General features: G+C 34.8%; 1 pseudogene; it reads left to right on the forward strand.

The window, feature by feature from the left end:
- The first annotated feature begins 24,813 nt into the window (after nt 1–24,813).
- LOC143398251 (CAP-Gly domain-containing linker protein 1 pseudogene) lies at nt 24,814–27,133 on the forward strand (annotated as a pseudogene).
- Nucleotides 27,134–72,089: the final 44,956 nt, after the last annotated feature.

Raw genomic sequence — 72,089 nt, forward strand, 5'->3', positions numbered from 1 at the left:
ATTGTCTATTTAAGACTTGGCAAAATATTTTTTTGGCAAAGAATACTACAGAGTTTGCATTGTGGCTTGGTGACTTTTCACTTCCTACTCTTCCCTTTGGGGATGTTTGGAGGTTCTGAAACTGCCTGGGCATAGGTTCAACCCGCTATTGATAGGAAATAAAGGAAGACATGTACCCTGTACATATCATTACACTGAGGCAAAAGACCAGGATAGACCCTCTTTTTAAACCTATCAGCCAAGAAATTTGTAGTCATATGAGCCAAAAAAGGTTCCTGTTGCTGTTTAGGTTTTAAAATTTTACTAGAAATTCTGGAGACTCCCTGTTACCTCCTCTCTGCTCCCTGACTCAGTTTCCACTGCTATTGGCATCTTCCCTTACCAAACCATATATGTGACTATCAATAAGGCAATGTGAATACTCTGCTGTCAGTGGGAATAGTTTTCTACAGGATTCACTTTGTGTTGTACATTCTATGACTATGGCAAATAAATGTTGATATGTATTCACCATTGCACTATCATACAGAATAGTTTCCTTGCCTTAAAAATCCCATGCTTCATCTATTTACCTATCCCTTTGAATCCATGATAACTAGTGATCTTTTCATTGTCTCTACAATTTTGTCTTTTGTAGAACATCATATAATTGGAAATACATGCAAGACGTATTCTTTCAGATAGGCTTCTTTCATTTAGATATATACATTTAAGGGCTTGGAATGTAGCTCAGTGGTAAAGTGTTTGCCTAGGATGCATAAGGCCCTAACTTCAAATCCCAGTACCACAAAAGTAAATAAACAAATATTCATTTAAAAGTTTCTTCATATCCTTCAGAGACTGTATAGTTCATTATTTTATCACTGAAAAATATCCATTATATAGTGCACAACAATTTATTTGTCCATTCGGGACTTTATTCTATTAAAGGATATCCTACTAGACTCATAGAATTTTACAATTATGCATAAAGATACAATAAACATTCCTGTGTAGGTTTCTGTGTGAACACAGGTTTCTACTCATTTATATAAGTATAAGAAATGCAATTACTGAACCAAAAGTCTGCTTAGCTTTGTAATAAGCTGTTGAACTGTTTTCCAAAATAGCTACAGGTCATTTTGCATTCACACCATTAATAAATGAGAGTTCCTGTTGCTCCACATTGTTTGTATCCCTTGGTGTTGTCAGTATTTGGACTTATAGTTATTCTAATAGGCATATAATGGTACTCCATTTGTATTAATTTGCAACCACCTATTGACTTAAAATGCTATGCATATCTTCACATGCTTTTTGGTATCTGTTTATCTTCTTTGTTGAAGAGTATGTTCATGTCCTTTGTAAACTTTGTTGAGTTGAGTTGCTCATTGTTTTCTTTATTTTTATTTTTGGGTACTTGAACTCAGGGGCACTCAACCACTGAGCCACACCCCCCAGCTCTATTTCCTATTTTGTATTATATTTAGAGACAGAGTCTCACTGAGTTACTTACTGCCTCACTTTTGCTAAGGCTGGGTTTGAATTCACAATACTCCTTCTTCAGCCTCCCAAGCCACTGGGATAACAGGCATGAGCCACGAGTCCATTGTGTATTTTGGATTGTAGTTATTTATTAGATACAAATGTTGCAAAAACTTTTTCTTTGCCTGTAGCTTTTCTTCTCATTCTCCAGTAGAGACTTTTCCAAAGGGAAAGGATTTAGTTTTAATGAAGACCACTTAATTTTTTTTTCATGGATTGTGTTTTCATCATTTTAATGCAAACCTAAAATCACTTAGATATTTGTCCTTGTTATCCCCTAGAGATTTTATAATTTCATATCTCAGAGCTAGGTCCACAATCAATTTAGAGTTATTTTTTTCAGAATGTGTAAAATTTTATTTAGACTCATTTTCTTACATGTGGATGTCCAGTTGTTCTAGCAATATTTATTAAACAAAAACTATACATTTTCCATTCCATATTTTCTTCTCCTTTGTCAAATATAAACTCACAAGCTATAGTTGTGATATGCATAAGTCAACTATATTTATGTGTTAATATATATGGATATTCAATTATTTCCAATCCAGAATTTGGCCATTCTTTCACAAAAATGACTTGATTATTGTAGCTTTATGTCAAGTGTTGAAGTTGGAAAACATCAGTACTTTGATATTTTTTCTATCTCCTTCAATATTGTTTGGGCTATTCTGGGTTTTTGCTTTTCCATATAAAACTTAGAATCTATTTGCTGATATTCACAAAGTTATTTGCTGGAATTTTGAATAGAAACATGTTGAATCTACATATCAATTTGGTTTGGGAAGAACTAATATTTTTGAAATGTTGATCCTTCCTATCCATGTGCATGGATTATCTCTCCATTTATTTATATTTTCTTTGATTCTTTTCATCATAATTTTCTGGTTTTCCTTCTAGGGATCTTGTACATTTTTTGGATGTATACCTAATTATTTTTTAATTTTATGATGCAAATGTAAATGGCACTGTGCTTTTAATTTCAAATTCTACTTGTTCATTGCTGGTATATAGGAAGGCAATTGACTTTTGTAAATTAATCTTATATCCTATAATCTTACAATTATGATAATTGCTTATTAGTTCCTGGAGTTGTTTGCTTTGCCTGTCCTTTCCAATTTTCTACATTGATGATCAGTCATCTGTGAAAAAAAAAAAAGCAGTTTTATTTCTTCCATTCAATCCTTTAGTTTTTACTTCTTTTTCTTATCTAAATTATTAGATAGAATTTCCAGTACAATGTTAAAAAAAAAGGTGAGTGGGGACATAATTGTCTTAATCTTAGTTGAAAATCGAGTTTCTCACTATTGAATATGTTAACTGTGTGTTTAATGCATGGTCTTTATTAATTTGAGGAAGTCTCCTGCTATTCCCTGTATGCTGAGAGATTTGTCGTGAATGGGTACAGGATTTTGTTAAATGTCTTTTGCACATCTATTGATCAGATCGTATTTCTATTCTTTAGCTTGTCGATATGATAAATTCCGTTAATTGGTTTTTGAAAGTTGAACCTGCTTTGCATACTGTCTAGCAGAACAGGAGAATAAATTGAAGATTAGAAAAGGATAAGTCAGTGTCAATATGAGTGGACAGGGCACAAGTGTAGTTTTGCAAATAAATCTTAAAACATTATCTGCCTCAATGTCCCTCTCATGTACTGCTGGGACTATGGTCACATGCACTGAGAAACAATTGGCAGTGTCCTCTGTCACGTTTCACGAGAAAATTTGCTCACCCTCCCACTTCAAATCATCTTCTGCTCAGATGCATTGGGGTGTGAAATTCTACTGATAGAAAGAAATCATTAAGTTTTCCTCTTTTAACACATAAATACCTCTGAGAGGATAAAAACATTTATTTTACCAGTGTTTTCATAATCTATCAGTGCTTTACTCCTCTTAAGAGGAACTAGATTGTGAAAATTGAGAACTATTGGAGAGAGAGGAAGAAGAAAAGGAGTATTGAATGTTGCAAATAAAGGAGGCTAAAGGACATTTTGATTTTTGAATATTTGTACATCTCTGCATCCAGGCATACCTATCATTATAAGAATGGTCTCAGTGGTCTCAGCATCATTAGAACTCCATATCATTTTATTTGCACCTCTTATATACTTTATTACAAATATTTATTGCATATAATGTTTAGGCTTATGTTATCCCTAACATAACATAAACTCCTAAAGTTCAAAGTCAGCTCTCACAGAATGGGGAGGTTCAATGAAACAATTCTTTGGTCATTTTTCTGTTTCTGTAAGCAATTTTATATGCAAGATGTATAAAGTTCTAGATCTGATGTTTGAAGGTAGCCATTTACAAGTCATGGTAACAATTTGCATGTAGATGATTCCTGTAGGAACTTAATACTTTCATACACAGAAGATTTTGAGGGACTAAGTTTAGCACCAAAACCCAAAGGAAGTAGACTCAAGAACCAATTTTGTATCATAAAGTTAGAAAATGCCCTTGGCAGTTCTTTCCAGTTTCTTTTAGGTACTTACTCAAAGACAGGTTTAGGGAAAAAAGGGGAAATCATAAAAGATCCTTAATACTATGGCAGAGCACCAGGTCTCTTGTTGATACTGAATCACATATGTGTTACTTTGTAACTGAATTCAACTTAAATTAGGGAATGGATGACCATAAATATTCTGTGGTTTCTCAAACTTTGGAGATCTGAAAACAGTTCACCTGTTAGCCTGTGACAGACTTGTAAGAAGAATAACATATTCATGTTTTTTTATCAATACAATTTTAATCAAACACAAACCAACTGTTTTTAATAGTCCACAAGGTTTTGCATCTATCCTATATGCTATTATTTAAGCAGATATCTTTATAATTTTGTGGTTTTAAACAGTTAGACAAGATAATATTGTCTTTAAGAAGTTATTATTCTGACACACCTGTCCTTTTAACACTATAATGCTATAATATGAATTGCCATGTGCCTTTCTCTTTTTCTCTTAGTACTGTAGTTTATTATATTCAAGTATAATGAAAATAGAACAATCTAGAACTATCAGAATTCTGATCCTGGGAGGTTGACTTAACTCTTTCAGTATTTGAATGTCTTCTTTTGTGGTACAGTACCAGGTTGTTTTAGGTTCCCAAACACCGTAAAAACTAATAAGTAGATGATGGAAAAGTAGATGGGCAGGTAGATAGGTAAGTAATATGTTAGTAGGTAGAAATATAAAGATGCTAGCTAGTTACCAACATGAGTATCATATTATATTAAAATATAAACTCCTGAGTGCCAATAGGTAGATAAATGATAAGATGAATAGATATACAAAAACAAAAGAAAACAAGTTTCTCCATCTCTACCTCCCTATAGCAATATCATTGGATGACTAATTTCTTTCTCACACAAATGAGAACCAAATCAAGAGGAAAATCCTTTTTCAGCCCCTTTTCTTAGGCTGGCTTGTTAAAGTCAGGACTCCTGGGTGCTCCTGATATTGACTAACATTAACATTGCCATTACAAGCATCATTATAACTCTACCAGTTTCCAAATTTGCCCAAAGAAAAAAGTAATTTTGTTTATTGTTAAAAACAAACACTAGATACCAAACACCATCTATGATACCAGAATTTCTCAGGGTAAATAACTGTAACTTGTGTGTTTGACAAAAATTGATCCTAGTTATCAGGAAAGATTGAAAATATTGATTGTTTTCTTTAAAATTTGTCTGAGCAGCCATCTGAAGTAAGAGAGTAGAAGATATGACAATTATTACAAATGAGCAAACTGACAGAGGCATTTAATACCTTGGTGAAGGTTATATAGTTTAAAATTAAATTACATGTTAATAAAAAAATTAAATGCTTAAGGAAATGGAAATGTTAAGTACCCTAATTTGATCATTACATATATCAATCATCACACTGTACCTCATACACTTATATAATTAAAATAATATTATTGTCCTGACTCCATTTTTCAATACTTCTCTACCAAATGCTAAACTGCTTCTGACATGACTGGACACATAGTTGCTAGTCAGGATAAAGCTCTGACCAAATCAGAAAGTAACAAATAACCTTCTCTCCTCATTCACTGAGGTCCTCTATCATTACCTGTTACTCACATTTCTTGCAAAGATTTCTGGAGAACTTTGGTTGCCTGACACATTGTATTGAAATCTACTGTAAGTACCTTCCTTCCTCTTGAAGGTCCCAGGCTCCAATATTAGCCTCTCCAGACTTGCATTCATTCCTCCATCAAGATGCTGCAACACCTGGTGAGTCAACAATTCTTTCTGTTGATTCTGGTCAACTGATCAGAGTGTTGGACTGAATATTTAAAGAACTACAGCTAGAAAATTGAGCTTTCTTGGTGGCTTGAGGCAAAATGTTTCACCTCTGCAGGTCTCCTATGTGAACTCCATTAACCTGACCAGAGCTAGAAGTATTTATAAAGACCATGTGGTCAAATCCCATATTTAAGAAGAAAAGAAACTATAAAAACACTAAAAAGTAATTTAGTAATAAGATAGTAACCGTAAAATAATAGGTTTAAGGATAAAGTGATTTTCTTTACCTCTTTTATAAGCTTAACCTTACTTTTCCTAATCCATGTAAACTGAAAGTCACTCATTCTTCTTTTTTATACAACTTTTTCATGCCAGTCTTTGCACTGAATAACTCATATACCTCATTCTACTGAGCCTCAAAATAATCTTCCAAGCCAAATATTGCAATCTTCAATTGATTTACAAGGAAACTGAGTTAGAAGATCGAAATCTGTTACTTTTTGGAAAAAAAAAAAAGAATAAGATGGGAACAAAATTGACATTCTATTTGTTTTGTTTTACTTTTTTTTAAATTTTCAAAACATGCCAAAGCAATTGTGCATACCTGTAATCCAAGTATCCTGGAAAAACAAAACAGGAGTTTCATGGATTTGAGATCAGCACAAGCAATTTAGCAGGACCCTTTCTCAAAATAAATAAATAAAATAAAATAAGGACAGGGGATGTAGTTCAGTGATAGAGTGCTACTGCGTTCAATCTTCAGTACTAGAAAAAAATCCAAAACATGCCTCTTAACACCTTCTCAAATAGTATTACTTTACAAATTATTCTTTTCAAAATGCATGAATGCTTCTACAAATATTTGAAACAAACATAAGCTAGGAAACATAATGAATTTTTGTACAAGTCTAACAGTAGGGATAAGGGAATAGAAAAGAGTAAGAGATTCATGACACAAAGAAGCCTCAGTGGGTCAGATTAACTGACCCAAATGAACAGAAAGAAATGTTGACCTACTATGTAAATCTACATTTAGGCAGTTGTTCAAATGATGCAGAAATACTGGATAAAAAAAATCCCACTATGACCTTTGGTCATTCAAAAAGTACTGAATATTTATTATTGGTCAGGTGTTTTGCAGGTTTTGGGAGTATAGCATCTAATATTTATAGGAATATATTTTGGTATGAAGGTGAGAAATGTGATAAACATATAAAACAACAACAGCAAAAATAAGCTAGATCTGATTAATTAAAAATATAATAGATCAAAAAGGTAATGGGTAAAAAGTGACTAAAAAAATTTTGTTAGCTAGAAAAACCAGGGAAGGCCCTGGATGGGGAGGTAATATTTGCACTGAATCATAAATAAGAAGTAGCCAGCTATGAAAATATGTAGAAGGAAGAAAATAGTCCAATCAGAAGAAATTGTAGTAGCACAGACACTGAAATAAAAAAGACTTTGTTATGTACAAGGAACAGATAAAGAGGCAGTATGGATGTTGTACCGTAAGCAACTGAGAAAATGAATATACTTAAATTAGTAGACATAAACACAGACCAGATCATGTAGGGCCTTGTAGGTCACAGAAAGATTTCATTCTAGACTTAAAGAAACACCACTGTGGGTCTTAACATTGATTTACCTTTGAAAAACTCACTATAGCTGCTTTGTGGAAAATGATGTACAGAAAGAGGTGCTTGATAGAGTTTCAAATGGAATGACAGCTTCTGAGACTATCATACAGCAGTGAAGATAGTAGGAAGTAGTTGAATTTTAGATATCCTTTGGCAGGACAGGTTATAGGACTTAATTAATAGATTGACTTTAAAATACAAAAGAAAGAAAAAGCATTAAAATTACTAACTACTAAATTTGTAGCCTGAGATTTTAAGTGGCAATGGTGTTATCATTTCTTGAGATGATGAAATACCACGAACTAAATTGGAAGACTATAAAATCGATACATCTGTTTTGGCCATATTCAATCTGAGCAACCTGAAAAACTGTTCTAATAATGATCATTTGGCTATGTTTGTTGGCTATGTCATAGCACTGGCGGAACTTTTGGATGGAGATATTTTAAAAGTTCAACTGAACACAAGCAGTATTTGAAAGAATGGGTTTAATTGTAATCACTAAATAACAGTGTAAAGAAGATTAGGAGGCTGAGGGAAGAGGCCAGAGTCCTAGGGCATTCTATCAATCAGAGATTTAATAGGTAACATGGATTTATGATGTAACTAGTGAAGTAAAAAGAACACTAAGAAAGCATGTATCCTGAAAGCAAAAGAAAAACATGTTTCAGGATGGATGGCATGAACACTTACATTTGAAACTCTAGGTAACACTATCAAGATGATAGAGAACTTGCCATTGGCCATCAGAAGATATAGATTTTAATGATCTTGTTAAGAACTATGTATAGGGTCAAAGGAATAGCTGGGAAATAAAATGTGAGGTGTGTAGGTAGAAGCCACAAATATAAAGAACTACCTTCATGATTGTTTTCCATGAATAGGAGTTGGAGAGTAGAATTCCAAATGCAAAATTACATGAGTGTAAGAGACAATATTTGCTATGATATTTTGAAAGAACCAGCAAACAATGAAAATTTGGTGAATTAAGAGAGAAATTGTTTATTCAGAGAAATTCAACTTTTAAGATTATAATAGTAAATGGAATTTAGGGCACAAATGAACTTTATCCTGAGTATGGATACAATTTTTACAATAATATGGGAAACTATAATATACAAACCTTAAAAAGGGGGAATACTGGAGGATAATGAAACTTTTGCTGAAGATAAAGTAATTCTATTTGTATTCAAGGTCAACACTTTGTGGGAATGGATATTAAAGATTCGCCATGAAGACATGTATTGTCACTTTATAAAATGACTAAGTGAATGTAATAGGAAAGAAAGGAAACCCATTACTTTTATAATAAGTATACACTAATAATTATGATAAATAATAAAAGAAAGGAAGGAAGGAAGGAAGGAAGGAAGGAAGGAAGGAAGGAAGGAAGGAAGGAAGGGAAAATTTAGTAGAAACATTTAACAGGAAAGTCAATGCTGAGATTTCTTCTGATACTGTGGATTTAAATTTGAGTCCAACTGGTGAAACTTCTGTGTTGAGGTACTTGCTCACAGGTACAAAATAAAAAGGTAATTCAGCTTACTCAGAGTGAGGGGTATTCCAGGTGAAAAGAATTTCAGAAGAGAGTTGAAAGAGAATTTCAAAACTCACGGGACTGGACTAGAGACTCTAGACCTCTATGGAAGTGAAATCTGGAGTATTTGATGGATGGCAAAAGGTATTAAGACATATGAATTGCATGTTTTTCATGAGATTGAAGAATTGTTGAAATGAAAACATTACATTAAGTTAGTTGTGGAAGAGAGGCTGATAAGTAAAATTAAATATTTAAAACTAACATTTTGGAAGGAGTGTGTTATAGGGGATGACAAGGACTAAAAATATAATCATGAAAACAAGTGGTTCAATGTGGTTGAAGGAAAGTTTTGGAAACAACTAGGATTCTAGGAGTTGGAAGTATCATCTACTTGCATGAGAAATTCTGGAAAAATCATAACTCATGAACAGAAGACAAGAGAATGATGCTCTATGAAGGGCAGAAATAAATGATAGCAAATGGCAGTGATTGTGATAGAGGAGAAATCTTAAAAAGTATGTTTAGCTGAATCTGACAAAAGATAGTGCTTTTAAGAGAAAAGATATGGTTTTCAATGGTTTTGTTATGTATAATATAGATGAAAAAACAAGCAAACAGTGTCCATTTAATGGATTACAGATATTTAGTTTCTTCTATGCAGTCTCATTTCAATTAAGCAAGAGGATAAAGAATTGGAGCAGGTGTTGACTTTACCAATAGGATTAATTATACTTCTAATATTAAGTTTACTATCCTCATATCACAGATTTAAATTTTAGTCATAAAAAATTTCTAAATATATGTGTATATTGTCTACAAGAGCAAATTATATTTTTAAGTAATTATAAAATAATGCTGAAATAAATCATACATTCACCAAAAAACAAAAATAAAAAAATAATTTGAGTAGGTGAAAGGGTTGGGAGTTAAGATCAGATCAGGAACTATAACAAGTGTATTGGTATAATCATTTATATTGTGCTATAAGGTATTGAAATTTGGGTTTCTGTTGATGTCCAAAAACATAAGCACAATGGAGTAATTCTGAAAGTCACTAAAATGATTAAAGACCATGAAGCATTTACTCATGGTCCTTTGGGGAATAGTCAACTTAGCATAAGTATAAGTAGGGACTAAGAATTGAGTTTTGCCCTGAGTAAGGGGACTACCTCTTAGAAGCACATAGGTTATTGGATGAGGCAATTTCATTTGACAAATGCACCAAAGATGTGAAGTTCTCACTACCAGATGAATAAAAGTTGAAATGTGACTTCACTAAAACAAATGAAGAAAAAATGCATTATTTGCCTGTAGATAGACATTTACTGTCCAGAAAATGTAAAAAAACTCACTGACTAGTTGAATGAATTCAGACCAGCATGGCTAACTCTGGGCCTTATTCTTACGTTAGCAAGTGAGATTGCTAATTTGTGTAGTAGGGAGTCATGAATATGTAAAATGATAAAGAGGTTGTTGGGGAATTAAACAAACCATGTATCAACAAATAGAAAGTACCAACTCAGTAAATACACAAGTTTGGACATTTCTGCATATACTAGGACCTTTAAAAAGTTTAAAGACATGTTGTTTGGGAAATTTTCTCTCTACTTCTAGTGATCTTTCTAAAAATGTCGTCTGTGGGCCTTATGTTTCAGAGTAAACTAAGAAGGTTATTTAAAGTTTGTGTCCCTGGGTCTTATGCCAGACCCATTCAATCAAAGTCACTGAGCTCGGATCCACAAATCTGTATGTTTTAACATTTTTTCCCAACTTCTTCCACAGTTTAGTCTCACAAAGACTCAGATCATTAATGTGTAAATAGGAGACAATTGACAGGTATTAAGTTTGATGCACTATGACATATTGAGCATGATCTGGGTTTATAATGGCTCTTGGACATATCTTGAGGCCCATATAATATCTGACACACAGTGGATACATAAGAAATATTTGATGAATAAATGACGGATGGAATGGATATTTTCTCGAATTGTCATTTAAGCCCTCTTTTGCCTGAACTCCAACCTAGAATATTGATATTGATCAGAAATATGTTTATCAGTGTCTTCTAGCCAGAGACTTACAAAAACTATCTGCTTCAGGGTTTCTCTAGGATTGACTTCTGTCCACTTAACCTTCCCTGATTCCTTCATAATTTTGATTTCTGACCTTTATTCGAAACTCACTGACCAAGAAAGGTAAGCCCTTTCATTTAGTTATCCAACCCTGATGCTATTATACATGCTTATCCAACTTACCAGACTGAATTTTAAATATTCAGCAATAAATTGATTAGGATAGTGTCACCTGCTGTGAGAAGTCCGTGGGATTGGATCAAGTCTGTCACGGCCAAATATGACCACTTCTGGCAAAAGTGGAAATAAGATTTGTTACTGCTTTAAGAATGATCAGTTCTTTCAAAGAATTAAAGAAATTAACCCATGCAAAAGAAAATAGGGTTATTCTGAGTTTACTTTAGAATATAGATTTATGGCCAATGGGAATAATTTATAGAAAGAAGACTGATTCAAAATAAAGGAGAACAATCTAAAATTAATCTCCCTGCTATGCCATCAACTGACTCAAAGTAGTCTGCTCCCTTTTACTAAGAGAATTCAAACTGAAGCAAAATAGTTTATCTGGAATAGAATCATAAAGCTTGAAGAAACTTTAGAAATCAATTTAATATTCTATCCCAACCTCATCCTTTTATAAGTATGGAATCTGAGATCCAGAATAATTGAGACCTATCTAAATCCATATACTTATTAAAGTCAACAGTAGGGACATAACCTGGCCTGAGGGTTTTGTCCACTATATTCTCTAATTGTAGATGTAACACCTGCTTTGGTTAATATGACTCTAAAACTATTGTCTAAATTCTAGGACTCAATTCCATATTTTCGAATGAATCATTTTTCCTTCATTTTTTGTTTATATCCAGCATTTTATAGTTAATTAATTTTACATGGAGATGAAGTGAATCATGACTCTCAATTTGCATATTTGCAAATTGAAAAAAATTTAAAAAAACAAATCTTGCCTGAAAACAGCTTATGACAATCTGTTATTTACTGACAAAGAAATGTACTATTTTTTTTTTTTTGGCAGGTGAAATAAATTAAATGGCATCTACCTTCTTGTTGTGTGTAACAGGATCCTCCCTTTGGGCCTAAAAATATGATTTTGCCAATGGTAGGAAAAGGAAATAACATTTGCAGAGCGTCTGCTTGGTAGGTGCTTCATATGTGTAATCACATCTAATTTCATTTAATCCACACAATATCTCTGTGAAATGGACATTACCACTACTTAACAGATGAGGAAATTGGATCTCAAAATGGTTTAGTGCCATGCTTAAAGTCTTGTAGTTGATCTATGGTAAAACAAGATTTGAAATTAGGTCTTAGGGGACCAACTGTTCTGATTAGCCTATGGCTGAGGATTTTCCCATCATGGGCCTTCCTCTGGTAGAGCTGGGAAATTCCTGGCACATTATGTTGGTTGCTAGACCCTGGTCATTTCAGAATCCAGGAAAAGGTGAAGAAAATTCTTCCTCAGGCTCACCAAATGCCAGTGATTAAATTGGGAACTCAGTGTGGGTTTGAGATATAGCATGCTAATACATACAGATTTCTGGGACCATTCCATCTGATTTTGATTAGAAGAGTTTGGTATGAGACCCCAGAATATACACTGTTAATATCTTTCTAAATTATTCTGTTTTCTATCATCCATAGATCATATTTTTAGAAATATCCAAAAAAAATGAGAATAAAAATCAAAGAGATCAGATTTCTCAAGAAGGCTATCTTTTATATTCTTAAAGGCTCCTACAATATTCATAGGGCCTGCACATCTGTATCTGCCAGAATCATTAGTAATATCTGATTGAAAGATCATCACCCTTGGGGAGGCCTGTGTTCAGCTATGTTAGGCAGTAAGTGGATAACTAGTCTTTTCTATAAGGGAAGGTGGAAACCCATTCTCTAACTTTTGCAACCAAAGGCCAAGGTTGAGGAACACTAGATATGCACTATAGCCATTACTTAGGCTACAGAATGACCCTTTCAGCCCAATAGTTCTCAAACTTCTTGTTTATAAGAATCACATAAGTGTCAAGGGCAGCATGCACATTCTTGTGCTCTGATTCAACTGTTTGAGTTAAGATGCAGGAATGTACATTTTGCATAACTTTTTTCTTGGACCAGGTGATTTTGAGGTCTTCTTGATTGCCTGATCTAATCCATAGTCTTATATTAATTCTCTACTTGTTCGGTACCCAACATGATATGGGACCCTGGCTGAGGGAGGGAGGTTTAGATAATAGCAAATTGTACAGAAGTAAGTTTAAACTGAATAAAGAATGTTTTTACCTAGACGACAATGAATTCAATCATATACCCATTTTGTTGTTGTTGCTGCTGTTGTTGTTCATTAGTGAGAAAAATCTCCATTTTGAAACTTTCCCAAGAAAAAAGCATCTGGATGAGAAAAAAACTCTTGAATTAGGTATTTTACTGATTTCTTCTCCTTGTCATTCATATTTCAATGCTTATTTTCTAAAATCTTTTACACAGAACAGTTTTAAATTCCATACAAGGCAAATTGGGCAAATTCCATTTCAGAATTGCAGTTGTGTTGACACACGGTAATCTTATTAGCAATAAAAGGATATTACCTATAATTGAATAGCTCTGCAATTAGCAAATTTCAGAGCCAGAGAACACAATCATTCTTCAGTTTTACATTTGTTTCTACCCACAGCAGGAAATGTTTGAATTACCAACAAAACTATTAGCTCTACTAAATGAAAAAATAACTTAATAAAAAAACTGCTTCACCCAGAATAAATATTAAATACAGTTCACGCAGATAAGCTTAACTTTAGCAGTTAGTTCTGTGTTGTGCTCATACTTTGGCAAATTATGTGAGCATTTATTTCAAGCAACATGATATCTGTGTCACCCTGAAATCTGATTGGATAAAATTCTCTGACAATAATCAAGGCTAGGCTTCAATTTATTTAAACAAACATATCTGTGAGAAAAATCATTAAAGTATTCATCTGGAGAAGTTATATTTGGTGTCTTCATGACAGTTATATAATTGGGTCATTCTAATACTATAACGCACACACACAAATACATAATTTCCTTTCAAATGGATTTAGGTGTGTTCCAGGGCTCAACATCAACCAAGGAACAAATTACATTAAAATTACAATTAACTTCTGCTCAACTGTCAGCAGAAATCGATGTTGCTGTGTACATACTGCCTCTTCCTCACTTTTATTAAGCCCCTTTCAATTATGAAGGAACATAAATTGGAAGGATGTCGCTATGTCATCTAGAGTATTAAAATGTACGAGGAACATTGACCCTGGCCTCTAGAGATTATGTGAAAAGTCATTTATATGCACAGCTGTACAAATTGCCTGAGTTTAATGCTAAATTCCATGGAAAATCATCTTTGCTGCTCTGTATTGGAGGAAGGACAAGGTTTAAATATTTAATATGTTCCCTTACTAGACAAGCTCAGTCAGCAATGAATTAGCAAACCGGTCAGTACAGAGAGCTCTTTTTTGGAGTGACAGGTTTTGCCTTTAAATGCAAGAACTGACCTGAGTTCACATTTCACTAGCAACAGCCAGGGAACAAGTGAGCAAGGTCAGTTCATGTCGCCTTCACTGATACTGCAGTTGGTAAAACGACTCTCAGATTGATTCCAAGGGTCCTGTCTGCAACCTGTTCTTGAATGTTGGCAACAACTCTGCCCCTTCTCCTTTTTCATGTGTTTAATCTTTCTTCATATACATGGACTGGTCTTTAAAATATATTTTTCTGGGCTTGGTGGCACATGCCTATAATTCCAGTAACCTGGGAGGCTCAGTTGGAAGGACAGTGAATTCAAAACCAGCCTCAGCAACAGCGAGGCACTAAGCAACTCGGTGAGATCTTGTATCTAAATAAAATACACAATAGGGCTGGAGATGTGGCTCAGTGGTTGAGTGCCCCTGAGTTCAACCCCTGGCACCCTCCCACCCCCCCTAAAAAAAGAAAATATGTTTTGTATATATTAATAAAATAATACCATTTCACATTTGTAGGGGGGAATTAAAGAAAAACCCCAAATACCTATTCATGGATGGACATATTATGTTGGAATGCAGCTACGGGAACAATACTACAGCTCATATTTCTCTTGACCATCGACTGTCTGACTGTCCATTTTCATTTCCATACATCTCAGCTTTTTCTTCTACAACTAGTAAGAAAATTTATTTTTATTTTTTTTAAAACTGGAGATAGTTGTAACATCTTCACAGGACTGTTTTGATGCAAATGCTTAGTGAATAAAATATGGTATTCTTTTTTTAAAGTTAGCTATCCTCAAGAGACACTAATGACATCACAATCTGTTTTTAAATTATCACACAGTCTTCTTTATAATGAAACAAAATCTCTCTTCTTGGCGCCTTTACATCTTACCTTATTGAAGACTCAAAAGTAGGTACCAAAAAATTATCAAGCTTTCACTTAGGTATTCAAAAAGAAGCTGGTGTTAATGTTGCAGATAGCATTAGGCTTTCAAGGCACAGTTACATCAGACCAGCTCCTGAAGGAGATAAGAAAGGGCAGAAGGAGATAAGAAAAATGGACATGAGATGAGGATATAAAAATGCAAGATAGGTTCCCAAATTACTAGGAAACATTTTCAAAATATAAGTTTTAAGAGGGTTTAGGAGAAGGAGTCAGAAGACAAACTAGTCTTCTTTATCCCACTTTGAACAATATTAGAGCAATGGTACCCCAGCCTGTCTGATCACTTGAATCACTCAGCCAGAGTAATATCCTAGAAGACTGGAAATACTTACCTAAATTGCAGTGTTAACCCTGCAAACATTTGCCACTTGGTGGATGCTAAGGTACTAATGATCAGACATCACCCCAAGTCAATTAAATCAAAATCATTGTGAGATAAGGAAAATGTTGAAGCTTTTAAAAAGTTCCCAGGGTAAATCCATTGCACAGCCACATTTGCGAATCAATGATCTACAGAAATTTACCTAGATGGCCTTAGATGTTCCTTTTTAACCTGTATATCTGTAACTTGCAGCATCCTAAAACTAAACAAATAAAAACTTCCAAAATAATACTGAATATATAGACTAGGATATATATCAAGATAAACCCTCTAGATTGTAAATACAAAGCAAATTAATAGTAGTAATATCAGATTCCTTAGTGGATAAGGTCATTCAACTCTCTGAAAACCACAAAGCAAGATTCCATAGTTGAAGGAAAGGCCAAGCATCAAGTCTTTACACTCTTGATTTAGTCCTGTTTCCATACTATTACAGGAGGTAGTTTCCCAGGTCTATTGGATTCTAATCCTACTTGCATTAGAAGATCATGATCCCTCTTTTTAAAAGTATTTCATGGCAAAGACTAACTATCAGTTTGGGATCCAAGCCTATCTTTAGCCTCTAACAAACTTCCAGACCAGACAGATGACTTACACATTTACTTTTTGGGGTCACAGAGGAATAGTAACAAAAATAAAATGCCTCATCAAAAAAAAAAAAGAAAAAAAAAGAAAAAGAAAAAAAAAGAAAGAAAGAAAAATGTAAGTAAGGAGGAAAAATCAAATGGAAAGTTTAGGACTAAAAAATACAATAACTGAAGGGGAAAAAAAAGAAACATGATTCACAATGGGATAGACGAAGCAGTGAGTGGAAAGAATCAATGACCTGAAAAAGAAAAAACAGAAATTATACTATTTAAATAAACAATGAGAAAATAGTATTAAAACAAAACGAAACTAGCCACAAAGACTGCTGAAACTACAAAAACGACTGAACATTTATACAATTCAAGAAACAGGAAAAAAAAAGGTCTGATTTTAAAATATCTTGAAGAAAATGGCTAAAACCATACCAAATATAGCAAAAGATGTAAACCTACAGATGAAATTATGTGAGAAACCTCTCAACAAGATAAACATGAAGACATGCACACCAAGAAATTTCATGTAAAATTTACAAGAACTGAAACTAAATAAAAAATATCAAAACAAATATAGAGGGAAAGCCAATTGAAAGACTCAAATGACAGTGAATTTATTATGAAAAACTATGAAAAGTAGAAGGAAATGGCACAAGATTTCCCAGGTGCTGAGATAAGACCAACAAAAGCTATCAGTTCAAAAATTTTATAGCCAGTGAAAAAATACTTTCATGAATTAATCAAAAGTTAAGATATTTTTTAGAAGAACATGGAAAACAAAGAGAATCTGTCACTAAACTCTCTGAAGGGTTAAATGAACATTAAAAGAAATAAATTAATAGGGAATTTTAGAGCATTAGGAAGAAACATGATAAGCATTTATATTTTTATATTTTATAAATTTAATAAAATTTTCTGTTATAAAGTTTCTAAATTATGTTTGGAAATTGAAACAAAAATTGTACCAATGTTTTATTTGTTTCTGAACATATGTAGAGGAAATATTTAAGATAATAATTTTATAAATGAGGAAAATTAGAGGTTCCTACTCCGCTTGACCTGGAAAAATGATGAGACTAGTAAACTGAGAAGATATATAATGCAGCAGAGCAAACACACATACACACACACACACACACACACACACACACAGAGGCTACAAAAACAGATACACTAAAATTACTATTGAAAGCTAAGAGTAGTGATGCAGGCCTTTGGTACCAAGTACTGTGAAGACTGAGGCAGGAAGATCGCTTGAGCTCACACATTCCAGACCAGCCTAGGCAACATAGCAAGATCTTGTTTCAAACAAAAAAATAATAATGAAACATAACAAATAAAATGAAATTATATAGATAAATGAAATGGAAAGCATTCTCTAGTATGACAGGGAGGCAAAATAAAGAACACACACACACACAATAATGAAACAGAGAGTAGAGTACAATATCTGGTTGCTCTGTGGCTCTGGATTCAAGCGGCTTCCCAATGAGGTAGGTAACAGAGGGAAAACACTAAACTTCCATGTGGGAATTATAGAGATGGAAATTTAATTGCTTTGAACATGGAACAGGAAAGAATATCTCATAAATCCAGTCAAAAATGCCTAGATGCAGTCCCCCATGGAGGGAAGGGGCAACCCAGGCAGAAAGATTGAATCTGTGAAGAAAATTTGGCATGGGGAACCCATGAAACAGAGGATGGTCTGAATTTGAGTGACACAGGGAAGCATGAAGAATAAGTATGTGAGGGGTACTCTGTACTTCTATGACAGATGGCAGAGAGCTGAGGTGGAAAGCCATCTGGGGGTAAGTGCATGTGTCTTTCTGCTGCAGGACTCAGCAGCATTGGCCAACTTCCCTTTCATGTGCCTGCCATGAGATCTGGATTCATCCTGACGGGGCATGAATAAAGTGGGCACAGAGGAGTTTAGAACCAGAAGATTCAGACCAGGAATATGGAGCAGAGTGCTGATCACTTTCCCTTTAGCCTTTGGAATTACCTGGAGAGAACCCAGAAACTGGAGAGGCACGTATATTCACACTTAGGATTTTATCCTGGGAAGACAATATTTGCAGGCAGTGACTGTGTAGAAGAGTGGAGAGTTGGTTGCTTTGCCCCAAGAGTAGAGTTCTTAGTAGCCATTTTCCCAGATTCAGATGCCGAGCTTAGATTGACATCCGCCCATTAGTAGAGTGCATGGAGCTCTTTCCTCTAGTGCAGATACCTCATTACAAAACTCAAAAGGTTGCTCACATCTAAAAGCCAGGAGCCTGATCTTTTATATTTAGAACTCTGCTTCATCCCTGGCCTGGGAGTGCACACACCTAGCGCACATGGACAAAACTTTGTCACTACTTCTCATTATGTCCTAAATTAAATTGATGAGAAGGGACACTGAGAGCTATTATGAACAGCTTCAGTTCCAAACCACTCCAGCTCACAACTTAGTAAGCAACTCAAAGACAACAAGTTTAATAACCTCCATCCCTTTCTAACTAATGCGACAGTAGGTACCAAATATTTTAACTATTACTGTACATTGGTCACTAATACCATTGATGTTACTTGTTTCCCCCTTTTCTGAGAGGGTCTGGGAAGTAACTGGTACACTTTAAGTTCATAGGGTAGTGACTTTGTGGCTGAACAACACACACAATTCAGTAAAGTGACAGTGCACCTTCCTTCACATACAAACTAATCCCACTTGAGTTTCAATGAAACTTTAACACATCAAATAAGAGGGACAAAAACTCCAAACTAATGACTGTGCCCTAAGTGGGAATGATTAGAAGGGGATATTGGATCCACTCTTGGTTATCTACTTCTCTAACAAAATCACAAAAGATTCCAAAATGATGGCTGTAAAACCCACAGTGTGATAGCATCTCTTGTGGATTAAAATTCAAGAATTCTGCAATGGCAAACTAAGTGGTATTAGTGATTAAAATTAACTCTTGGATTACTCTGAGCACTCATATTAAAACTAAGAGATAACAATACAGTATTTATCATAAAAGAGGTAACTACACATAAAAGGATATCCTCAGAAAGAATGGAAGAGAAATCTCAACAAGTCCAACATGTCCAAGTCCAAGATCTCTAAAAACATGAGGAAACAGGAAGATAAAACTTCCCCCCAAAATTTATAATCCTACAACAAAGATACACACAGATATTGATGGGGATGAAATTATAGAGAAAGACTTTTAAATTTTGATTATTAAAATGATTAAAAGCTAAAAGAAGATTTAATAAACAAATTATGGGATGAATTAAGAGACCAATTACAGGAAATAAAAGACCATTTCAATAAAGAGAGACATCCTGAAAAGAAACCAATCAAATTTCTAGAAATGAAAGATACAATAAATCAAATAAAAATTCCATTTAAAAGTTTTACTAACAGACCAGATTACATAGAAAACAGAACCTTGGGCCTCATGTAAAGTGTATTTAAGCTGGTACACTCAGTACACAGTAAAAATAATAATAATAATAAAGATCATGATAAGAATATATAAGAAATCTGTGACAACATTAAGGAGCCAAATTTAAGAGTTAGATAAAAGAAAACTTGGTATTACAGATTAATACTATTAATAATTTTTACAGTGAAACAGGAGCATAAAAATCTTTAAATCTTAGTAATAAGAATGGACATCCACACAGGAGGCATTAACTTCATATAGACAAGATCAAAAAAGAACCAGTTCAAGACATATTATATTCAAAGTGCCTAATATAGAGAATTAAAACAGAATATTAAAAGTTACAAGAGAAAAATGTGAGATCATATTTAGAGGTAGGGCAATAAAACCTTTCTTTTCTTTTTTCTTTTTTTTTTTTTTTTTTTGTCTTTTCAACTCAGACTCTAAAGGCAAGGAGTGCTTTTTACCATAGCCAATAAAACTATCATTCAGAACTGAAGAAGAAATAACTTTCCATAATAAGGATAAACTTAAAGAATCCATGACAACTAAACCTGCTGTACATAAAATACTTACAGAAATGCTACACAAAGAACAACTTGAAAATAAACCCCAGAGCTATTAAGTGAATGATGCTGTTCAAAAGAGCAATTAAGCAAATTAAAATTAAGGAAAAATTAAATCTGTGTAACAAACCAAAATTTCTGTAAGTAATAAAATTCTCCCCATAATAACTAAATGCAAATAGTCTTATCTCTCCAATTAAATGATATAGACTGATTGGATTTAACAAAAAAACAGTGGAATGAATCTGACCTAATTTTCCTATTTACATATATTAATATTCCAGTGGAATAGCAGCATCATGTATATCTATAAGATGCTAATTTATGTAAATAAACTATATATTATATAATGTAATATGTAATACATAAAATAATTATATAATTAATATATGATATATAATTCAGTAGAGTTCAGTAGAAGAAAAGGAAAAGGGGAGGGAAAGGGGAAGTACTGGAGACTTATGAACAAATTATAATTTTGCCAAAATGAATCCTAATGTTATGTATAATGTAAAAGAACTGATAAAATTACAAAAAAAAGACAAAGGCTGGCAAAATGGCTTAAAAAACAAGATCCAACAGTATGCTTTCACAAGAGACTCATAGTTAAAGATTTTCACATACTGAAAGTACAAGGATGGAAAAAATATTTCATGCAAATGGAGTCTGAAAACTAGCAGAAGTAGCTATTGTACTATTTCACAAATTAGATTCTAAGCAATAATTTATCAGAAGAGACAAAGATGATTATATACCGTGATCAATTTAGATTCATCTCAGGGATGTAAGTTTGGTTCAATGTACCTAAATCAATGTATGCAATTCTTTATATAAGTATAATCAAGGACAAAAATCACAAGATCATCTCAGTGTATTCAGAAAAGACATTTGACAAAATTTAGTACTCATTCATGTTAAAACTCTGAAGAAAATATGGATAATAGGAACTTATAATATCATAAAGTTTATATATGAAACATCCAAAGCCAACATCACACTGAATGAAGAAAAACTGAAAATATTACCTCTAAAATGAGGAATAAGATAGGGGTATCCATTCTCACTACTTCTATACAATATAATTCTTGAAACTATAGCAAAACAATCAGGAAGAAAAGGAAATTAATGGGATACAAATCAAAAAGAGAGAAGTCAAATATATTTCTTGAAACTCTAGCCAGAGCAATCAGGGAACAGAAGGAATTTAAAGAGATACAAATAGGACAGAAAGAAATTAAACTACCACTGTTGGCTGATGACATGATTCTATACCTATTGGAGCCCAAGAAAACTCCACCAGAAGACTAGATTTAATAAACAGATTCAGCAAAGAATTAGGTAAAATATAAACATACAAAAATCAATAGCTTTAATATAATCCAATAGAGAATCTGCCAAGAAATAAATCAAGAAAACATTCAATTCACAAAAATCTTAAAAAACTAAATAAACCTAATTAAGGAAGTGAAAGGCCACTACAATAAAAAGTATAAAATACTGAAGAAAGAAACTAAATTAAACCTTAGAAAATAGAAAGACCTACCATGTTCATTGATTAATAAATTATATTAATTAATATTGTCAAAATGGCCATATTATTAAAAGCAATCTACAGATTCAGTACAACCTCCGCTGTAATACCAATGACATTCTTCACAGAACTAGAAAAAATATCTGCAAAATTTATATGGAAGAATAAAAGACCCAGAATAACAACAGCAATCCTAACTAAGCAAGAAGAGCCAGCCTGGAGGCATCACAATGCTTGATCCCAAATTTAGTACAGAGATATACTAACAAAAACAGAATTGCAGTGACATAAAACCATAAACAAATATAAAAGAAATAGAATGGAATTCATAGAGACAAATCCACATAAATACGGTCGTCTGATCCTTGATAAAGGTGCCAAAAGCATATGTTGGAGAAAAAGGTGCTGATAAAATCAGATATCTATATGTAGAAGAAGAAAATTAGATCCCTACCTATCCCACTTCACAAAAATCAACTCAAAATGGACCAAGACCTAGGAATTACACCAGAAACAATGAAACTGTGAGAAGAAAATATAGAGGCAGCACTCCAACACATTGGTGCAGGCACCAACTTCCTTAATAAGACTTCTAAGTCTCAATAAATAAAACTAAGCCCTTCTCCTAGCCAAAAAAAGACAGGAACCACATGCTTGTGGTGGCTGCTGCTACAGTGGTACAGGTGGCAGCAACCAATGGCATTCAAGTAAGGATGGTGCCTGGTAGGTTGGAGCTCCATTTAATCTAGAGACGGACTTCGCTATAGAATAAACACCTATAGTTGATTCAGTGGTTGGAAAATTATTTTATATTTTTTATTGGAGTAGTCTTTCACTTCCTTCATTAGGTTTATTCCTTTTTGATTTTGTTTTATTTTGTTCTGTTTTGTTTTGTTGAGATTATTTTGAATTGAGTACTTTTCTTGATTTCTTTCTTTGCATATTCTCTATTGGATTATATGAAAGCTATTGATTTTTGTAGTAATTCTGAATTATTGAGGAAATGAATATGATAAAACTAAGTGGGCTGAAGATCCCTAACACAATCCTTTAGCCTGGAAGCCTGGAAGACACTTGGAAGCTGCTGTTGCAGTAGCAGTAGAAAAAACAAATATCTGTAAAAAGAATCTCAACTTTTCATCTTCAGATCCTCAAGAGGAATCTGTGGATGACTTTTAAATTGTGCAACATGTTTGGGTGAATGGGAATAAGCCTGGACTTATCCATTACTCGGAGAAACCCATGCATGCCAATGAACTTGGATTATTTTAGGTGAACCCATTGGCAAGAACAATGATTTGGTGGCAGGAATTTGGCATTTCCAAATTCTGTTGGAATTGGGAACTTGAAAAGGAATATTTACCTGACCTTTAAGATTAACAAGGAAGGTGCAAACCAAAGATGAAACCAACAGCCTGCAGATAGCTCATACATATAAAGCTGTTTCTCTTCTCTCCACTTCTGCAGCCAACATTGTGTCCTTCTTCCCAGCCACCCCTTCAATTATTTCCCATAAGTCACCCCAGCCAATAGTAAAGGAATATTCAACCACATCTCAGATCAGTAATCTTATGAAAACTGCTAGTGGATCAATCTCCAATATTTCTGAAGCTGGCTCAGTCAAGAAAGGAGAATGGGGGCCCAGAATTGGAGACCAAGTATGGATTGGTGGCACCAAGCCTAGTGTAGTCCAGTTCCTTGGGGAGACCAATTCTGCCAAAGGGGAATGGTATGGTTTGGAGGTAGATGAAGAATGATGGTATAGTTGCTAAAACAAGATATTTTCAGTGCCAACCTAAATATGTTTTTTTGCTCCAGTCCCCAAAGTTACCAAATTGATTTCCCTTTCACTACATCAGTCAAAGACATGGCTGCCACTATGAGATGCTGAGGGCCACTGTGTCCACCAGCCTAAAGTACAGACCATCTGCCTCCTCCCTCAGCTTCATGAGGAGTTCCATAACCTCCTCTGTGTGCAGCATGCCCAGTTTCAGGAGTACATGCCCTGAAATTGGAAGCCAAGTTGGACCAGCAAATAACAATGGTGGGAGCAGCTGACAGAGAGAAAGTAGAGAAGGAAGGTTGAGGGCCTTCAGTTCCAGGTTGAAGGAGAGTCAATTACCAAAAGTGATCTTGAGGTGGCTACAGTGTCAGAAAAGTCATGTATAATGGAATTAGCGAAAGAGCTAGCACTGAGAATGCAGAATGCAGCTGAATTCAGATAAAGGCTGGAGTCCAATGAGCCTGCTGAGGATGTGGATATGGCACTTCCCCTTTTGAAAAACATAAGCTCTTTGCAAGAAAATATAGAAATCACTCATACTGATCACCAGTGAGAAATAACTTCTCTAACAGAGCATTTTGAGTCCTGAGAAGAGACATATTAGGGGATAAAATCTCAGCACACAGTCACAGAGAAGCTTTCCAAAGATAATAAGTCCTTAAGCAGCAAGATTGACCATGTCAATCAGAATTCAGATGTGATAGTCCTACGGAAGTCCAAACTAGTACCACCATTACGTACCGTCAGCAGGCAATGAAGGAGCTGAAGGTTTCCTTAGGAAGAAGTTGGGATGGAAATGGCAGAGTTTACATTGATTTAAAGATGCAAATAGAAAAACTGAGTTAGATTTCTAGCACAAAATAAAAAATTTGCAGAACAGACAAGATTCTAAACAGTCTGTTCATGCTAAAGAGATAGAGGTCCTAAGGACTCTATTTAGGAAAAAGAGAACATCCTGGAATTCACCAAATTGAAACTGGAAAGAGCAGAAGATCAGAGTTTCATAGAAATGGAAGACATTTTTTTTTTTTAAATGCGGGAAGCCAAAATAAAGCCTGGTAGCATTACCAGAGAGTTCCAGAGGAAAGAGCTAAAGCTTAGTAAGCCTCAGGAAAATTTGAGTGAAGTCAGTTATGTGAAAGAGGCTTTGGACAAAGACCTTCAGATTTTGAAAGAAAAATTTGCTCATGTTTCAGAGGAAGTGGTCAGAGAAGTAAATAAGAAACTGTAAATAAGTTATACCAACAGAAGGAAGAGTTTAACATGCTATTTTTAGTCAGCTTTTTCTCTGCTCTGACTAGAAGACCCAACCAGAACAATTGTAGAGGAAGAAAAGTTTCTTTAAGTGCTCAGGGTTTCATAGGTTTCAATCCATGGACAGCCGGCTCCAGGTGAGGCAGAAACAACATGGTGAAAGAGTGTGGCAGAGGGAACAAGTTCACATGACGTTTAGGAAGAGAGAGGTCTTCACCTGCCAGATACAAATATTTACCCCCCAAGCCACGCCCCAATTCCCACCTCCTCCAGCCACACCCTACCACTTCAGTTACCACTCAGTTGATCCTTATCAGGGTATTAATTCACTGATTGGGTTAAGACTCTCATAACCCAATCATTTATCCTTGAACCTTCTTGCATCGTCTCACACATGCTGTCTTCCGAATTGAAGAAGTTAAGATAAAATTCATCAGATATGGAGGCAAATTTAGAGAGAGGAATGAAAGAGAAGAGCAGTTAATAAAGGCAAAGGAAAAATTGGAAAATGCATTGCTGAAATAAGATGGCAGGAGATAATTATCCTCAGCTGACAAAAATGAACCATGGATTACACCTGAAAGAAGGATGCATAGAAGCGTTACAGCTAAAACTTTCAAAGACTAATGAAAATGCAAGTTTTCTTCAGAGAAGCACTGGGGAAATAACTCTTAAAGTCGGAGTCAGCAGAAAGAAGCCAGAAAACATGAAGAAGATAAGAAAGAATAGGAGGAAAATTTGTTGAATCTGGAAAAGAAACTGGCAATGAGCCACAACTAGTATCAGGATCTAAAAACCAGGTAAGAAAAGAAGCTTTAAGAAATCCTTGGGGCTGGGGTTGTGGCTCAGTGGTAGAGTGCTCGCCTAGCATGCACAAGGCACTGGGTTTGATCCTCAGCACCACGTAAAAGTAAAATAAAGATATTGTGTCCACCTGAAAAAATAACTTAAGAATAAATATTTAAAAAAAAAAAAGAAATCCTGCTGATCCTATAGAAGGCGTGCTATTGGACACAGAGCAGACGCTGAAGGCTGCCCAAGAGAATAAAAGCTTGATGGAGGAGATGGAGGAACTGAAAACAAAGGCTAATAAACCCAGAGCTGTTCAGACTGAAGAAGATGCCATAGAATCAATGACCAAAGAATAGACCAAAACTCTGGCCTCCTTGGAGGACACCAACCAAATGTAGAACAAATTAGACACACTTAAAGAAAACAACTTGAAAAAAATGTGGAAGAGCTGAAGAAACCAAAAGAACTTCTCACTAGAGACAATAAAAACATGGAAGGATTCAAGAAAGAAACAGAAACCCTAGGCAGACATCAGCTCAGAATTCCCCTCAGATTGCAGCATTGTAAGAAGAGAGGGTCACACTTGCTGAGGAGCTGAAGAGAAGCACAGATGAGGTCACAAGTCATCAAAATTGGGAAGAAAAATCTGTGCTCAATAATCAGCTATTAGAAATGAAAAGGAAAGAATCCCAATGCATAAAATACACAGATAAAATAAACTTTCTTGCAGAAATCCATCAGTATTACTAATGGCTCACTCACAGTGAAAGAGGCAGCAACGGAAAGGCTGAGAAATGAGGCTACAGGGTTCAGGAGACAAAATGCCTCTGCCGCCTCCTTGTCCAGTTGTTCAGATTCTGGAGTCTGATAAGGTGTAGCTTGGCTGCGGCAGCTCAGCCACTCCTTAGGATATCAACACAGATATCCAGGCACAAGAGAATGAGAAAGCCCAGGAGAGTCCAATGGACTTCAGTAATAGTGGACCTTCAAAGAAAGAATCAAGACCTCAAGATGAAGGTGGAGATGATGTCAAAAGCAGCTCTTAATGGCTATGGGGATGACTCAAACAATTACCATAGGGCTGACCAAAAGAAACCATCCAAAAAGAAGCCCCACCTCTTCTGTGACATTTGTGACTGCTTCCATCTTCACAACACAGAGGGTTGTCCCATCCAGGCACAGATATATGAGGACCCTCTGTATTCCATGCACCATGGCAGTTTGAGTGAGGAGTGGCCACACTGTGAAATCGGTGAGATACATTCAAGCACTAGGCAACCAACTGCAATGATAACTGGACCTGCTGATGAGCCTTCGAGTGCAGAATGGGCTTTCAGAGATGCACTAGCATTTAAGCAAGTTAACATCCACAATGCATGCAAAGACATCAGGAAAACTCATATTGTTTTGACCCGCATAGAGAAGTCTAAGAAAATATTTTGGTTTTCAACAAATCACCCTTTAGTCTCTCCTTATAAGTTGGAATAGTAGGTGAGATTTCACCTTTAATTTTGTTTCCCTGATTTTAAGTTTTAAGACATGGCACCAGATGCTGTTACATTTATTTTCCTAGAGAAACCTTATAAAACAAGCCCTACTCTTATAATATCTTATTTAAGAAACTTTAAATTATGCCATTATTTTTCTTTTTTTTAAGAGAGAGTGAGAGAGGAGAGAGAGAGAGAGAGAGAGAATTTTTTTAATATTTATTTTTTAGTTATCGGCGGATACAACATCCTTGTTTGTATGTGGTGCTGAGGATCGAACCCGGGCCGCACGCATGCCAGGCGAGTGCGCTACCGCTTGAGCCACATCCCCAGCCCCATTATTTTTCATATTTGCATAAATGTTTCTGTGCTGCATCTGTATATTTAGATTTTTTGGTTAAGCTTTAATGTTGAAATGAGTTGTAAAAAAAAAAAAAGGTACCATTAGGCATATTCCTTTACTCATTTAAAGTATTTTATCCTTAAGAAATCACACAGATCTTTGCCCTGTTATCAGTAGCACCATTTTTTATAGGATTGACAATAAGTGAGACTATAAATCATAAAATAGGTAAAAGGAGAGGAAACTCCCAAACTGTAGTGGGGACATTTTATAATCTGTATGCTACACCCCACTTAGTCAATTCTGGTGTCTTTTTTCATTGGTTTTATATAATTTTAGCTTTTATATGTATATATTTTTTACAAAAATATATACGCTGTGTACTTCTTTTCATATTTTTACTTTATAAAAAAGAAAACACTTGTAACAATCATCAGGAAGTAACAGACTAGGCCAAAAATAGAATCATGTAGCTTCACAACTATTTTATCTTTTGTTTCTACTTTGCTTTTTTTTTCTAGGTCTAAATATCTCCTATCTAAATAGTTGGAAGAGTTTCCTCCAGTTATTTTGTCCTTCTCTAGCAGATAAGCCCAACAGCAAATTACTAAATCATTATAAAACACCTAAACTAGCCAATCTACAGGCTTCCTTTATAAGTTTTTTAAAAACTGTTTTTACATGAATGTATGATGAGAGAATTAACATTAACAATTTTGGATTTTGTTATCACAAGATAATAAAGTGAAGGACCTTAACCTCCAGAATACTTTATCAACGAGTCTGGATTTATTTATCTTTATTTGAATGTCTTCCAGAATATGTGAAGAGTAATAAAATGTATCTTCCATGTTACATGTAAATGAGAACTTCTATAATTGTAGATATGCCTTTGATGCATTTCCCCCTCAAAATTATAAATTATGTCTTTGATAAATGAATATTAAAATGTTGCTAGTTGGAAATTTTGGTTAATATAAATGATTAATAAATGGTTTATGTTATAATAAATAAAACTAAGAACCAATAAGTGAAATAACAGTAAATTTAAAAATCTCTGCACAACAATCACAACAAAATAAGAATATGAAGAAAGAGCATATAGAATGGGAGAAAATCTTTGCCAAATATCTGACAGGGGATAATGACCAGAATATAAAGAGAACTCAAAAACTCTTAACAAAAATACAAAAAACCCTAATAACCCACTCAATAAATAGACAAAAGATCCAAAGAGACATTTTTCAAAAATGGAAATACAAATATATATATTCAATATCCTTAGCAGTTGAGGACATGCAAATCAAAACTTTCCTGGGATTTAATAGTCATAATAAAGAACACAGAAAAACAATTGCTTGAAAGGATGTAGAAAAAAAAGTTACACTTATATGTTGTTGGTGGAGCTGCAAATTAGTACCACTTTGAAAAGTAGCATGAAGATTCCTAAAAGATCAGGAAGAGAACCATCATAAGACCAAGCCATCCTACTCTTTGGTATTTATCCAAAAGAACTAAAACCAGCATAATACAGCAATGCATGCATACCAATTTTTATAGCAGCACAATCCACAATAGCCAAGTTATAGAACCAACCTAGATACCCATCAACGGATGAATGAATAAAAATACGTGGTAAATATACACAATGAAATTTTATTGAGTCACATAGAAGAATTGAATTATGTCATTTGCTTGTAAAGGATGGAACTGGAGAACATCATACTAAATGAAATAAACCAGGATCAGAAAGTCAAGCATCAATTATTTTCTCTCATATACAGAAGCTAGAAAGTTAAAATGAATTTAGAAAAGGGACTCTTGTGAAAACAGAAGAGAGATCAGTAGACTAGAAGCAGAGGACGAAGGGGGAGGGAAAAGGGAGTGAAAGGGAAAAGTGGGAAAATAAATTGACCAAATTAGGCTATGTACACATAAGAATACATCACAGAATATTTTAATTATATGCATAGCTCTAATGCACCAATTTAAAAAATAAATAGAAGGAAAATTAATGGAAAAGAGAAATAAGACATAGGGAAGGAAGAGGGAAAGAAAAAATAAATACTGGGGATTGAAATGGATAGAACTATGTTATATGTATTTATTCATATGTCAAAGTGAACTGCATTATTATGCATAAGTCACTCACCAAAACAGAAAAAAACTCACAAAATAAAAATCTAATCCAAGATAAACAAAAGGCACACATAAAAACTAAAAAAATAAGAACAGAGGAAAACATAAAAGAATAATGATTTTATTCTTTTTTATTGCTTAGTAAAATTCCATTGTGTATACATGCCACATTTTTTTAATCCATTCATCCATTGAAGGGCATCTAGGTTGGCTCCACAGTTTAGCTATTGTAAATTGTGCTGCTATAAACATTGATGTGGCTGTGTCCCTGTAGTATGCTGTTTTTAAGTCCTTTGGCCCATTTGTTAATTGGGATATTTTTGTTTTGTTTGTTTGTTTGTTTTATTTTGTTTTTGGTGCTTAGCTTTTTGAGTTCTTTATACACCCTAGAGATTAGTGCTCTATCTGATGTTTGAGGGGAAAAGATAATGCTAAGTGAAGTTTGCCAATCCCAAACAAACAAATGTTGAATGTTTTCCCTGATATAAGGAGGCTGACTCACAGAGGTATAGGGAGGGGAATCATGGGAGGAATAGATGAATTGTAGTTAGGGAAGAGGGTGGGAGGGAAAAGGAGGGAGCAGGGGATTAGCAAGGATGGTGGAATGTAATAGACATCATTATCCAAAGTACATGTATGAAGACAGGAATTAATGTCAATATCCTTTATATACAAACAGAGATATGAAAAATTGTGGTATATATGTGTAATAAGAATTGTAATGCAAAAAAAAAACCAGAATACATATATGAAGACATGAATTGGCATGAACATAATTTATACACAAATATATGAAAAATTGTGCTGTATATGTGTAACAAGAATTGTAATGCATTCTGCTGTGGTGTATTTATAAAATAAAATCAATTAAAAATAACCCACTTTAATCTAATGTATGAAATATGATATGTCAAGAGCTTTGTAATGTTTTGAACAACCAATAAAAAAAAGAAATAAAAAAAAAATGAAATATCAGAGTTAAACCCTGATAGGTCAATAGCTATATCAAATGTGAACAGTCTATGCTTGAGATCAGTGAATCTGGTGGATTAAGGACCTAAAAACCTCTCTTCCATATAAGGTAGTAAACATTAAGAGAACCAACTATTTTAGAACTCTGGAAACTAACCAAAAGCTTGCAGCACCTAGGAGAATCTTAATTCATAATAAATACAATCTCAGGAAAATAAGTAAACTTTTGTGATATTTTAACTTACCTTACTCCAATCCCGTTTCTCACCCATTTTTATTCTCAAAAACAACAGTTTACAGTCACTAACTAGGGGCTTGCCAGTCTTGGAAGCAGATTAGGATTGGTTTTGGTTTGTTTGTTTTCTTTTGCAACACCACATTTCTAGATAATTGCCATTATTTTATGCATGTCTGAAAGACCTCAATCAGAAGGCTGTCTTAATTTGACCTAACTTATTGCTTACCAGAGTGAAACCTCTTCTGTCTCAGTGCTTTCTCAAAGTCTATCAGAGGAACTTACTTAACCTTTTGGTTATCTGAAGTACTAAATAACAAGGTACAAAGAATAGCCTTTCCAAAGAGCTTAAAAATAATAGCTGAAGAATGAGATGTATTTTGTTATGGTTGGTATCTGAGGTGTTCCCCCAAAGCTCCTGTGTTAATTCAGTACTATTTAAAGGTAAAAAGATTAGATTACGAGAACAATCACCTAATTGGCCTATTCTATTTTGAATGGACTAATGGAAGGTAGCTGTAGGCAGATGGGGTATGCCTGGAGGAGGTGGGTCACTGAGGGTCCATCTTCCCCAAGACCTCTTCCTCTTTGATGCTTCCTGGCTTACATAAGCAGAACAAAACAACACTCCCTCACCATGCCCTTCTGCCATGATGTTCCACTTCATTCTGGGCCCAAAGCAATGGACGAGGCCAACAGCAGACAGAATCTCTGAAACATGAGCCAAAATAAGCTTTTATTCCTCTAAGTTGTTCTTGTTGGGTATTTTGGTCATCGTGACAAAAATCTAACTAACAAATCTACAGAAGGCTGTGAAAAGTTGCAGCATCTGCCCTGGAATCTGGAAGGCCTTATGTGTGTGTATAGGGCTGTGCCCTCAACCAAAATAGGCCAGAGAAGGACCTGAACTTTTACATGTTGGTAAACGTGAGGCTTTGTAGAAGCAGGAAATGAAGGCTAATGTAGACTTGTATACTTTCTGTCTGAATGTGGGAGACATGTGAAAACAGAGCTCAGAAAAGATTGAAAGACTAATTGGATCCAGGCATTAAAGAATCCCTACCCAATCATTAAGATTTCAATGCCCAAACATGACAAAGGACACTATAGGAATAGTTCAGAGAAGTTGCTAACTAAATAATCAATATAACATACAACAACATCAAAATACACTAGATCAGGAATGAATCCACTGAAAGAGAAATTAGGAAAACTACTCCATTCACAATAGTCTCAATAAATAAATAAATACCTGGAAATCAATCTAACAAAAGAGGTGAAAGATCTCTACAATGAAAACTACAGAACACTAAAGAAAAAAATGGAAGAAAACTGAGAAGATGGAAAGATCTCCCATGGTCCTGGATAGGCAGAATTAATATTGTCAAAATGGCCATACTACCAAAAGCATTATACAGATTTAATGCAATTCCTATTAAAATCCCAATGACATTCTTCATAAAAAAAGTAATCATGAAATTTATTTGGAAAATAAGAGACCCAGAATAGCCAAAGCAATCCTTAGCAACAAAAGTGAAGCAGAAGGCATCACAATACCAGACTTTAAACTATACTACAGAGCTATAATAATAAAAACAGCATGGTATTGGCACCAAAATAGACTTGTATACCAATGGTATGGAATAGAGGACACAGAGACAAACTCACATAAATATGGTTATCTCATACTAGAGAAGGGTGCCAAAAACATTTACTGGAGAAAAGATAACCTCTTCAACAAATGGTGCTGGCAAAACTGGAAATCCATATGTAGCAAAATGAAATTAATCTTCTATCTCTCACCCTGCATGAAAATCAACTCCAAGTGGATCAAAGCTTTAGGCACTAGAACAGAGACCCTGCACCTAATAGAAGAAAAAATAGGACCAAATCTTTACCACTTTGGCCTGGGATCTGACTTTCCTAATAAGACTCCTAAAGTGCAAGAAATAAAATCAAGAATCAATAAATGGGATGGATTCAAATTAAAAAGCTTCTTCTTAGCAAAGGAAACAATTAATAACGTGAGCCTACCAGATTGGGAAAAAATCTTTACCACATGCCCCTCCCATAAAGCATTAATCTCTAGGATATATAAAGAACTCAAAAAACTTAACACCAAAAATCCAAATAACTCAATCAATAAAAGGGCTAAGGAACTGAACAGACATTTCACAGAAGAAGAAATATAATTGACTAACAAATATATGAAAAATTGTTCAACATCTTTAGCAATTAGAGAAATGCAAATCAAAACTACTCCAGTATTTTACCTCACTCCTGTCAGAATGACAATCATCAAGAACACAGGCAAAAATAAATGTTGGTAAGGATGTGGTGGAAAAGGTACACTCATACATTGCTGGTGGGGCTGCAAATTGGTGCAACCACTATGGAAAGCAGCAGTATGGAGATTCCCTAGAAAACTGGGAATGGAACCACCATTTCACCCTGCTACCCAACTCCTTGGTTTATACCAGTAAAAATACTCTGTCCATCTACAACTAAAAAGAAAAATATTTAAAAGAAAAGAAAATTTCAATGTAGCAAGAAAGAAGTGACCCATGCTATTCAGGAGATCTACAATTGGTGATACAGGCCAACGGTTGATTGGATAATAGATACAATGGGCTGAAAGATGATTATCCAATAATTCAACAATAAAAGCACTTTCCACAAAGAAAAGCCAAGGAACAGATGGATCCATTGATGGGTTCCACCAAATATTTAAAGAATGGTTAACAACAATTCTATATAAACTCTTTCACAAAGGAAAAAAAAATAGAAATAGAAGAAATACAGCCCAGAACATTCTGAGACCAGTTATAAACTAATTGCAAAATCAGACAAAGAGATCATGAGAAAATTGCAGATCAATATTCGCAGATTAATAAAAATTCTTGATGACTAACACTGAAATTTATTCAAGGAGCACAATGTTAGTTCAATGAACAAAAAATCTATTCATGCAATGGATTATAACCTAATTTTAAAACTGTAGGAAGCCAGGCATGACTCTACATGCTTGTATTCCTAGCAATTTGGGAAGTTGAGGCAGCAGGATCTCAGTTTCAAGGCCAACCTCAGCAATTTAGCAAGACTCTCAAAAAAATAGCAAGACCTGGTCTCAAAACATAATTTTAAAAAGCTGAAGATGTAATTCTGGGGAAAAGTGCCCTTGGGTTCAATCTCCAGTGCCAAATAAATAAATAAACAAACACACAGCCCCACCCAAAGGAAAAAAAAGACCATGATCATAAACACAAAATAATCAAAGTTTTCCCCCATGAGATTCAAAACAAAATATAAATTCCACTCTTCACACTTCTAAACAAAACTGTAATGTAATATTATATTGAGGGAAAATAGGCATGGAAAAGAAATAAATACTATCCAGATTGATTGGAAGAAATAAAATCATATATCTTTGCATTTGACAATTGATTGTGTTTATCAGGGGAAAGGAGTGGTATCCAGGTGTGCTCCACCACAGAGCTACATCTTCAGCCTTCTTCAAATATTTATTATGAGACAGTCTTACTAAGTGTCTAAGTTGACCACAAAGTTGTGATTCTCCTGCCTCTACCTTTCTAGTAGCTAGGATTACAGGCATTGCCACCATACTCAGCTAATGTGATCTTGAATATCCAAAATTCTAAGGAATTCATTAATAAAAATTATTAGACTTCATAAGCAAGTTCAGCAAAGTTTCAGGACACAAGGTCATATAAAAAGTCAGCTGTATTTCTATACACTAGCAATAAAGAATCTGAAAATAAACTTTTAAGAATAATTCTACTTATAATAGTATTGAAGAAAATAAAATACTTAGAAATATTTTTAAAAAGAAATATAAAATTCATACACTGAAAATTACAATGTCATTCAAAGGAATTTAAAAAAAATCTAAATAAATATTCAAGGATTAGAAAATTTAGCACTGTTTAGATGTGATATTTCACAAATTCATCTACACTTTCAAACAAACACTAATAAAATCCTGTTGACTTTTGCAGATATTAACAAATTTAATTTAAAATTTATATGAAAATACAAAGAATAATTAAAACAATTTTGAAAAATAAAAACAAAGTTGAGGGACTTTCACTTCCTAATTTTGAAACTGACTAGAGAGCTATAGATATCAAGATACTTGTGGCTCTCACATTAGGTTGGACAAATAAATCAGTGGAATAGAATTGAAAGTGTAGAGATTAAGCCATATATTTGATTTTTGACGATTGTTTTTTTCTACAATTGTGCCAAGGCAATTCAAAGGAAAGATCAATCATTTCAACAAATGGTGCTAACTGTATATTCACATGCAAAAAAAGTGAACTTGGACTACTGCTTCATGCCATGTTCCCAAATGAGCTTATAATGAATTGAAGACATAAAAGGAAAAGATAAAATGTAAAACTCTTGTAGGAAAACAAATATGAATCTGTATGATGCTGGGTTAGGTTATTATTCCTTACATGCAACACTTAAAATACAAGTAACTAAAAGACAAGATAAATAAATTGAACATAATAAAAATGAAATACATCTGTACTTCAAGATGTCATAAAGATACAAAGAAATAACTGAGGAGAAAAAATATCAGCATATCATATCTGATGAAGTTCCTGTATCTAGAATATATGAAGAGTTCAAAATAACTCAATAATAAAAAGATAAATAATCCAATTGAAAAATGGACAAAGTATTTGAATAAAAATTTCTTCTAACATATGCAAATGGTTAAGTCATATTAAAAAATTCTCAACAGCCTTAGTTATTGGGGAAATACAAACCAGAGCTATAGTAAAATAAAATTATACACCCCCCCTAGGATGACTACAGTTAAAACAAAACAAAACAAAACAAAACAAAAAAACACCAAAGACAATAGTGTTGGTGAGGATGATGGCAAATGAGGACCCTAAAACACTATTTGTAGAAATGCAAAATGTTGTATATACTGTGGAATATAGTTTGATAGTCTCTCTCTCTCTCTCTCTCTCTCTCTCTCTCTCTCTCTCACACACACACACACACACACACACACACGGCAAGTGTATGTGTGTGTGTGTGTGTGTGTGTGTATATACATATATACACACACCATCAAGAATAAAAAGGAACAAATGTGTGTGTGGTGAATGTATATGTATATGTGTGTGTGTGTGTGTGTGTATCCTGGTACTAGGGATTGAACCCAGGGGAACTTGCCACATCCCATCCCCCACTAAGCCCATATTTATTTTTCATCTCGTAACAGGGTCTTACTAAGTTGCTTAGAGCCTCACTAAGTGCTGAGGCTGACTTTGAACTTGTTATCTGCCTACCTCAGCATCTTAAGCAGTAGGGATTAACTGCATCATGCACAGCTAGTTTGGTAGTTTCCAAAAGTGTAAACATAGAGATCTCATATGAATCAGCATTCCTCAGGAACTATCATGCTCAGAATTCTATTTTTTTTCTTTTTTTGTAAAAGAAATGATATTAGGATATAATATTTATTTATCTATTTCTTGATGTTAAATACCACTATCATTGTTTTAAAAGTATTAATCATTCAACCCCCAATGGAACTATTTTACGAAATAGACCTCATGAAATTAAGCCACAGAGAAGTTGGTTAACGTGCCTTTGATCAGTTAACTAATAAATTTAAAATCTTAATTACAATAACAGGATATTTAGCTTCCAAAACTACATTATTAAACATTAATAGTGTATAATACTTATCAAATTACAGCATGATATCAGCTTTATGCCATATCAGAATCAAAAGTGAACCTTAAGGATCATTATCCATTGTAGTGATATTACTAATAAGTCTGTTGCTTACATGTCATAGTCACTCTAATGAGGAATGTGGAAACAGAATAAAAGAAGTAAACAGAAACTTTAGTTTTTTCATTGGAAATGTGAGTAACAGCAATGAATAATCCAAAGTCCAAATGGTTAATGGCTAGGGAAATTGGAAACCAAACTGGAACTCATGGGTCTTCTTTTTTTCCTATTCTGTTTCTTTTATTCCAATATCCCTCCCTTAGGAAAGGAATATATAATAAGATATATAGTAAGATACTGTTACTATGGTATCCATAACTAGACATTCTGATCTTCTTTCCTAAAGCCATAACAAAAGATATCAAAGCTGAAACAGGTGATCTATGACAACATTAAGGAAGAGAAGTGTGGGGCTGGGACTGTAACTCAGTGGCAGAGCTCCTGCCTACCACATGTGAGGCACTGGGTTTGATCCTTAGTATCACATAAAAATAAACAAATAAAATTAAGGTCTGCTGTCCATCTACAACTACAAAACAAAAAAAAAATTTTAAAAATGAAATGTCAATTTTTTATGACACTGTTAGAGGGGTCTTCAAAACAATATATCTGTGCCTCAATGTGTTACAATAATTGGAAAAAAATAATTTAATTCTCTCAAACAGTATCTATTCTATTCCTAATACCATGATGAACCCAGAGGACAAGGACAAGGCAAGCAATAGTTAGTTGTTTTTTTCCTTCTCCCAAAGGAGTTTGCCCAAAAAATTTTTAGAGCCTCTGCCAGCCCTACTTTTTCACCAGGCCTAGCAGGCCCAGCCAGGGTAACTTAAGCCATTGACTGTTATTGTTATTGCAAACCTGAAGCATGAGCATGTCTATTGTAACATGCAGAGATTATTTTCTCTATCTACAAAATTAAGTATTCAACATTTTGACTTGCAGCCCTCTGAGTTATTAGGAACCTCATCAAAAATTTATGGAAAAAAAACATAACAAACACATTTGATTCAATTTATTTGTTTATACATATATGCAACACACTTAATTTTCTCTCAAACATCTCTCATGTATTTTATAAAATATAGGTATGTTGAATTTATTATTTTTGCTAATAAAAAAAACAAAGAGGTCAAGAGCTCAGTGATCCAAGCAAACTTCATAAAAAAATATGTTTTACATAATATTATCTTTGACTCTAGTAGTCAGGGATTTGCACGGATAAGGTGTGATACAATTCTTCCTGTGGGTATTTTCTTTGATGCCCGGGTCTGTGCACAGGAAGATATAAATTCATTGTTCTGCATATCAAATGTAAGCTGCTTAAGAATGTGTTCTGATTCAAATAAAGTGAACTGATAATAAATGAGCTGCCCAAATAATCTTCCCCGGTTTCTTCTAGAACATAGGAGTTTAGCTTAGTCAGTGTCTCAATTTTATTGATTTCACAATAACAATCCATTTCAATTTTCCAAAGCTTTTCTGAGAAGGAGGCCCACCTACCACACCTAACTCTGTGAAAACATGTTGTTTAGTGCTGATAGAGAGCATGGAAGAATGGGCTCTGATTAAGATTGGCTTTGACCTCAGCATGGTTGTAGAATTCAGCATTCACCTTGACAACAGGTAAACAGATCAGATTGCGGCAGGCCTAGTCACTAGGTGAACATAAACAAAGCTCCACAGTTCAACCTGAACCATAGAAACGCTAGAACTTTGCCAAACTTGTCTCTGACCTTGACTCTGCAAAGGCTAGAATAACTAATGAGAGTTTGTGACTACCAGAAGTCGAGCCCTCACTATCAAGGACAAGATTAGACTGTTTCAACATTAGGTTACCTAGCTGGTTCCTCTTGATGCTAGCATGCCTTATTCTGAAATTCTAGAGCATTTATTTAATTAAATGCAATTATAACAAAGAACAAGGATCCAATAGAGGTCATTTCTCAGAGTTATATTGTCAGCACACATCTCTCTTCAGTCATAATTTAATCACATTTCAAAGAGTTTATTTTTAATTTGTATATCTAGAGATATTTTATATGAAACAAATAACTCAGGACCGAGTACAATATTCCAAGACCCAGTGTAATTTATACAGAAAGCTGGATATTTATTACTGATGTTAGAGGTTATTAAGTTATCTGAAAGGTATAGACTTCATTTCTCCTTTCAAGAAACAGAGATTTATATTGCTTATTTATTCCCAACTGTTGAATATCTGAGTTGTGCTCAGAAAAGAGATTAAAAATACTTGATGATGCCAGTGCCTGGCATAGCAGCAACTCAGGGAATTTCACAGAGTTTTCTTACAGATTGTTTTTGAGTAAGTGTGTATATGTGTCTCTGAATGTCTGGTTGTGAGTGTCATACCCAATAAAAGACACATGTTCTGACAGATTATTGAGAAATGGTCTATTGTTTCATTCTTATTGAAAAGTTAGAAGGAGGGAAATTCTTCAAGGTATTTTCCAGAATTAGCTTTTTTCCATCGGAATAGTATTAGTCCCTGGTGAAACCCTGACCATTGGACACACATTCATTCCATTTTAGCTTTGCTACAAATTATCTCTATGTCCTCAGCTGAGGCATTTTACTTTTAGTATCTATATTATCTCATTTGTAAGTTGGACTGTCAAAATTTTATTATTCTATGTTTATGAGTTAAACTGTGAGTTGAGATTAATTCCCAGATAATCCTGCTCTTAGACATGAAGAAGATGAATCTGAGGTGTTGGCTTTCCACTCCACATCCCAAATTTCTCTCTAGTACATAATTACTCATTCCATAGAGGTTTGAGTTTATGATCTTCTAAGGGTGCTAGTTGCTATGCTGTGCAATTCTCTAGATTGCACAGGCTTTGGGGATGACTCAAAGCAGAAGACAAGTTTACAACATGTATTTATCCTTGAGGTGAAAAAAAAGATTCAGTTAATACATCAATCTTTTCAACCTCTTGGGCAATGACAATGTCATGTAGGAATATGGGGAACAATGACATACACTAAGAACACATCACTGTTGATAGAAACATACATTTATATTTATCTCCAAACTTTATTGGAGGAACCTTAAAAATTTTTGGAAACAGGTCAAAGTAGGAACATTTACAAATCTTGGAAGAGATTTAATCTAGCCTGTTTGGTTAGTGCTGTGACTGCAGGAAAGCATTGTTCTTACTTATAGTTTCCATAACCAGTGGGGAAAAAAGGTGTTCTCAAGAGGTGGAAAGAACAAAGTGCTAAGATACAAGGGCCTTGAACCCTGACTTGAAACTAGTACTGACAAGCTCTGAGACAGAAAACAAATCATTTTATGGTCTTTGATGACAATACTTAAAAAAAAGATATTAATCTCCAAACTAAAATTAGATTATCTCTAGGATTCTATAATATCTTTTTCTTTTGTACAACTATTTTTGTTAACATGTGGTGTGTTTCAGAGATTGATAGATTGAGTCTTTTTTAAAAAACAAAACAAAACTTCTATGACTAAAAATTCTAAATCAAAGTGCAGAGAGCAGTGCTTCCTTCAAGATCCTTTCCTTCAAATTTTCATTCTGATTTTCCTTACTTTTCAGACCACTTCGCCATTGCAAGTCTCCTCATGCCAATAATGCATTACTCTTAAGAACTCTCCAACTTCTTTTTCTATCAAACTTTGACTTTTCTCTTTTTCATTCTTTCCAGTTTGCTATTCAGTGAACAAAGGTAATGATGTAAACAAAGTCTTTATATATTACAATTAAGGCTTTTGGAAATCAATGTCTTAAGTAACAGGGAAAAGTCAAATGATCTAAAATACAAAGGAAGCCACACCTAGACATAGCATAGTCAATTTGTTAAAAGTGAAACAGCCATTCCTTAGGAGGGAATCATGTCAAGAATAACCGCTAACTTCTCATTAGGAACAATGCAAGTTAGAAAAGAGTGGAATAAACTATTTAAAACACAAACCTGTTAACTTGGAATTCTGTATTCAGCAAAGATATCCTTTAAAAATTAGGCAAAGACATTTTCAGATAAAGAAGAGGATTTTTATTTTTTAACCAGCAGACTTTTACTACCAATGAATCAAAGAAATTTCTTCAAACTGAAGAAATCTGAATAATTTTTGTGGATAATTTAATGCACAGGAAATAGAGCTTAACTACCCTTCTCCCAAGTTTCAATTTGGGTTGTACTAAATGACTTGCCTCCAAAAAAGAAAAGACTGAAAAAAGGAGAAAAGAACATTTGCAGTTTTCCAGTGGAGAAATCTATAAAATAGTACCTTGTTCAGATAATGAAGGTTAATGTTAAAGATGAGTGACACTGATAGCATGTCTTGATATGCCATGAGAATGACACTTCAGCCCTGTGGTCTTCCTTCTAAAATCCATACTCAAGTCTAACTAGGAGAAAGAAATCTCAACAAACACAAATTGATGAATAATCTGCATAATGGCCTGCCATCACAACGCTCAATCAAACATAAGGAGCAACCAAGAAACTGTCATAAGTCAGACAAAACTCATACAGCATTGTGTCAAAATGCAACATTGTCTCCTGGAGAGGATCCTAGAACAACAACAACAAAATGTCATTGAGTCAAAACTAGTAAAATCAGAATAAAATTTTGATTTTAATTGTAGCATACAAGTGTTGTTTTTTGTGGTGACAAATTTACTATATTATGGTAAGGTGTTAGCAATAGAGGAAATAAGGTGACATGTATATAGAAACTTTCTAAATAATGTTGTAACTTTAAGCCTATTTTAAAATTTTAAAAAAAATCTAAGGAGAGAGAGATAATAATAACTACAAGAGAAATAGATAAGAGAAGAACTGCTTCACTAAAGAGGTAAAGATTAAAGAGGTATGTAGAAGATGAGGCTTAAGAGACATGTGAATTTAGAATTAGGTTTGTTTTCTTTTTTTATTTTTATTATTATTTTTTTTATTTTGATATTTTTTATTGGTTGTTCAAAACATTACAAAGCTCTTGACATATCATATTTCATACATTAGATTCAAGTAGGTTATGAACTCCCACGATCAGCTCTCTTTCCTCTGACAGGTTTCCACCTTCAGCCATTTCCCAGTCTCCTATCTGCCTATCCAAAGGTGAGAAGTCATAAAATATCAGCTCTGTCTGTGTACATGAAAGCAGTGCTGAGTGTTCACCTGAAGTTGCTGGAAGAAGGTGAGAAGGGGAGCCTACAGGAACTTGCCATCTTACCACCTCTATGTATGTGCATCAAGACAGTTGATGTGCACTGATGGAGAATTATTTCATACCACTGATGTATCGAGGTAGCAATTATTTTTCCTGCTACCGGGATCCCCACTCAGATTCCATGAGAATCTGTAATAGGATCATGACCTTGGAATCATAGCTAATTTTCCCCTCTCTTAGCAGCTATGGAGACTATTGCGATTGAAGTAAACTTATGAAGCTATAGAAATTTTGAGAAGATCATGTAATGCACATACAAACTTTTAAAATAGACTTGGTTTTACCCTTTGATAATTTTATAATTTGCTGGGCCCCTTAACTTACATCTTCCACATCGAGGAACAGAACTCTCTGTTTATAGGATATTTGTACTGATCAAAGTGGTACCTTCTATAGCATTTAGTCATCTTAAGAAAAGGCCAGATGGCTGGTTCTGATACCCTTGTTGAGGAGCAACATTCTCTTGAACCAGCTCTTATTCACACACTGTCTATGAAGCCAGTAGGAAGTAGTGACAAGTTTGTACTTCAAACAAATCTTGATTTCAATTTTTTTTCTCTGACCATGGACAAGTTACATAATATCTATGTGGCCTAATATCCTCATTCAAAAGATATAGATAATAACTTCTTCTGACCTTAAATGGATGTTTTGAGATTCTAATGAGTTAATGCACAAGAAATATTTATAATTTTCTACAAAAACTTAAAGTTTTGATAGACCACAGGAAACAAATATGATGATGACAATAATACCACATGGCTGGGCAGAGCATTGCTATTGCCATTTAACAGATATTAAATTTTCATCCCTCCACGGTATTGTGGGCATTCTGAACCACCTATTTAGATAACATATTTGTTCTACTAGGGCATTTCACACTGTGTTTCCTGGTCCTGTGGAAATAAATATAAATTCAGTAGGAAACATGTAGCAATAGGAGGGATTTTTGCCCATTAAATGTATTTTCCTTTATTTTCTTTCAAATTGTTCCTTACTTACACTAAGACCTAATTTCCCTATCAGTGCTGCTGCTTAAGTATATTGATTCTGACTCCCCTCTGGTGTCTTTGGAGGTACAGCTCAAATAGATCAAGAGAAATGCAAAAATTATTCCCAAAAGTGAGTGAAATCAACAAAAGATTCATAGCAGCTAAAAGAAAACTGTTGGGAGTAAAGGAGAGAAAATAAACACAATTGAGGCAGAGGTACAATGAAGAGTTCCCCAACAGCTTTGCATTCATGGATTCTGTTTGTCGGGTGGATAGTTGCATGCAAATGTAAGTATTCAGAGGATGTTTTAAAAAACACACATAAAACTCATATACAAATAAGCTTCAGACTTACATTATGCAAAATGGTTGTTTATATAGCTAATCTTCTGAGACTAGGAATTGGAGGAATAAGGGACCATTTTTTGCAGTGTGATCCAAAACAAAAAGAAATTATGACTGGATAGTTAGCTTAGGGATTTTAAGAAATTCTGTTAGTATGGTTATTAATGCTGTGGTTGGTTACTACCTTTCTATGATTTATGATTATTTTGTTTTAATTATCTGTGCAGCTTCCCAGATACTTTGGAAAGACTTCATAAATAAGTAAATATATCGGCCATCTTATCTTTCATTACTATCTCTGAAAACAGTGTCATACTTCATTCACAAAGTCACCTAACATTCTCCTACCGTTCTTTGTACTTTAAGATATCTCATAAGTTTAATGTCTTTTATTCCATTTCATCAAAGGCATAAACTGTATTTTGCTGGGTCAGAGAGATGATGTCCCTATTACATTTTCTCATCAGATCACTGACACCATAAACTGCAATGGCTTCTTCAAAACTATTAATATATTTGGCATCCATCTATATTGGAGAAGTCCTTAGTCCTGCAAATGGTTGTTAATAACCTGCATTTACATAGAACATTTTCATCTCAATCTTAAAGTGATATACATACATAAAATCCTAATTCATCGACGGCCTCAATGACAGCCATTTTCAAAATGGAAAGCAACAGCTGGATAGCTACTATTCTGTCAAAAGGCCAGAGATGAACACTGTATGTAATATGAGCTGAATTAGGCTTCTGAAATCTGCTTGTGTATTTAAGTGAGGATTTAAACAGTTCATTGTGAACTACATTTCTTTATTTGTATAAATTACCAGGTTTTTTATTTCCCATTTTTTTCTTATGCATTTTGTGGGCCTGGGATGACACTTGAGTAAATTCTGGAGCAGATAGCAAGAATTTTTATCTAGAGCACACAGAAGTAATGCCAACAGGGTTAGAAGTGAGTGATAGATGAGGTAAAAAGGCAGAATTCAAACAATGCATCACAATGTTTCTGTCCATGACTGACAACATATGCACAAAGTTATGACACCTAGTGATGCCTTAGGTTCTGTAAATACAGTCTATGATATTGACATAATAAAATCATCTAATGGCACATTTCTCAGAAATTATTCCTGTAGTTAAGACACATATGAAATTAGAAATCAACAATAAAATAAAAAAATAGAAGTTACTTTAACACCTGGAGACTAAATAACATGCTATTAAATAAAGAATGGAAAGCAGAAGAAATCAGGGATGAGATTTAAAAACTACTTAAAGGTAAATTAGAATAGTGATAAAGCATATCAAATCTCTGGGAGACTATGAAAGCCGTGCTAAGAGGAAAGTTCACTGCATTGAGCTCTTTCATTAAAAGACTAGAAAGTCAATGAACACAAGACCTAACATTATATCCCAAAGCCCTAGAAAAACAACAAATCAACACCCAAAGCAGTAGAAGACAGGACATAATTAAAATCAGAGCTGAAATCAATGAAATTAAACAAAAGAAACAATTTAGAAAATTGATAAAACAAAAAGTTGGTTCTTTGAAAAAATAAATAAAATTGGTAAACCCTTAGCCATGTTAATGAAGAGAAACAGAGAATACTCAAATTACTGAAATTCATAATGAAAAAGGAATTATCATGAGGGACACTACAGAAATACAGAATATAATCAGAAACAATTTTGATTTTTTAATTAATTAATTTTTATTGTTTTTTTAATAAATGACAGTGCAATGCATTACAATTCTTATCACATGTATACAGTACAATTTTTCATATCTCTGATAGTATATAAAATATGTTGACCCCAATTTGTGTCTTCATACATGTACTTTGGATAATGATGTCTATCACATTCCACCATCCTTGCTAATCCCCTGCCCCCTCCCTTTCTTTCCCACCTCTCTTCCCTATCTAGAATTTATCTATTCCTCCCGTGCTCCACCCTCTCTACCCCACTATGAGTCAGCCTCCTTATATCAGAGAAAACATTCGCCATTTGTTTTTTTGGGATTGGCTAATTTCACTTAGCATTATCTTCTCCAATGCCATTCAATTTACCTGCAAATGCCATGATTTTATTCTCTTTTATTGCTGAGTAAAATTAGATTGTGCATATATGCCACATTTTTTTTATTCATTCATCCACTGAAGGGCATCTAGGTTGTCTCCACAGTTTAGCTTTTGTGAATTGTACTGCTATAAACATTGATGTGACTGTGTTCCTATAGTATGCTGTTTTTAAGTCCTTTGTGTATAGATCGAGGAGAGGGATAGCTTGGTCAAATGGTGATTCCATTCCCAGATTTCCAAGGAATCTCCATATTGTTTTCCATATTGGCTGCACCAATTTTCAACCCCACCAGAAATGTATAAGTGTACCTTTTTCCCCACATCCTTGCCAACACTTATTGTTGTTTGACTTCATAATAGCTGCCATTCTTACTGGAGTGAAATGATATCTTAGAGTAGTTTTGATTTTCATATTTATACTCTAATAAAATTTAAAATCTTGAAAACATCAACAAATTTCTAAAGACATATGACCTGAACACATGATTTAAACACATAAATTTCAAACAATAAAATAGAAGACACCATAAAAAGCCTACCAATTAAGAAAAGCCCAGGACCAGACAGATCTATAGATCTTCAGAAAAATTAACACCAATGCTTCTCAAATTATTACATTAAATAGAAAAACACAGAGATCCCTTCCAAATTCATTCTATGAAGTTAGTATCACCCTGATAACAAAACTAGACTGAGACACACCAAGGAAATAAAATTTCAGACCAATATTCTTGATGAACACAGATGCCAAAATTCTCAATAAAATTTGGCAAATTGCATACAAAAACATATTAAAAATATAGAGCATCATGATGAGTGGGCTTCATCCCAGGGCTTCAAGGTTGGTTCAACATTAGGAAATCGATAAACATAATTCATCACATCAATAGACTAAAATACAAGAATGATATGATCATCTCAGTAGATACAAAGAAGGCATTTGACAAAATATAGCACCCCTTCATGTTCAAAACCATAGAAAAACTATGGATAGTAGGAATATACATCAAACCTGCAAAAGCTATCTATGCTAAACCCAAGGTTAATATCTTTCTAAATGGAGAAAAATTGAAAGAATTCCTCCGAAAAACTGGAACAAGACAAAGACACCCTCTTCTACCCTTTTATTCAGCACCATCCTTGAAAATTTAGCCACAGCAATTAGAAGAAAAAAATCAAAGGAAAAAGGAAAAAGAACAAGAAAAAGAACTCAAACTATCACTGTTTATTGATAACATGATTCTATATTTAGAAGATCCAAAAAATTTCACCAGAAAACTTCTAGAACTAATAAATCAATTCAACAAAGTAGCAGAATATAAAATTAACATCCATGAATCAAATGTGTTTCTATACATTAGTGATAAATCCACTGAAAGAGAAATTAGAAAAATTACATTCACAATAGCTTAAAAAAATAAAATATTTGGGAATCAATCTAACAAAAGAAGTGAAAGTTCTACAATGAAAACAACAGAACACTAAAGAAAGAAACTGAAGAAGATTTTAGAAAATGGAAAGATCTCCCATATTCTTAGTCAGAATTAACATCGTCAAAATGGCCATACTGCCAAAAGTCCTATACAGATTTAATTTAATTCTTATTAAAATCCCAATAACATTCTTCATAGAAATGGAAAAGAAATAATGAAATTCACTTGGAAAAATAAGAGACACAGAATAGTTAAAGAAATTTTTAGCAAGAAAACTGAAGCAGAAGGCATCACCATACCAGACCTTAAGCTATACTACAGAGACACCTTAACAACAACAGCAAGATATTGGCACCAAAGCAGACATGTAGACCTATAGTACAGAATGGAAGATACAGAGACAAACCACATAAATATCTCATACTAGACAAAGGTGCTAAAAACATGCATTGGAAAAAATATAGCCTCTTCAACAAATACTACTGGGAAATCCATATGTAGAAAATGAAATTAAATCCCTCTCGCCCTGCACAAAACTCAACTCAAAATGAATCAAGGAGTTGGACACTGGAACAGAGACCCTACATCTAATAGAAGACAAAGTTGGCCCAAATATTCATCATGTTGGCTTATGATCTGACTTCCTTAATGAGACCCCTGAGGCACAAGAAGTAAAATGAAGAATCAATAAATGGAATAAAATCAAACTAAAATGTTTCTTAACAGCAAAGGACACAATGAAGAACATAAAAAGAAAGCCTACAGAATTGGATAAAATCTTTACCATATTCACCTCAGATAAAGCATTAATCGCTAAGATATATAACAAACACCAACACCCCCCCCCAAATAACCAACTGAATAAATTGGCTAAGGATCTGAACAGACATTTCACAGAAGAAGAAATATAATTGGTCAACAAGTATATGAAAAACTGTTCAACATCTCTAGAAATTAGAAAAATGCAAATCAAAGTACACTCAAATTTCATCTCACTCTAGTCAGAATGGAAATATCAAGAATATAAGCAACAATAAATGTTGGTAAGGATGTGGGGAGAAAGGTACATTCATGCATTGCTGTTGAGACTGATCAACAGCAACCACTGTGGATAGCAATGTGGAGATGCCTCAGAAAACTTGAAATGAAGCTACCATTTGATCTACTTATCCCACTCCTCGGTTTATACCCAAAGGACTTAAAATCAGCATACTAAAGTGATGTGGCCACTTCAATGTTATAGTAGCTTAATTCACAATAACTAAACTATGGAATCAACCTAGGTGCTCTTCAACAGATAAAGAAAATGTGGTACATATACACAATCGAATATTAATCAGCCTTAAAGAAGAATGAAATTATGGCATTTGCCAGTAATTGGAGAGAACTAGAAGATATCATGCTAAGTGAAATAAGTCAATCCCCAAAAAAACAGAGGCTGAATATTTTCTCTGATATACAGATGCTAATTCACAATAAGGGTGGGTGGCTAGGGAAGAACAGAAGTACTATGGATTAGACAGAGGGAAATTAAAGGAGGGAGGAGAGAGGGTATGGGAATAGGAATAATAGTAGAATGAATCAGACATCATTACCGTATTTGCATATATTATTACACAATCAGTGTGACTCTAAATCACGTCCAACCAGAAGAATAAGAAGTTATACTCCATTTATGTTTGATGTGTCAAAATGCATTCTATTGTCATGTATAGCTAGTTAGAACAAATAAGAGAGAGAGAGAGAGAGAGAGAGAGAGACATGACTTTAAAGTTCAGTACTAACCATAAGTAGGACCAGAAGCAAGCCAGAAAGGGAAACAGTTCAGCAAATTTTATTTTCAATAGGCCAAGGCAGAGAGTTTAGGATAACATCCATGAACAGGAAAGCACAAGAATTGAGGACCTTAATAGGTGCTTGCACTGGTGCTGGACTGTAATGGTGCTATTCTGTGATCTGCAGTCATGAATAACAGTCATTCATTCCCTCGAATGAGTAAATCAGATAGGTCAATAATTGTATTTCCAATGTTACCATGGAATCTCCTCTGGTTTATATGGAAAAAGTATGCTAATTTCAGTATACCCTCATGATCAGTCTATAGAAACTGATATGGATTTTTAAAAAATCCATGTGTGTCAGCTATTCTAAATTTCTTCATGACTTAAGAGGAAACATCAAAACTCTGCTTAAAGCCAAACATATGTACTCATTGAATTTTATGAACACTTATCACAACTAACACAGACCAATGCTCTTCTGAAAGGAATACTGAATTTGGAAGTAAAACACTTTGGATCTTTCATTGTATAACTATGTGATTTTGGACTATGATTTTGATCCTGAACATTTTCATATACAAAATGAAGACCTGATATCACTCTGCCTATTGTATCAAGGATCAGATGACTTAATGTATATGAAAGATCTTTGGAAAAAATGTAGACACCTTATAATTATAAGGGATTAACAGTGGCTTGACTGGAGACCTATTTCTTTACCTATCCCCAGATAACTAATCTAAATGACTTTAAATATTGGAAACAACCTAAAATAGAAAGATGACTATGAGTTGTTCCTGCATGATCAGGGAAATTGTTTTTCTCAAATATGCCCTTTAGTAGTAGAATCTTTTAATATCTGTACCTTCATTATTGAAAAATTAAATTACTGATATATACCATAGAACACTTTAGGGTTGAAATACACATGAGACCTCTCGTCCTTTAAAAGATTTTTGTGAACATTAATGAAAATACATAAAATATATAGTGTTCTACTATTAAAATGATTGGTGTTTGTTCATGTTTGATTTAGCAAGCAGATATTGATTGGATGGGGGTCAAGATCTAAGGATACTGTTCTAATTAGCAATAAAAAAATGTACTCAAAGATAAACTATTTAGAAAGCTTGAAGACAAAATTATGTAAGGATAGAAATTTTAACAATGAAAACTCTTAAAATACGTTGAACTTCACCCACCTACTTAATTGCATTTCTTTTCCTAACCTTTTTATGTTGAAGATTCTCCCTTGCCTAATGTAATGTAATGGGGTTATTTCCTGAGGAGCAAGTGCAGCTGAAGCACTAACTTCATTAGTCGCCTGACTTTACCTGTCAGAAGTTCTGGCTCCAGACCAATTCAACTTACACTGAAAAATAAGGTTACAAAGTAAATGTATTTGGAGAGGAGACTTGTGTGACTAAAGCTGTTCTACACGAAAATGTGATAATACATGTTTTGAGGGCTTAAATGCTCATGAAATTCTTAATCAACTATATATCCAAACTAAATGTGAGTTTGCTTTACACTATGTAGATAGTGTAAATGAGCTTTGTTTTGTCTTACCAAAAATACAGAGGTGAACAGGCATCAAGAACCTCTACCCCTGCCTACAACACACTAACCTTGTATTAACATTCAGTTAGTGGCTCAAATGCATTTTTATATACTCTTGGAAACTACACCAGAGCCAGATCTAAAGCGTTTTCATTTTTGCCACAAGAATCACACCTATATTGTACATGAAAAAAGAATTACATTGATGGACAATGTATTGTGAAATGAAATTCTATGTTTCTGTTTTAGCTGATAATTATTCTCTTGTTTTTCCATAGTACAAGATTTTGAATATCAGGAAAATGTTGTCTTGGTCAATTCAGGCTGCTATAAAAGAATATCATAGAATAGGCTGCTTAAAGAGTAGACATTATTTTCTCATAGTTCTGAAGAGCTGTAAAGTCCAAGAGTAAAATCCTGGTAGATCTACTGTCTGGTGAGGAGAGAGTGCAGATGTGGGTCCCTTTATCTCTCTATAAGGGCACTAAGCCCAAAAATGATGGCTCCACCCTCATGATCTAATCTAACCCTAATTAGTTTCCAAAGTCCTTACTATCTTATGGGGAATTAGGATTTTAGCATAATGGAATATAACAACACAAATTTTCAATCCATAACAATTATGAGCTTTATACATTCAAATCAAAATATGCATACATTTTGGGTGACTTCTAGTCAATTGTTTATACCAGGACACTTTTGATAGTGCAAGGACATAAACAGGCATAAACCAGGATTGTGTTGACACAAAGCCTTCTTAACAAGTTAGTTTGAAAATTTGTAAGAAAACTGTAGACTTTCTTCCCAAAACAAATCCTTTTCTTCTAAACCTGAATTTCCAACAATGGAAAATAAGAAAAACAATTCACTGGGAGGAGTCAAAATCACTTTAATCATCTATATAGTCAGGGCTGAAAGATTTAGCTTACATCTGCACACCACTGGGCTCTCTGATACATATCTCCCATTTGTCATTAATCCTGGAAGGCTTATGGCATAAAACAGCAGAAGTAAACACATATTCTCCATAGGCAAGCTTGTTCCTAAGGCATATAGAAGGAAATATCCATGCTATTACATCAAGCAAAATTGATTTATTTTTGGCTCGTCAACATTCTGTACAATGATTAGCCTTAGGGATACGTTGCCCATGCATCTCACTCTAAGACTCAGGCTGACGGAGTAGTTGGCATCTGGAACTTGGATGAAAACTGTGATGATGGTAACAAGAGCTTGGTGAAGCACACATGGGTTGGTTAACTCTTACCTATACAAAGATAACACAACAAGTTCTTCTCATATTTTATTGATAAAAACAAACAGGACATTCAAACTTGAATTTAAGAAGGTAGGGAAGTTAAGCCTGTAGTTAAGCAGGGAAAGACAAGTAGTGTTTTGTGAACAGGCTTAATAACTCTTGTAATTCTTCTCTTTTTTTTTTTTGCACTAAATGTTTGATTTATTCTCTTTCCTACACAAAATAGGCTCATTTCTTTCCGTAGAAAAGTAGAGGTTTTTGATGCCTGTTCACCCCTGTACTTTTGGTAAGTCAAAATCTAGAATCTTTGGGCAAAATGGTGGTCTCCAAGAGCTGGGGGTGTAGCTCAGTGACAGAGTACTTGCCAAGCAAGTGCAAGGCTCTGAAGTGCATCCTCAGCACCATAAAAAATAAAAATTGTAGTCTGTGTACCAGCAAGTAATGGAAAGAACATTTTTATCAGATCCAGGTATGACTCTTCTTGATGCAGACACCTATAAAATACAAAAATAAGTTATTTTCTTCCCTTGTTCTCACCCAACCACCATCACCATCACATATACAAGATATAAGGATGGAACATAAACAAGACCATCTTAACATTACCACTGAGAAGGTGGTGGGCTGGTAAGAGGAGTCATTATGAAGTCACTATTTCATCACAGTTCTAAATCTTACTGAGCAGATCTTATGCGGACCCTTTTCCCTGGCAAAGACGATATTCTTTCCTTAGACCTAAATTCTAATTCCTGGAACAGGAATGGTTCAATAATAACTATAGCAATTGGCTCTGTTTTTGGAAAAGACTATCTGTATTATCATCTTGACCACCTTTGTAGAGAATATTGGAGAATATAACCTCTCAGGATAAAGAATAGCTCTTTAGCTTGCTTCCTATTCATGGAAGGGTAGCATTCCAAGACCAATTGTGGTTAATTTTTGAAGTCATAAATTTTTTGATATTGTTTTTTAGCTTATCAGAAAGTACTCTAAGTAAATACCTTTTTTTCTACTTGATTCTGGTAAGAACCACATGTCAATAGCAAAACTATAGTTCTTTTAAAAACACATTTTTCCCTTTAACATACTAGTATTTTGAGCTCATTGAGCCACAGCTTTGACTTTAATTCTCTACACCATCACTGAAGGTAATTACTGGGTACTACATTAAACCACATTTTTTTTCAGGTTTTAACAGCATTCATAATGGTTAAAATCCTTGAATTTATCCTAAACATCAAGGCTGTTTTATCAGCCTTTCATATTTATAACTCAAGGAGATTCTGTCTTACGTTTTGCCTTTTGGTGGAACAAGTAATTGCCTATTCAAATTCCATGGGTTCCTTCTCTGTTTTAATTCTTCGCCCCCCCCCCCAAAAAAATAGGTGTTTTCTAAGACTGTAGTACTTTTTCAAGTGCAGCAAACCATTACCAACACATTTTATGATGTTCTTTTTCTCTAAGTTGGATACATTATCTGCTTCTGGGTTATTATAGGTGATTCTTTTTTTAACCAAATATTATGACATTGATCAATATAGTTCACCATATTTCTAGGCTCCAGCATTATCACCATTATTCTTCATTTCCTGACCATTAAAACATGTGATATAGTTAAAAATTTTTGTTATGACAGAACCCCATTTCTAGAAGTTATTTTCTGTACTAGTGAAGATAGGCTATACTACTGTCTTAGTAGCAGCTCTCTTCAAACACAGGCACTCATGTTACATGCTAAGCACCATCCCACTGAATAGTCCAGGCTACTAAAGGAGTCATTGCCCTAACTTTGCTTGAGTAGAGAACAAAATCCTGTCACATGCCTGACAGATGAGAATGCTACTAATGACTTCATGCCTTCTAATAGTTAAGTTCTTCTTCCAACTTGCAGAAGGGTTTATGTCTGTCCTCCTGGGAAGAAATGAATGAACAAATAAAGGTGCGGAGTGCTATGCCAACAGAGACACTGCCACATGATAAGAGGCCTGAGAACTGGAAAAGAAGTAATATTCCCCCCCCCCCCAAAGAATTTGACTATTTGTTGTTTTAGCCCATTAATTTCAACCATTAAATTCCTGGTGGTTTTGAAAAAGTTCTCTAGAGACAGAACTAATAGGATAAATATAAAGACCTAGGAAAATAGGTTTTTTAAGGGCATTGGCTCACTGGATTATGGGAGCTGGACAGTCCCACACAGGACATCTGTGAGTTGGAAAATGAGGACAGCTGATAGCATAACTCAGTCCAATTCCAAAGGCTTCAGAACCCGGGCATGGTAATGTAACCTTAGTCTGAAAGTTAAGGGCCTAAGAGCCTGTGGCTGATGGGTAAGTGTTCCCAAGTCTGAGGGTTAGAGATCCTGGAGTTCTGATGTCCAAGGGAAGGGGAAGAAAGGCACCTTAGCTCTGGAAGAGAGAGGGAGAGGATTTGCCTTTTCTCTGCTTTTTTGTTCCACCCATCTCCCAGCCAACTGGAGGTTGCCTATTGGCATTGAGAGGGGATCTTCCTGCTAGTTCACCAACTCACGGACCACTGGGTCAGCTGAACCATTGTAATCAAAAGCAAAATTACCTAGCTTTCCCTTTCAGTAGAGGATGGACAGGCCCAGTGTCTAAAGCATTGAATATAAAGAATGCTTTATAACTAGTCAAGGTGACACCCTGATCTACATAAAACAATAGTTAATGGTTCCTCCTTTCTGGGGGACATCAGTGTCCTATCAGAGCTGATTCCACCTTGCTGAAGCTGCTTCCCTTACAACCGCCCCCCATGCAAATCCTTTGGATGATTTCCTGGGTTATTGGTAGGCAGTATAGATTTTTATTTACAAAAAGGGCTGAATTGTCTACAAAAAAAATGTTTATTAAATTAGCATACGTCTCAAACCTGAAAACTTAATTCTTATTTAATATTCTGACATTATGTTCAGATGCATGACGAATAAAGCATTTTAGGTGTATTTCTTTTTCCATTCAGCATATTCAAATTTCAGGTTTTTTTCTGAGCATCATGGTTTTGTAAACCCTGTGACATATTGAGGTTGGACTCTATTCAGTAATAGATTTAAATATTCTTGTGAATATAGCCTTTTTCCCATTTTAAGTCTCATGTACCAAATCTATAGAAATCAAATGTGAGACCAGGTAAACAAGGCATTTGAATCCAAGTATTCTGACCTCAATGTTCTCTTTGGTTCTAAATGCAGAAAGGAGATTGGGGCATAAGGTCTAGTACTGCCCGCCTATTCGTGGTGCAAAAATTCGCCTGAGACAGTCATAATGTTAACTTCCATTCATCAATCCGTTCACTTTTACAATTATCAACACTTTTTTCCAATCCACTTTCATCAATGCCTCCTCTAGTTTCTTCTGCTAATGTTATTGTTTATTCGAAAACAAAACAAAATTAAAAATCTTGTCATATTCATAAATACTCCCATTGTCATTACATGTCAGTAGCATTCTGAGAAGTCAACTGATTTATATATTAAAAGTTACAAACATTTTCCCTCCTTCAAGGTTAAAAAGGCCATCAAAGATTTCTTTTCTGACCAACTGAAGACTTGTGTATGTAAGCCCACATTCTAAAGCCTCTGTGCAGAGCAGAGAGATGGGCATCCCATCTCCCATAGAATTTTGCTAGAACACCCAGCTCATCACATGTCAATGACCAGGCCTCTGCTGACAGTCAGGCCAGTTGGTGTTTGAATAATACCCACCACCCACTGCCTGCAGCCTACCTTTTTGCTGAGGTATGCACTTAACAATCTTTGTTGAAGGATAATCCCTTGCTGAGGCTCGCTCACTTCTGTGGTTTGGATGTGGATTGAAGGTCTCCCAAGAGTCCGTGTGTTGGAAGCTTTGTCACCATGAAGGTGCTATTAGTTTGAACTCTTAATAGATGACAACTAGAGAGGCCATTGTCATTGGGGAACTGCTCTTGATAGAGATTAAGGTAGTTAATCTCCAGCACAGCTCCTTGATAGTTCTTGCAAGAGAGTTTTTTATAAATGGAGAAAACTGGCCCATCCCTCCACTCTCTGCTTCCTGATTCAAGATGACTACTTGCTTCTACCTGCACTCTTGCCATAATGCGATGTCACCCACTGCCTTCCCCAGAGGCCAAAACAATGAGGATGCCCGGTCTTGAACTTTAAGCCTCCAAAATTTAATGAACCTGTTTTCTTCCTAAGTAGCCTGCCTTAGGTATTTTGTTACAATAATGAGGACCTAACTAATACACTCATAGTTCAGTATGGCCCAACATTTTACTAAGACCATCATCCTTATTGAAGCCTATGCTTTTCCTGATGCCTGTTCACCTTTATTCAAGAAGAGCAAGTTCTATTCATTGCCTACTAATTATTAAATTTGATTTAACAGAACATCTCCAAAACTCACTTGCTCTAGGAATACAAGAAACTTCTATCACTTTTTATATATTCTAGTCCTCTGCATTTTAATCACTGTTTCTCTTTCAAACTCATCAATCCATATAGCAGATGTTGGTTTGTTTTTGTAAACTCAACAAGTAGCATCCCTCTTGTCTACCTAAGCTCCAAACAAACTAGGAAATAAAGCAAATGGAGTTGGGAGGGGTAGATAGAGAGAGGACAAAAGCCCACTCTGCTTCATAGAATTAAACCTGAAACTAGATGGACTTATCTGGTCTGAAACAGAAGCAGAAGACAATGTATAATCTATGTGGGGAAAACTGCTTCTAAGAGAAAGGAGTGAGCCAGAAACTGCAGTATGCGTACTTCATTTATCTTTCCAACTACAATAAGCTGATTAAGTTGCTTCTCTTGGAAAGAAGAGGGTGAAGAGATAATGAGAGACTGCCAGTTACAACAATGAAGTTCCCTTCACGTTGAAGAAAATACCAGGAAAAAGAAATTAATCCTATTGTGATTAATGTATTTGATTGTGGGTATCTACCAGGCCTGATTATGGACAAACATTTATAAAAATAAATGAACATCCCAAGGTCTTGCAACATAGATGTAAGCAAAAGGAGATTTCTTAGTATGCAACACAGAATAGAGTGAGAGTGCACAGTATTGGTACAGCAGGGATTTTCAGGCATTGTTTACCAGGACTTTAGGCCTGGGCCACATGGCTTTCTTAATGGCAATTTTAGTGTTTTATCTGTTAAAATTGTGTTTGGACATTGATATGGCTCTTAAGCAGATGGATGATTTTAGAAGGGCAGATTCCTCATGCCAAAACAGCTCGCTGACCATGACTTTAGTTCCACCCTGAGTGAATTCTCATTAAGGAAAAAAAAATTGCAGAGGGATGTCAGGAAAACAGGTTGGTTTAGATGTATTGTTTGTCTATTTTATTCTCATGTCTTTTCAAAATTATTTTAGTAAAATACATACAACATAAAATTTACCATTTGAGCCATTTTAAAGTGTATGATTCAGTGGCATTGGGTACATTTACAAAGTTGTGTGGTCATCACAGCTATCCATTTCCAGAACCCGTATCTTCTTGATGCTTAATAATCTTGTGCATTGAACTGAGCAGAGTCCATTATTTTCAGGTCCATATCTTTAAGCCCAGTCATAGCCTTCTTGGATCTGGGACTAAGAAATGATCAGTGCTGTGATCATCGCATAATCATTGTCATCCAAGGTCATCCCTTAAATGAAAACTAGGTTTGGAATCCAAACTTTAGGATTCTTAATCTCCTGATCTACTCAGAGCCCCTTTTTTTACTTTGGAAATTGTTAAGTTCCTTGAAAAGGCTGCTTTGAGCTCAGTTTCAAGAGAAGTAATACAAAGGTCTGACCAAATGCTTTAGTAACTGATGCATTTTTTTAAAAATAAATACTTTTTGATGAGAAGAGTAATGAGAAAAGAATAATTAACAAAGAGTATTTAATTATTTAGTTACTTTTTCAATCTAAAGAAGTTAAATACCTTAAACAGAATATACTATAGAAAATGTGATTCCAGGAAGAAACATTAGCCAACTTTAATGTAAGGATCTGTGTATAATAACAGAATATTTTATTGGTTGCCTCTTGGTTTCTGTCTGTGAGCATGCTATTGTTTAATCGAGATGTGTTCATTTTCACCTGGTGCATCAGTGCTGAGAACTTTGCTATATTTAACATTAGGAATACAGGCCTATCACCAATTCTTCTATCTGCTACATGACTGAGCTTTGTTTTTATTGTTTCTAATGTCTTTCTTATTCCCTTTTACCTAACTCTAGACTTCACAGTGATCTGAATAAAGATTGACTCATTTTTTGAAATATTCTGTAAAACAAGGAAAAATGTTTCTCTATATTTCAAATATGAGATTTTAGTGCAGATCTGAACATCTAATTTTGTATCACTTTAAAATAGGATTATCTTTTTTTTTTTTAATTTATAAAGAACAATGTGCACCCATTTGGGGCATGTAGTTCCATGAGTTTTCACACTCTTGCAGATCTTTATAACCATCACAGACAGGATGTTCAACACTTTTCAATACTCCCCAAAATTCTTCATACTCCTTTTTCACATATGAACTTCTCCCAACTCAGTCTTTGCTGGCTACTGACCTGATGAGTCTTATATTTTACCTTTTCCCAAATATAAATAAACCTACTTATCATAAAGAGAATACAACATTTTAAATGAGTAAATTTTTTATTCTGTTTCACTGAAAGTATGGCATTGTTTATAAACTTTCACCAAATGATCTGAACAATACCCAACTTAATGGTGATACTTGGTCAGACACCAAATCTAGTTTCTGTTCTTACTATATTTTTACAAAATAAGAAAAAAAAGCATAATTATGGAACATTAGAATGGAAGCAAGCTTTTGGTGTCTTTGAGAGATAATTCTGAATATTTGTTTTGAAATAGTTCTTGCATTTGAAAGAGTTTCTCCACATAGTTTATTTTCAGTACCCAGTTGCATGGCAATACCACAAGCATTTGCTTACAAACTGTGAATGAGTCAATTGGGACAAAATTGAAAAAAGACATCTTTACTACATCATGGATTGCATATTTTTCTGTATTGACTAAATAAAACTATCAAAATAAAATTAACTCAGTTGCTTCCACAATGATTCAGTCTTCTTATATTTGTTTGTCTGTTTTACTTTGTTTAGTTTTGGTATTGGGGATTGAACACAGAGGTGCTCTACCAATGAGCTATTTATTTATGTACTTACTTTTATACTTTGAGACAGCTGGCCTCAAACTGGGGTCTTCCTGCATTAGGCTCCTGAGTTGCTGGGATTACAGGTTGCTGCAACAATGCCTGTAAAGTTTTCTTATATTCTTATATTGTCTCAAAGTTTAAAATTTGTTGTATTTTCCCTGTAAATTATAACTTAGATAATTTGAGATCTGCCAAATATTGCACCTGCTCCAGCTGCTGAAATAACAAAACTATTCTTTATTGAATATAAGATTTAATATATATTTTCCATCATCTCTTAATTTTTAAATCATATGTAGCCATTATTCCCTAGACAGTCAATGTGTCAAAACTGTGAAATATTTCTTTGAATGACATGATGAAAGCCTTAACTCTTAATAGCTAAGAATTCAATCTATTCCTAATGCTTGGTGTTTGAGTTCACCCTAAATGTACATCAGAAAGTGTATGATTGACCATCACACCTTGAGGTGAATAAAGAAGTGTTTATTCCTGCACATTACACACCATTCACAGCAGGTATCCAATATGCACAGTAAGTGTTAGGCTTGTTGGATGGGTACTAATTCCCATTATGGATTGTAAAACAATCATAAAATAAACCAAAAATATTTCCCCCTGTAGCTTGTGCTATCAGTGATTAAAAGGACAAAGTTGTTGGCTCTCTCTTTTGCATACTTATCACTCAAAGCATCATAGCAAATCATCTTGCACTTTAGATATTTCATCCAAATACAAACCCAGCTTTCTGTTCTAGCTACAGACATGCACACATTAGTAACTGGATTCTACACTATATGATAATACTATTAAGTAATGTCTATCATTGTCATTTGCAATAAAATTTTAGAGATAAGGTCCAAAGCATGTTTGTTAGTAACCTTTCAGCTGATATTATAAGCGTCTCTGTTTCAATGTGGGTTAAATCTCAGTTAGTAAAAAAAACAATTTTGAATGATACCATAGTGGCATCAATTTTTACTTGAAAGTACTGTTTTTCATCTGTTAAAGAAAAACTAACTTGGATTACTGGAGAGGTTTCTTTAATTCATAAATAGATGAAAAACTGTAAATTTTATGCTACCATCTGATAACATTTCTTAACAGTGAATATGCCAGTCAGAATCTTTAAATATTTGCTTATGTACTTATAATTTCACCTCTTTTTTTCCCCATTATATATCACATTCACAGATTCATTTGTCTTGGTACATAAAAAATTACACCCCATGTCTGCTCTGGAACTTTCTTCAAAATCCATATTAATGATATTTTTTTCAGTTATAATGTTTCCAATAAAATTACTATTTTACTACCTTTATACCTGCTTTGATCAATGTGTATGAATCAAGGATGTAAGAAACACAAAAGTGGCGAAAAAGAACTCTTAGCAAAAGTATATAACACTCAAATTATATGGACATAATTTGGTTGAGATAAACAAAAAATCTCTCAGTCTGCCAGTGGAGTGGTCTAGCTATTCATTATCACATAACAAACTACCTCCAATAAATCATACAACAACCTCTTAATTCTATTTCCCTGTTTTGTGGGTTAGAAGTCAAGGAGGGCTGGAGAACTCTTCAGTTCTGTGTAATGTTAACGAGTCCCCCCAGTGTTCAGCTCACAGAAAGCTTCCTCTAGAAGATCCAAGGCAACTTTACTCTCCAGTCTGGAGACTCACTAAGGATGGTAGGAATGCTGGGCTCTGTAGGAACTCTCTATTTAGTATGCTTATCAATGGGGTGGCTGCTCTAATGTGGCTATGGCAGGGAAACCAGTGTCTTGTTACACAGTGGGTGGTTTCGGACTCCCAGAGACAGTGTTCTTAGAGATGAAATATAGAAGTTGATAGGCTCTTAAAGCCACGACCTAGAAACTGGCTGGTTGTCATTTCCTCCATTCTATTTTAGTCCAAATATTCAATAAGTATTCTATAAGGCCAGTCCTTTTTCAGGATTAAGGGAACTGAGAAGAATGACAAAGAGTTTGTGGTTATCTTTAATCTGTCACACCAAGGCTAACAGTTTGGGCCACCCTTGGCAGTACCTGGGCACCTACTAACTTTTATGATAATATTCATTTTGAGCTTTGTAGGACTTCGTCTAATGCTCATAGCTCATCATATATTTCATAGTTGCAAGATGCATGTAGGCTAGTTACTTAACTTCTTTTTTTCTCAGAAACTGTAAAACTACTTATAGTGTGATAAAACACCAGAGACTGGCATTGCTCAGCAGACCACAGTATGAGGAATAAAGCTATATAGCATATCTTCACTTCCTGTAGCACATAGTTAAAAGGTCTAACATGCCCTAGATATACTGAACTTTTTCATGACATATGAATGGTCTCCAACACTAATATAAATGCTAACTAACTCATTTAGCTAGATTGCTAATGTATTACATGGGCATTAAAAACAATATAAAATTATCCTGATTTTGTATATTCAGTAGTTTATAAAATGCTTTTATTTGTATTATTACATTTGTATCTTATAATAGTTCTGAGATATTTAAGGGCTGTAATTATCATTTTAAATAGATTAATGCTTGACAATTCAGAAAGAGTAATTTCTCCAAACTTGTAAAAGAGGCAAATTTGACTTTTAAAATTTTCTTTAGTATTAATTTATTCGAAAATTATTGAGCATCTACCATGCACTAAGTTCTATAGAATAAGTATAAATATGACACAAGAAAAGAACTCTCAAGTTACCTATGCCTAGTAGCTTATTGTCTAGTTGCTTTTTTTCCTTCCAAATTTTATTAATGTACTACTTCCATACATTTTTTTCTAAACCTGCACGTTACCTACATATAATTTATATTTATTATCAGCTCACATATTTTCAATACTTAAATGAACCTGACCTGACCTTGATTTATGATGTAATATTCTTTTTTAAGTCAAAGGCATATTTATTATTTATTAAAATAATGGACTATTCTTGATTTAATATATATACATATATGATACCACTCAGAAACAATCATCTACACTGCCTACACTTCCAGAAGCACATATACACCACCTTGGGAAAGCCTGTCCAGTGGTTTTCATGTTACTGATGTTTCCCAGGTCTCAAATAGCACATATGTATAAAGAAAAAGGAAATCCTGCTCTATTTTGGAGATCTTTGCACCATAAGAAAAGCTGGCAAACCATACACTTGGAATATGTTCTCACAAGTTTATCCTCAGAACTACTCCTAAATAGTGTATTTCTGAGCAGTAGTACAATATCTAAGTGAAGCTTTGGAAAAACTCAAGCCACTAAATGATAGAATTCAACTGATCATTGTGTTGTCATCAGCCCTGAAATACAATCTACAACTGTTCCTTTTGTTTCACATGTTGGTAAGAAGAGATTGAGATAGAAAGGTAAAGAAAATATTGCTGGCTATTTGTCATGTTATATTTTGTTTTGTCTTGCCCTCATAATTCATATGTATCCCCTCTGCTAGATGCAATACAAATGTGCACATTGCATCACTTGTAATCAACATAGATCCTGGGATTGTTTCCCTTCACTACTATTGCATAGAAATATTGCAAGTATGTCATTTTGCATATGATATTTTGCATAGCACAGAATATGAAGAAAAATGTTGGCAATACCAATCTTTGTCTCCCTCTTACTCCCTTTTCTCCTCTCACCTCTTCTTCCTCTTTCTACTTTCTCTTCTTCAAATGCATTTAATTTTATTCACAAAGAACTGATTATATATTGTTACTATCACCAGATAGCTTACCTAGACCAGTAAGTTAGACTTTTTGAACTCCGGAGTTCTTTTCAATAAAAACACATAATTCACTGTTACTAAATTATTTTAAAATTTTACTCTATTACATAGTCTGAATAAATGTTATTTCTTCTTTTTTTTCCCCCTGAGACAATGCAGGATGCTCAAAAGTGAAGTAATTAGATAATGAGAGCTGTAACCTGATCAGTGCATTAATCCAATTGATGGATAATAATTTAAATGGATTAATTTTGACTGTAGGCAAGGCATAACTAGAGGAAGTAGTTCACTGGGGGTGTGCCTTTGGGAATTATACTGTCCCTGGATCCTTGCACTCAAGCTGTCTTCTAGTTCCTGGTTGCCAGGTCCTAAGATGCTTTCCTCTGCTACATCCTTCTGTCATGATGTTCTGCCTCACCTTGGGCCTAGGGCAATGGGTTAGCCAAACAGGGACTCAGCTTCTAAAACCATGAGTCCAAATTAGTTTTTCCTCCTCTAAGTTGTTTTTGTAGAATATTTTGGTCACAGAAATGAAAAAAGCTGACTAACACAGGAGGTTTCAGATGGAAATGAGGACTCAGTTGGGATTTAGACTAGAGGCCATGCATGTTACATTCCTGCAAAGAACTTGTCTCCATTTTGTCCATGTGCTGAGATGTTCTGTGAAGTTGAATTTAATGGTGATGGACTAGATAATCTGGTAGATGAAATTTCAAGGTAGCACAATATTTAGGTCGTGACACGGGTATTGCTGGCCACTTTTAGCCAGATTTTAGCTATGATTACTATGATAATTAGAAGTTGAAATCAAAGAGGAAAGATTTTTAAACATTGTAATTTGGTCAGAAAAGTACATGGAAAATTAGAATCAAGAAAGGTGCTATTGCTGATTGGCACCATTAAAGAGAAACCAAGTACTCTGTACAGAGAGACTGTAGGGAAGATACCTTCAGGAAACATTAGAATCAGTCAGACCCCACCCATGAGAGGCTTAAGGGAGTAAAAAAAAAAAATCCATGTTTGAAAAGCATTTTAGGGTAGAGCCTTGGACCACCTAGAAAGTTGCTTTTATAGGATTTGGTTCACAGTGCTCAGCTGCACATGTGCTCAGAATCCAGTTGCCAGTTGCCACGGCACTTGGGGGCCTGGCTACTGCTCAAGATGGCAGCAGACTTTGTGCCATCCTTGTGGGGCTAGTTCTGCAGGATGCCGGAGTTAGGCAACAATGGAAGCTTCCAGTGAGATTTCCAAGGAAGGTCTATGAGGCCCAGCAAAGTATAGAATGGTTAGATTCCCTGCAAGCTGTGTCTGAAAGGGTGACAGCATGAAGCTATGAGAGAAAGTTGAAGTTGGGAGGGAGACTCCAGGAAGATGCTAGGAACGTGGACCATCTGTTGAGGAAAACTACAGGTTTAAAACAAAGCCAGCCAAAGAGAAAGGCCATATTAGCTATAAACAGCCAGGACATAGGGATGGGACTGCTCAGGCCATTTGGGCTTCACATCTTACCACTACATGCCTTGGATGCTGTCAGGACTAATATTTGCCCATCTGGATTATTGCTTGTTTAGGATGCATCCCTTCTTCCTAGGCTCTTATTCCTCCTTTTGGAATAGGAATGCTTACTCTATAACATTGTTTATTAGATGTATATATCTTTTTTTAAAAGAAAAGAGAGGGAGAGAGAGAGAGAATTAATCTTTTTTTATAGATGGACACAACACAATGCCTTTATTTTTATGTGGTGCTGAGAATCGAACCCGGGTCCCGTCCATGCTAGACGAGCGCTCTACCACTGAGCCACAATCCCAGCCCAAGATGTATATATCTTGATTTTCATTTTTATAGGAGTTTATAGCTAACGGTTTGTGTTGTCTCAGAGGAGACTATGGACTTGAACTTTTGAGAAAATCTGGAACTGTTAAGATTATGGGGACTCTTGTACTGAATGCAGTTTGCATGGTGAGATGAACATGAGGTTTTTGCCCATGTTTTTATAGGATTTGGTTTCGCCCAGGGGTGGAAAGTTATGATTGGATCTGAAATATCTTCAAAATCTGATGTGTTGGAAGCATGATCGCCAATGCAGCAAGGTTCAGAGCTGGGAAGTTTAGGCAATGGGGGCTCTCTCTGACCTGATCATTGGATTAATTCATTTGATAACTGAATGGACTACTAAGAAGTATGACCTAGGTGGAGGAGATGGGTCACTGTGGATATACCCTGGAAGGGTTTATATTCTCCCCAGCCTCTATCTTTCTTTGTGTGTCTCTCTCTACTTGCCAGCTGCCACACCCTCCCATCTTGATGTTCTGCCATACCTCAGGCCCAATGCAACGTAACCAGATGACCATGAACTAAGTCCTCTGAAATTGTGAGCCAAATCAGATGACCATTAACTAAGATCTCTGAAATTATGAGCACCAAAGTAAACTTTTATCCTTTATATCGTTCTTGTCAAGCAAGTATTTAGCTCACAGCAACAAGAAAGGCTAACAGTCACTGAGTCCTACTGACAGAAGGTTTGTAAATGTGGACCAACAGACATTATAAAAAATCAATTTGTGTTTTCCCCTTAGATTCCTAATTAACAAAAGAGCAAAAGAGAGGCAACTCAGGAAAATCCACAGCAAATGTGTTTACTATCTGAAAGATGCCTTTCTAACTCCATGGAAATAGAAAAATGTGCCAAAATGTTTTCAGAACTCTTTATCAATTTAACTCTTTAGAAAATTTAATTAGTAATTGCTTTTAAATAAAGTGACTCCTTTTCTGTGATAATGTAAGTACATGGCTTTAAAGGCTCTTTTCTCTCCTTTTTTAATAAAGAAATTTCAAATATAGTCTTTATTATATGGTGGCTCACTATTCCAATGCCAAATATTCAACTATTAAACCTGGGAAATTGCCTAATAGGCACATTAGAAGAAGATGTGCTGTCACTGTTCTGAATTCAAATAGTTTCTAACATCACTGAAGAACTGACAATGTTTGCTGCCCCTCTCCCCTGTCTTATCCCTCTTTCTCCAGGGAAAATCTCTACCCATAATTTATAGAATGTTTGAGAATCTTCAAGGAGGAAAATAGCTAAATAAATTTGCAATATTATTTCAGAGAAGAAGGGCTGGTTAAACCAGCATTGAAGCATTCCATATTTATTTCATAACAAATTTGCAAGTCAAACACAGTCGCCTTTGTTTTTTCCCCCTGCCTATTCTGATGCTGAAAATCCACTTGGGATTCAGAACTCCATCTGGTTCTTCTAGTTTCCTTCATTGTCATAGGTAATGAAGAGTTTGTAATAATTTTTCAGGAAGAGCACTTTGTTCACTGATTTGTGAAATAGAATGGAATCCAGAGATCAGTTTATGCCAAACTACTGAAGTCTTAAGAGGTTAAAACCTGCTTATGTCAGGAAAAAGAACTCTGATAGAGAAGCTAGTTCTGAGTGAGATAGAATCTTGTTACTAACCTTTTTATCTTTGAAAACAGAAGAGAGAACTTGTTCCTTAGGATCAATTCACACTAATAAAAAATAATATTCATTATCATAACAATGATTCTGAAATATGTCCATGTTTCACGTAATCTGTCAAAGGAGATGATGGCACTCTCTTTAGTTTTTGCCTTGGTTTGCCTTCCAGAATGAAAGACAGGTTTTATTATAAGGAATAAAAAGAAGAAATCTCATCTTTAAACATGATTAAAAATTAGAGCTGAACTCAGTACTTTCACAGGAGTTGGTCAAGCCCTCATAACTTCCTTTTCAAGCAATGTTTTTGCAGGTTGACTACATCCTAGGGTTTGCCGTAGAGGTCTGAGCAGACAAGCTTTTGAATTGAGAATGAGCACTCGCTGGCATTAGAGGTGAGGCTGCTCACAGGGGTTCAGTGACCCTGGCAACTAATTTCCCAGCAGCAGACCCTTCAAAAAGAAGTCAGTGACTAAACTGACAGAGTGACAATGGGTGGTTTGATTAAAGTGAAAGGGTAGGGGAAGAAACTCTACCTTTGGAAACAGAGAGCATTCCCCTAAAGTTAATTGATAGTGCCTCAGCTCTTAAGCAGAGAACTTTATTCTCTATGTGGAATACTGAGATTTAAAGAAAGTATCATCTTCCTTTCCCATCCCTAGAGGGGGATTACTGAGCAAAGAAAGGGTTTTGAGGTTTTTCTCAATGGCTTTCTTGGAAATTATAAAGTAGGACACCAAGACACAGAGAAAAATGTAACTATGTTTCCTTTCACATACCTCCTCTTCCAAAGTTACCTGTAACTGTAGCTAAGTCATTCTCAACACTAAACTCTACATTAGAACTATCTGAGAAGTGTTATAAAATCCCAGAGCACAAGACTTCCTCCCAGGTTCTGCTTTAATTGCTTTGGGGAGATTTGAGGAAAAGGTGTGTGCCTACATGTTTTCATGTGTATAGGATCCCTACTTTTTCCCCCCCTCAGTATATAGTCACATCTGAGATTCAGTGTGGCTAGCCCAAAACCCCACTGCAAATTTTTCTACCTCTACAACAAAAATAAATAATAACCCATGAATCTTGGCTAATAATGCCACCTGTGAGTTCCTTGTGGTCTACTGTGTCTTTCCCATCTAAGCATCTCTCACAGTGTGATAGCCAGGAGACTAAATACTCTTTTCAATAAGTAGAAATATTTCATTATTCTTTAAATCAGATAAATAGCTCCCTACGAATGGATTTATATTAGATTATCAAAAATATCTAGCTCACTTTGGAATTTTTAGTGAGAATTCTTCCCCCAAAATATCATATTAGTTAAGATTCAAACCTCAGAACCCTGTGTTTATTGCTTAAAGTTCAATTTAAAAAGAAAAAAAGAAAAAAAAAGGATAACTTTGGACAAAACAGATGCAGCCAGCAGATCCATTGTTGATAGGAATTATTTGGAGACAGAAATTCATCTTATCTTTACTCCAACAACTCCATGGGCTTTCACCAACTTAACAGGGTGGGTTTTGTTAGAAGGCAGGTAGAGTAACAAACCAACAGAGGAAAATCTATGCAAATTATTTCACCTGGCCTTGTGAGCCAAGTTGTTAACTCTTATTCCTTGGGAGACTGTCTGCTTAAGCTTTCTTTCCACAGAAAAATAAAACAAACAACAACAAAACCCAAAATCAAAGCAGATACAATGGCCAATATGTTTATTATAAAATAATGACAGTAGTCATTATCATAACACTGACCTTTGGCTTTCATGGTAGAATAAAGATAGGTGTGTCTTCTCTTCTACCTAAAAATCACTGATCCTCCAACAACAATCACAAGAGACACAGAAGTAAAAGTGCCATATTCAGTTAACTAGAATACATCTGTGAGCCTATAAAAGTATGATTAATGAAAATGGAAAGCTGTTAGGAACAGATAGTAAATGAGCTATCAAGACAGGAGATTATAAATTAGAAGATAAATAAGGAGATTTTTTTTCCTCACAGATTTAACCCAAATCTGAGAAACTACAGACATTGGGAACATTGAAGGGGGAGTCAAAAAAAAGGGTGGCCTGGCTAACTATAGGAGAGCAGGTAAAAATCCCAGTTACCCAACACATCTTAGGTGACACAGGGTTGGTTTTTTGGGAAAAAAAATAAATAAACCAAAGAGACTTTCAGGGAGTTAGAATCAAAAGACAGTTAAGGTGAGGGCTGTCCTGATAGAAGAATTAAATTATAGTCTATATATTTAATAACTAAGCCTCCAGCTCTCTTCCCCAAACACCTCTAGAAGAGCCACAGTAGGGTTTAAATTCTTCTTCTTCACACCCTACCTCCAGGCAGGATGTTAGAGAACTCAAGTCTGGAGAAATGAGATCACTAAGTGGTATCAGATCCAAGAAGCTGAATCTGAGCCAACAGTTGAGAAAAACTATCAACTGTTCACTTGATATTAAAGAACTGCCATATGGCTGAGAAACAGAAGCATGGGAATCTCACATATGAGGGGACAGTAAAGAAGAAAATAGCAAAGTTAGTGAAGGTATTTCTGAAGCAGTTGGATACCCATAAACCCTCTCCATCACTGTGGTAAGCAGAATCCTAAATGACTCACCAAGATCCTCATCCCTGGAATACATACCCTGTGTACTTGCCTCCCTTCAACTTGGGCAGGATTTCTGGCTATGATAGAACATCACTCATTGATTAGGTCACTTTATATGGTAAAGGTGATATGAGACGGGAGAGAGAGCCTCCTGGCTTTGATGAAGTTAGGTTGCCATGTTGTGAGAGGGCTATGTGCCCAGATCAGAAAACTACCACCAAGGAAGCAGAGACCTTAGTCCACATATACCCAGAAGAAATTAAACTCTTTCAACACTCCAAATGCTGAATGAGACTCTAAAAGGTCTCTAAGCTCTGGATAAGAGCACGGCTGGTTGACACCTTGATTTCAACTTTGTTAGACCCTGAGCAGAAGACTAGTTATGTTGAACCCTTCTACAGAACCGGGAACTAATAAATGGGTGGCTTTTAAGCTTTATGATTGAGAACAGGCTCACCATGCACTGGTTAACAACTTGTCTGTGTCCAGGAGTTACATAGAGCAGGCTTATTACTTACAGATAAAGCAGCAAAGAACAACTGAAGGCATATCTCACATACTCAAGGCTCAGAAAAGCTATTAAGGGTGGATGGAGTCTCATTTACATAAGTCCTATTTTCACCACAGTTGAGGGACCTTAAAGAGCTTATACCCTTTGGCAGAGGACTTGGTGATCTACACCAGTGTGGGAGTAGAGTAATAGCCTAGGCTGTTACAGTGATCTCCTCCTGATAAATCCTGGTTCTCTCCACCTCTAATCTCCTGATGGTGTCCACCAGAGAGTGAACCAAACAGGAAACCAGAGGTTAAAGATGTTCATTGGTATATTGCATATATGTCAGCCTCGAAGTGAAATTGTTAGAGAGAAAAATGTAGAATGGGATACAGAAGAATGGAGAGAACATATTTAGTAAGTTCACAATTGTGTCTCTTAACAGATGTCTCTTATCCAGATGACAAGTGTGTCTCCGTTTTATAGGAGATAGAGTCCAACAGCGTCTGTGTCATTATAGAGTGGTATAAATTTGAAGTATGTTCTACTATTGTGTACTTTAAATAAAGTTGTGGAAAAAGAAAAAAATGAATATAAAACGTAAGTTTAAAGGTCCCTGTCTCCAGACCCATTCACATGGTCTAAGTTAATAGTCCTACTTTTTCAAACCCTTTTCTCTTTATCCAGGCAAGGTGCTTGCAGAGGATAATGAGAACATTTCCAGAGCTTAGGCACACAACTCAGACATGTGCAGAGAAGTCTATTAAATACCGACTTTATTCCAGGTATCCCAATTAAAGTTCGATGGTTATCTTGCTAAGAAAGAAGGGGAAAATAAGTATCTTTCCTAAAAAAAATATATTAATTTTATGCAAGTACATTTGTATTCCCAAGAGGATGCTGAAATCTATTTGTGTTTTCTCTTATTGCTTTGTTTTGTTTTAATTGGATAAAAATTGATCTTAAGGATTTTATGGAAAGATAAAAGTCTGAGATTAGCTAAGGAAACCATCAAAAAGAGATTGAAAAAGTTGCTTTTATTGGGTATGAGAACATACTAGCAATCCATTCACACATAACTATAGTTCTGATAGAGGTACAGACAAGTATATCAGTAAAACAAAACAGAAAACTCAGAAGTAGATCTCAGCATATTTTAAATTTTAATATATGACAAAAGTAGTAGTTTAATTTAGATGTTTAATGATACAAAATTTGATAAATAGTACTTGCATAATTGCCTATATAATCATACAAAATATATTTGGATCTTTATGTCATGTGCAAAAATCAATTCCAGAAAGGATTATGAAAAATAAACAAAATAAAATCTTATGAGCAATTAGAAATCTACATGAGCAATCTAAGTGCACAAGAGACCTTCTTAATGAGGACTTAAAACTCAGCAGCTCAATAAGAAAGAAGACACGGTTGACTACATAAAATAAAAATATATGTATTGCAAGATACATCAGAAATTAACTCAATAAAAATTGATAGATTGGGAAAATATTTATGGAACACAGATGACACAGAATTAATCTGTACAATAAAGAGTCCTTCTGCATTGATAATGAAAACAACCAATCCAATAGAATGATGGGCAAGTAATAAGAATAATTTACCCAAAACCAAAACTAAGTGACCAGTAAACATATGGAAGGTTGTTTAATATCTCTGCTGGACAAAGAAAGACAAGTCATAACAACAATAATTTTTAATACTTTTTACTCATAAGCCTGGCAGCAGACTAGATATGGAACCTGTTGTAGCATCATTGCTAGAGAAGTAATTGAGCAATTAGGCTGTGGACATGGATAGAGGAGAGAGGGAGGGAGCACACAATTTCACCGTTCTTGTACATTGATGAGAATTCCATTTTGTCTATTTTTAAATAATTTACATGATATTTTAAAGCTGCACATCAGTTCTACTCTAAGAAATAGCTTTTAAAGATACATTTCCAAGACTGCACAAAGATGCTTACTGTAGCTTTGCTTATTGTAACAAAAGTGACATAAATTTTAAAATTTACCATGAAAGTAATGGATTAATAAATTGCAGAATATTCCAACTAGAAAAATACTATAAAGCAGAGAATAAGGTAGAGATAGTCATTTATTGTGGGGCAAAAGTTACTTGACAAGTGCAAATGTTAAAACAATATATTTGGTAGGATGCCATTTTAGTTAAAAATATACATATATGGTAGGTTCTTTTTTGTTTTTTAATCTTTTTTTGGAATTGGGGATGGAACATTTTGCTGCTAAGCTACATCCCAGTTGAATCCTCAGTTTACACCCAAAGGACTTAAAAATTAGCATACTATAGTGATGCAGCCACACCAATTTTCATAGCAGCTGAATTCACAATAGCTAAGGTATGGAACTGATCTAGATGCCCTTCAACAGATGAATGGATAAAGAATATGTGGTATATATACACAATGGAATATTACTCAACTTTAATAAGAATGAAATTATGGCATCTGTCAGTAAATGGATGAAATTTAGACTATCATGCTAAGTAAAATATGCCAGTCCCCAAAAAACTAAGGGTCAAATGTTTTCTCTGATATGCAGATGCTAATTCACAATAAGGGGAGTATAGCTAGGGAAGACGAGAGGAATTTTGAATTAGGCAGAAGGGAGAAAGGAAGGGGAGGGATTATGCGGGTAGGAATGAGAGTACAATGAATTAGACATTAATACCCTAATGTGCATGTATGATTACAGGACTGGTATGATTCTACATCACGTACAAACAGAAGAATGAGGAATTATACTCCATTTATGTATGATGTGTCAAAATGTATTCTATTGTCATGTATAGCTAATTAAAATTAAATAAAAACCCCACATATATGAATGGTTGATCTGCTGACTCTAAAATATGGGCATTTCCATGGAATATCTGATAGGGACCAGTGAAATCAAAAGAGTCTCTAACAGCACAAGCAAGAAGCAAAAGAAGAGTCAATGTTAGAGGGAGAAGATACAAGAAAGATCTAGCAAGTTGTCTTGAAGATGAAGGGAAAGTGGAAATCTTCCAGGAAATAGGAAAGGCAAGGAACCAGATTCTTCCTAGAAGCCTGGAGAAGAAGTGAAGCCCTGCAGGCACCTTCCTTTTGGCCAGGAAGACCCATT

The sequence above is a fragment of the Callospermophilus lateralis genome, chromosome 4 (genome assembly GCF_048772815.1).
Source record: "Callospermophilus lateralis isolate mCalLat2 chromosome 4, mCalLat2.hap1, whole genome shotgun sequence".
Lineage (NCBI taxonomy): Eukaryota > Metazoa > Chordata > Mammalia > Rodentia > Sciuridae > Callospermophilus > Callospermophilus lateralis.